This window comes from Aquila chrysaetos, chromosome 4 (assembly GCF_900496995.4).
Source record: "Aquila chrysaetos chrysaetos chromosome 4, bAquChr1.4, whole genome shotgun sequence".
Taxonomy (NCBI): domain Eukaryota; kingdom Metazoa; phylum Chordata; class Aves; order Accipitriformes; family Accipitridae; genus Aquila; species Aquila chrysaetos.
Window position 1 is genome coordinate 16,134,050 of NC_044007.1, and position 72,089 is coordinate 16,206,138.

Below are 72,089 nucleotides of genomic sequence, written 5' to 3' on the forward strand. Positions count from 1 at the left end.
GTGAGAAAAGGTGTCCTGGGTTCGGCTGAGACAGAGTTAACTTTCACAAGAGGCTGGGAGGGGGCACAGCAAGGACAGCTGACCCAAACTAGCCAAGGGGATATTTGATGCCACATGACCTCATGCTTGGTATATAAGTGGGAGAGCTGGCCAGGGGGAGGAGGGATCACGGCTCAGGAATGGGCTCAGCATTGGGTTCCGGGTGGTGAGAAATTGCACTGTGCATCACTCGCTTTATAAATTCTTTTATTGGTATTATTGTTATTATTACTTTTCCTCTCCTTGTGTTGTCCTATTAAACTATTCTTACCTCAACCCATGAGTTTTTACCTTTTTCTTCTGATTCTCCTTCTCATCCCACTGGGCAGGGAGGGGAGTGAGCAAGCGGCAGCGTAGTGTTTAGTTGCCAGCTGGGCTTAAACCACGACAGAAGGTTATTCTCTGAATGATGGTGGAATCAAACACATTTGCCGGGGCCGCAGAAAGAGAGCTCATGAGAGGGGGAAACAGAGACATGGGCCTGGATGCTCATGTCAATTATTGAGAGCTTGGCACTTAGCTCCAAGGGGTGCTGTGTGAAAAGGTTCCCTTGTAAACAGTCCTGGGACCTTGTGCTGTAACATATGGGGAGTTTGCATGTAACATGCAGGGAAGAGGCTGAAGGCAGGTGAGACACTATCCAGTGAAATGGGCAGTGCTGGACCTGGCAGTTGTTCCACCCTTGCTGAGGACTCACCGGCAGATGCAAATCAGTGGGACACAGGTTTCTGTTGCTGCAGGGTCCCTCATTGAAAGGCCTCTTGTGCTGGTTTTGCCTGGAATAGAGTTAATTTTCTTCGTAGTAGCTGGTATGGGGCCATGTTTGGGGTTTGGGCTGGAAACAGTGTTGATAATGCAGAGATGTTTTGGTTATTGTTGAGCAGTGCTTACACAGCTTCAAGGCCTTTTCTGCTTCTTGCAGCACCCCACCAGCAAGTAGGCTGGGGGTGCACAAGAAGCTGGGAGGGGACACAGCTGGGACAGCTGACCCCAACTGACCAAAGGGATATTCCAGACCATAGGATGTCATGCTCAGCATAGAAAGCTGGGGGAAGAAGAAGGAAGGGGGGAATATTCGGAGTGACGGCGTTTGTCTTCCCAAGTAACTGTTAGACATGATGGAACTCTGCTTTCCTGGAGATGGCTGAACACCTGCCTGCCGATGGGAAGTGGTGAATGAATTCCTTGGTTTGCTCTGCTTGTGCACATGGCTTTTGCTTTGCCTATTAAACTGTCTTTATCTCAGCCCATGAGTTTTCTCACTTTTACTCTTCTGATTCTCTCCCTTATCCCACCCCGGGGAAGTGAGTGAGCAGCTGTGTGGTGCTTAGTTGCTGGCTGGGGTTCAACCACAACACCTCCAAAGAGGAACCTGCTGGTGCCATCTGTATAAAGAAAATAGGAAACAAGCTCCTTTGCATATGCAGAGGGAAATGAAACAGTTGTGTGCATCACAGCTATTCCTTACTAAACTGTTTGTAAACAAGTTGTTTGTTTAATCTGTCCTGGAGTATGTGTTACAGGATAAAATGTTGCTGGTGAACTAGATGCCACAATTAAAAAGGGCCATGAGATGATGCTTTCCAGCATAGAGCTGATCATGGGCAATTTACCACAAGGTGAAATAATTATATTTATTTCTTGCCTAAGTCATCAGGAGGATCTGTTTCAGGGAACTGGAGCATTTTCAGTGGAGAGCTTGACCAGTCAGAGTAATTGAAAGTAGTTCAAAGATATCTTAAAAGAGCAAAACCAGTCTTGGGAAATAATAATGTGGGGTGTTTCTGAGTTTTTTGGGCAAACTAGCCAAGGAAAATTAATGGGTAATTTAGCTAGATAGCTTCTCAAAGTGACTCAGAGCCTAGTGAGAAATCTTTATTTGAAAAAAGTACAGGGGTCTTCTGTTAGCCTTATAGTGACTGGAAGAACTCGCTCTGAGGGATTTTGTGAACTCTGGAATGTTATACTTTAGGAACTTCTTTCCTGTCTTGGGTAAACTGATTTCAAAGTGATCAGGAATGTCAAGAACTTTCAATAATATTAGAAGGGGCCCTAAGATGGCTGTGAACCCCAAAAGTGAGTGCCATGGGTGCTCCAAATGCACATGGGCATCTCATTTCATACTGGATTCACCCAAGAATGAACATAAAAGCAATAAGATAAAAAGGACCTTTAATCTCAGCAAAGGATAAAAGGAATGAGTTAGTGAGAATGTCAGGTAGATTAATTAAAGGAGTCACAGTGAACAATATTAGGCAGTAAATAACATTAGGGCATAACATAATTACCATTTCTAAGAGTTATTTATCACCAAGTAACCCTTTTTGGTCTAGACCAGTCTTAATCCCCCTGGGCTTATGTACTTTTCTGGAGCAGCCACACCTTTAATTATGTAAAACCTTAGCTTTCTTAATTTTTAGGGCTGATCTCTGCTTGGACAAGTTATTGTTCCACTTTGGTTGGATCCTTCCAGCCCTCTGGCCTCAGTCCCTCATTTCTTTGCTGGATTTTTTGAACTGGAGTCTGGGGCAGTGCTCACACTGAAGCATCTTACCTTTGTAACTCACTGAGCCTTCCAGGGCGCTCGGATGCCACCAACTGTGCATTTCTCAGGGACTTCCTTGTGGCACTCATTTCGGGTTTGATTTGAAAACTTTTTTCCTCCTGCTTTCCTACACTCCTTCCTCTCAAAGTGGCAGCACATAAGAGTCTCCTGTAAGGACAGGGATGAGTTCCTCTTAATACCTGCTCTTTGTAAGAAGTAGGGCATCTTTTGATTCTGATGTAATATTGTTCTCTGCATTATTTTGTAGAACCAGCCAAGCAAGTGCCACAGGCTAACCTGCACTTTTCCCTCTACTCTCAGTGCCCAATTGACTTGTATGTCTTTCAAGTTAGAAAGAAAACCATTCCCCAGTGGAAGATGAATATTTGGTTCAAGGCAAAATGTTTAAAAATGTGTATTCTTTACAACATTTTGTGTCAAAAAAAGATAAAAAGGGAAAAAGCATTGTGAGGTGGTCAGGAATGACCAGGTATGTTTCAGTTTTGCATTTCAAAAGATCTTTTTTGTAACAGAATTCATCGTCTTTAAATATAAATAAAAGCTTAGTAAAACATTTTAAAGGTCAAAATCAGACAAGAATGATCTGATATTACTGAGGCAATACTCTTGGATTAAACCCAAAATAAGTCTTTTAAAACTACTTTAAAAAAATTAATTCCTCAACATATGTCAAAAACATTATATTTTTTTTCCACTTTCAATGGTTGGAAAGAAGCAGCTATATCTCCTCTTACTGGAAAAGCCACTTTGCTCTTCCCAGAGAACATCTCTACAAGCTATTATGTCAGTGGACCTTCTTCACCTCTGCTCCTCAGATTCTGGGGCTGCAATTCATCTGACTTTGATCTTTTAAAGGTTTAGTCAAAATTTGTTGCTCAGTCTTCCTCTGCAGACACGAAAGAAAACTGAGGAACCCTAGAGCCCATACAGCTAGGAAGTAATTACTTTATGGAGAAAGTATCTCCCTTGTTTTAGGAGGAGCCTAGACAGCCAGATGAAGTCAATGGTTAAAGGAAGCTAGGAGATGAACTTTAATAGAAAACTGCTTTGTTGTAATGTTAGCTGTAAGTACAAAAGAATTAATACCAGACTTGCCTTTCCCCTCTCTGAAAAAAGAGGAGAGCATAGAAGAGCCCGTGGAACTCAGAGATTTCTGTGGTGCTTGCCTTGTAACAGAAAATTCCTGAACTGAAGAAGATGACTTTCTCCTCTCTTCACCTTTTCCTTACAGGCACCTAAGGCCGTATAGGTATATATTGGTATACATATATTCCATCTTCACATCATTAATGACGCAACCTTTCTTTAGTGAAATTGAGTAATTTGCTAAAACTGAAAGATTTGTATTAATTAGTCCATTAATACAGGTGTCTAATTTATTAAGAATTTCTTGGACACCTGAATGAGAAGTGAAAGTTGGTTTAGAATGCTAAGCTGACAATACATCTGAAAATTTTAGTCTTATGTATACAATGATACAACTGTGTTACTTAAGCAACCTTGTTAGAGTGTTCTGAGTCCTGGTCTCCACTAGGCGTAAAAGCTACATTTCTATCTTACGTTAGTGAAGATTATAGTCATTAACATATAGTGAAGATTGAAGGTATAATTTAACTAAATTCTGGTAAATCAAGGTAATCCATAAACTCCTACCAATGTTCTTCTCAGTTTGTTTAAACATGTGAAAACTGTATCTTCACTAGAATTCTGTATTTCTTTTTACCTGGCATGGAGTCAGAACACACTTTTTTTTCCCTAGCTTGGGCATACTATTGTATGTGGTAAGTCTAAATACATAGTGGACTTTGCCTTTCATACTAGTTAAGCTAATGAGTAAACTCTGAGAGGAGCTCATGTTGGTAAGGTTAAGACACGTTAGGAATATTCTGCTCTACCTACACTGTGCTTTTCACGTGCCTTAATTGAAGCCTACTAGCAATATATTTAGAACATATTTAAATATTCAACTCCATGCAAGGGCTCCCAGTGCTTAAACATTATGGCTGGAATACTTAGTAATACTGTATAGCCTCTTTTCCCTACAAAATAGCCTTGAAATGGTTTTAAATGACCGAACAATGTGAAGAAGCTTTCTTCTTCACAAACGAGAGTCAGCCCCTGTGGTTGCAAAACCATACGGAAACGTGGTTCATAGGAATAAAGGTCTGAGTGACCTGGAAAAATTTACTTCCTGTATCAAACTAGCAGTGGAAATACTTCTTTAAAGATGGAGCAATTGAAATGAATACTGTAAAAGCACTCATTAATATACTGTTGTATTTATAATAATACTCCTCATTTTTATTACAACACAGAACTGCTGTTACATCAGCTGTGCTAGTTTCAACTCTTTTGCAAAATGACCAAGCCTTTGTATTAATTAGGTAAGAAAATACATAATGCCTAGTCAATAATTCTGTTTACTTTTGACAAAAACTGTGGAGAAAGCCTGTGCTGAGCATCAGGCAAGATGACAAGTACCTTCAGCTTCCAGTGTGAATCAGGGGCACTGAGTCTCTGGCAGGATTTACCCCAACATAGAAAGGCAGCATTCAAGGTCAGCCTGTGGGGCTGTGTCACACTTCCTTTGATATTCTGAGTCCATAAATGTAGGAGGGGACATGTTGCTTTCTTCAGGGAGGGTTTTTTCCATCTATGAAAGAGGTGGTAACATGTCTAATATTCTGCAAATATATATTTAACTATGGGCTTAATTCAACAAGAAATCCAAATATCTCTAAAGACAAGTTGCTTACAAGTTAAAAATACTCACCTTTCTGTCTTAACTGTTTCAGAGCCCCCTGTGCAAGTCTTGGAATTTGGAGTATCAGATATCTCCTCCCATCTCTCCCCGTCACGAATCCTCATCACGCCATGGCAGGGAGAGGCACATATTCTGACTGACTTCAATGGAAAGACTTACTTCCCGTATCAAGTTAACAGTAAAACATTCCTGGAGCAAGTGAATTTGAGGACAAAATTTTGGCCCATAGGCCAAGGTCCTCAAGACAGAAACATTGGAGGAAAGGCAAAATGTCACTCACATTTGGAGTGTGGTATAAATAAACAATATTGGCGGAAAGTGAAACTGCACTGAAAGTCATCCTTGCTTTTAGTACAAACAAGGAGCTCCCTGTGCAGCGAGTGGAACAAATGAAGCTTGGTTTCCTACGGATTTGTGCCTCACGGTTGGATTCTCTGGTGTCTAGTAAAGTATAAGCCCCATTTAAAAGTTTTCTTGCTTTTCAGGCATTTAGGCCATCTCTCCCTCATGGTGTGAGCTCATCTGAAGTAATGGAGCATGTTAAGGAGTGCTTTTTCTTCTGGACAGCAATGCCTTTTTACTAAACTTGTAGAATTTTATCTCTGACACCCTTTTCTCACTGACTGAGGTTGGCCAACAGGTTCAAAAGTTATGGATACAGTCAGATAAACAGAAAGTCTGACAAGCGTAGGCACAAACAAATACCCGTATATATGTAGATAATGTAATGTTATCAGAGATCTGCCAGATTAATCTGGGCTACCTGCTAGTTCAATGCCAGCCCATAACTGGCCTATGTGCATGAAGTTCCCAGAAGACTAGGTGGGCTCTGATGACCTCCCACAACATGTGTCTGTCTTGTGGCTGAATTCTCCACTTCTGGCACAAACTGCCCTCAGGAAACACCTCAAAATACAGGTGGGCCTGTCAATGCTGCCTGTTGCACACCCTTTCAATGGTGTCCCCCTTCTGTGACGTCTCCCTGTAGAGGGGGTCTCTGAATATCTACTCTCTACTGTGCAAAGACTCTCATGGAAAGCCTGAAATATGTTAATGCCCACTAAAATCACAGAAGATGAGCTTTATAAGGAGTTATTTAACCCTCCTATGATTAAGACCATTTTTTTCTGAGTCATTACTACCCAGGATTTTGTTTTGTGACATTTATTGCCACATTTTTCACTCCTAAAAATGCAGCCTTGCTTATGGTTTCTAATGACCTATTCCTAGCCTCCTTCAGATTGCAGGGAAGAAATGGAGTTCATGTGTAAAAGGAAGGTTTTTGCCTACCAGAGATGGGGGCCCTGGTCTGAAAATTCTTGGAGGCTGTGGAGGCCTGTGCCACATTCTGCCAGTAAGATTATGCTGTGTAAGTGGATTGTGACCCAAAAAAATGACTCAGTTGTGTAAGAAAAATGGATGTTGCCAGTTTACAAGCACTTTAAAAACAAAGCATCATCTGGTCACTGCCAGTTATTGGGCAATTTAACACAACATCAAAAGAATCAAGGCAGTTACCTGATTTCTTCCATATCTGCTGAGTTAATCCAATATCATTTCTGGCCAGTCTTAAAACAGAATGAGAATAAATATTGCAGGAATAAATTAAAAGAGATCAGTAAGAAAGGATGTTAAATGCTCCTCATTAATCTGCCAGGGAAGCAAGATTAAAATAATTACAGTTTAAAATTTTACACAGGTTTCATTAAACTCCAACCAGACTTTTCAATAAAGGATTACTGCTCAATGGCAATTGTTAGAGATGCCATCTAAGAGGGCGGATGTATTATCTGTATTTTATAGTCATGTAAAAATGTAATAACTTTTGGTCACAATTAACTAATATAGTTTTGAGCTGGAATATTGATTGGAAATCACACATAGCAGCCCTAGGTGATTAAGAGGAGATGTTGGCTTCTTCTAATGGTGCCTAGACATGAATGCTCCAGGTACTTAGTTATCAGCCACCCCGCTGACTTTTGCCTAGGAAGGAGAGCAGGCTTTGCAGGCTGCTTTCCTCTTCTGCCCAGGTTGACAGAGAGAGAAATGGAGTATTAACTACATGCACGCTCAATACATGTGTACTGATGTGGAGGAAGAGGAAATTGTGTGGTTCAAGATCTGACTGCCTTTCTTCCAGAATCAGTAGGGGTGGAAGAGGACAGACAACTTTCTGTTCATGACTGGTGTTTACAGGTGGCACAGTTAGCGGTGTGTGCCTAGTGCATTGAGCATGCTACATTATTCATCTACTTAGTCCTTTTCTGATGAGCAAAGGAAGAGGAAGCCTGAAATGAAAATTTCATTTCTCTGAGAATGAAGCATCACAGATTTGAGATTGGCATTTGCAGTCCTTGCATACTGTGTGCGCTCTTACTTGGATGACATGTAGCTCATGATAGGTAAAAGTTGTTTCTAGATCTAGAAGAGTACCCCAAGTGCTGGGAAAAAAGGAAATGTACTGTTCTTCCAGATCCACCATGCAAAGCCTTTCTTTGTCATTGACTGTAAGGATTCTGGTTAGTTTTAGGTTTTTGTATGCATTCAAGTTTAGGAAAATTCTAGCAAAGAAACAGAAAGGGAAAGCACATTTGAAGAGAAGAGACAATGACATTTCTATTCCTGTGAAAATTCTCAGAAATGTAACCTGTTTAAAGTTTCAGAGATAGGAGAAAGCAAAGCTGCAAGTCTTTATTCTCTTTGTGAGTTGACATGAAGTTAGGATAAGAATTTGGACATAAAACAATTTTTTGCATCTATATTCAATGGTCAACCATGGTTTTCCCTCAGGCAGAAGAAAATGAATCATATTGGCAACATTAACAAATATTTTCTTAAATCTCTTTACTATTGTTTATGTCATTTGTTTTTCATTTGAGTTTCCTCTTGCCGTGCTTTATTCATGTTGACATCGTTCTTCTAGTGAAATATCTCCTTCCTATAAAATTTGGCATTTAGAAGTTATTTGAAATGCAGAGTTCCTGAAAACAAGAATTAAAATCTTTTAGAAGATTGAAACTAATAATTACAGTATTAAAATAAATAAAGAGGTTCGGCCATAAATTAATCAAGTTTTACCATAATATTGTTTTAATTTAAAACCAATAATTCTTACAAAGACAGAACTTGCTGCCCTGCTCACAAAGTAGATGAAACGATACATACACACTTGTTGGCATACTGTCATCCTTTTTTATTATATCCTGTTGGAGATTCTCTTGTGTCTTTCTCCATTTTCATGATGATCTTTTATTTCTGTATTGCTGCATTTCATTGTTACAATAAAATATAATTAAAAGATTAAGGAGAACAAAAATAAGAGTTAGAAAATCCATGTTAAATGAGCAGACTTATTCTTACTGCTAGTAAGAATATTTTCTTTTCCTCCTAGCTGTCTGAACCAGCTTTTTTCCAAGGAGCAGACAAAATTTTGAAGTGTAGTCCTTTAACTCTTAAAAAAAGACAAAAATTGTCTTTCATATCTGTATTTACTTTTTTCTTTGTTGTTGAGCACAAAATCAAATTTCATAAAATAGTAAGAAAACACATTTTTTCTCATTTGCTCAAACTTAAATGAAGTAATATAATTTTTGTGTCTTATTTTAAAAGTACATGAAAAATAGATATATAGATATAATCTTTGCTGAAATTGTTTAATAAGTAAGTATTCTATAATTTATTTTTTAACTGCTTGCAGGACTGCAGACCTGACATTGAAGAACAACTGAACTTGGTATGCTTTGGATTGCTGGTAAATACCTGCCATGCTATAGAATCCTGCTAAAATTATTGCTGTGTATTTAAAGTCACAATAGAGAATTTATTTTTTTGTTTAAAAGAAAATAAAAATGTAAAAGTGAGAGCTGGCTTTTGAAGAATAATTCCAAAAGGCAGTACAAGATGAGACCTTTTTATACTTATGTTTAAGTTTAGTCACAGTAGCAAAATGCTGTATAGCAGTCACTTAATAAGGGTTTCTTTTTGTAAGTGTAGAAAGTAAAATATTTGACAACATGGAGTAATGAGGTGGTAAAGGGAAGATCCTCTTCTTTCACGGAGGCTGTTTAGGCACGATTTGGCCTCCTGTGGTATGCTGAAATCGAGTGCAGGTTCTATCCCTTCTAAGACCACACAGCTGAACTTAATTTTACCCTATTGGAAAGACCAGGATCTTCAGTTAGCATCTACCACATCCTGGCCCCTTAAACTGTGTGTTATATGGTAGCACCTCCCACAGTAAAAGTTCTAATACTCTCACAGAACCTCAAGCTAATTGTTATTGCATGACAAACATATGGAACCACAATTCATATTTACTAGTATTAGCTGATTGCACTGAATATATATAATCTTGTTTTCACCACTTGATTTTGTTCTTTAGTGGAACTTTCCCTGAAACAAACACTCTTTAAAACTTATTTTAGGGGTACTGTAACTTATACTAAAGTGTGCTTTCAAAACCATATTTTTGAAAAATAAAATCCCTGTCAAAGTATCATGCATTGGAAGTAGGGATGGTACAGCAATAAAATAAATTCATAAAGTTCTGAATTTCTTCCACAGAAACTTTTCTTTTCTTGGAAGGTGCCTATATTCATAGCATTAAAGACCTAACATAGCTGGCTTGTCTGTGCTGCTTTCCTCACACCTACAAGCTGAACTGTTCATACAATCAGTCCCAAATGCATGTTACTCATTGTGAGTCAGACCAGTTTCAAAGTTTAAATAGGAGATCTTTGCTAGCTTAATTCATTTAGATGGAAATAGGTGAGGAAAAACTCACCCCAAGAGCTGAGTAGGCAGATTTTAGTGAGGTGGTTGCTGCCGCTAGGATGATGCCAAGCGGGATGGAGTAGGTTGGAAGGTGAGGCTGAGGCCAGTGCAAGAGGATCAGCAGCCAAACCCGTAGCTTCACTGTTTATTCTGTGCCCTGGGACTTAATCTTGTGTGTCAGCAAGGATCAGACAACATTCTTCTGGGACCAGAACTATTTCTGGGTGTTTGAGGTAAAGAATGAAGTTGAAGAGTTCCTAATTTGGTGGTTCCAATGTGGGATAGAAGCACAAAGTCAAACAGTAGCGTGGGTCATTCCCCACCAGTAGGAAGACATCAAGTTTAGGATTCGAATCCTAAATGATAGAATTATCATTGATTAGGCTTATTGATAACTCTTGCTATACCCTTGGAGTCTGGGAATGTTCAGGCTTGGAGTCTGGATTTGTGGACATCTTTGATTTGATTCACACTTGCTACTTGTGTACTTGTTGCCAACATTGTTTAGATAATGCAGCACATCTGACAGGCTCTGTAGGAAAAGCATGTCAAACAATGATGCTCTTTGTTGTGGCCTGGCTGGAATGTTAAACCAGGCTTTAAACTATAGCGGAGTCAAGAAAAGATTAAAACATTTTTTAACAAAGGCTTCAAATGCAGAAATTAAGCAACTTAGTCCTTCCACATCACAACCCTTGGATCACAGCCAGGGTAACATTTACAGTGTATTGAAGGGGCTCATTCATCCTGCAGATAAAGAGATTTTTTGTTTCATTTTGTTTTTAAAAAGGGAACATATTTTCAGCACAAAATCTTGATCTGCCCAAGTGTGCCAGGATAACACTACATGTTAATTCTTAAAATTATTTTATTGCTCATGGGAATATATCAAGAAAGATATTGCACTCTTTCTATTACATGCTTTTGCTCTGTATCATTAGATTTCTACATCTGAAGACGGGTGACATCACTGATTGCTTTGACATCCATAACTCAGACCAATGACCAATGAACATCAGACAATATTTTGCATTGGTGTTTCAGGTAAAATGCTTTTTTTAAGACATCTGATACTAATTTAAAATCTTCAAACTAGATCCCACAGAGACATACAAGCATTTCTGGGAAGAAAACAAAAAAAACCCCAAAAACAAAACACCCCCCACCCCCCCCCAAACCGAACCAAAGTGTACAGGACTTGTTTTTAGAAGATTCTTTTAAAAACGATTCAAGAAAAAAGCATCTTTCATGTAAGACTTCAGTGGTTACTGCACTCAGGAAGTGTGAATACTTGGATCACTTCTCTCCACAGTGAAGGAGGTTTCAAACCTCTGCTTTCTGCTTCTGAGGAGACTGTCTTAAGCATCAAACAATAAGCTCATTGGTGAAGGGATCTTCATTCTGCTGAAGGTGATTCCTTACACCAAGAGAAGAGTGAGCAAGATAGCACATAACTATCCTAGCAGAAGTGAGACCTGGGGAAGAATGAGGCTTGGTGAGGATTTTTCCATAGTAAACACAAATTAAACTGTGAATCTGGGATGGATTTATACCTCAGTCTTGACTTAGATGCTCTCTTGACTTAGATTCTTTTCTCTATAAAGAGAAAAAAAAACATATTCTCTTTCTCAAATTATGCAAGAACAGCTAAAAAGGACACCAGTTACATGATCATGAACATGTGTGTAGTTGTATGAGTGAAAGTGTCTTCTCCATTACAGGTTGCAGTAATATCAAAAGGATTCCTGAACACTAACTCATTTTAAGGTTGAATGAACAGATAAAAATGCATCACTGCTTTCCAGCTATATGCACATGTCAATAGTTGATTCAACTAGCAGGCAAAATTCCCGGGTACAAGGTATACACATACTGCCACTTGGCAGATTACAAGTATGCCTCTGGCTTTTCAGATTATCATGGTTTAACCCCAGCCAGCAACTAAGCACCACGCAGTCACTCACTCACTTCCCCCACAGTGGGATGGAGAGGAGAAGCGGAACAAGAAGTAAAACTTGTGGGTTGAGATAAGAACAGTTTAATAGGACAGAAAGGAAGAAAATAATAATGATAACAATAATAAAATTACAATTACTACAACAACAACAACAACAACAACAACAACAACAACAACAACAACAACAACAATAATAATAATAATAATAAAAGGATTGGAATATACAAAACAAGTGATGCACAATGCAATTAGTCACCACTCGCTGACCGATGTCCAGTTAGTTCTCGAGCAGAGATTTCCCCAGGCCCCCACTCCCCCAGGTTTATATACTGGGAGTGACATTGCATGGTATGGAATATTCCTTTGGCCAATTTGGGTCAGCTACCCTGGCTGTGTCCCCTCCCAACTTCTTGTGCCCCTCCAGCCTTGTTGGCTGGGCATGAGAAGCTGAAAAATCCTTGACTTAGTATAAACGCTACTTAGCAACAACTGAAAACATCAGTTTTCAGTTTTCAGTGTGTTATCAACATTCTTCTCATACTGAATCCAAAACATAACACTATACCAGCTACTAGAAAGAAAATTGACTTTATCCCATCTGAAGCCAGGACACAGATGCATCCCTCTAACACAAAGCAGACCAGACCAGCAATCCCTCCACCCTGTACTGCAGCTGCTTTCATTCTGCTCCAGTAATCACCTAACTGCTCCATCTTCCACTTATATTCAATGCTGATATAGGGCACTTTTTCCATTTCAAATGTGGGCCACAAAGACTTTTACATGACTCTCTCATTTTTTGTCTTCTACAGACCACTGTTAGGATTAAGCACTCTGAACTATATTCATAAACAAATAAATCTCACAGGCCCCAAACTTGTCTTTAATCATTTATGGCTATGCAGTTGGACATTTCTGTCCACAGCTGAGTCTTTATATTAAACAATAGACTTATTTTGGGTGATAAAGCTGTGTGGAGAGGCCTCTGACGTAGTAGTGATATAATATCTGCAACTATATTCAGAGGTCTGCTCTTTTTGCAGCGTCTTCCTTCATATTTTTTCATATTTTAGATTAATAAGATGTTTTTACAAAGGATTTGAACTTGCATTAAGCTCAATAGCAAATGTCTTAGTTTACCATTTGATTACTATTGTTTAGTACAGTTTATCCCAGATATTTGAGTGTCTAATAAAGGTTATTAGGAGAGGAAATTGTTTCCATAGAGAATAATAGCAATTCCTGTTTGATAATATCACCTGTAATTGGAATGAACAAAGTGATTAAGAATATATAAATGACATTTGACAGTTCTGGTGTTTCAAAGTGCTTTATGAATATAGGTGAGCAAATAATGGCATGTTTCAGTCTGGTGGCTTGCATACCTGCCAAAATATAAGGGAAGAAAATCACTTATGATGAAAGTAGTTCTTTTGGGGGACAGAAGAGAAACTACTCCTTCCCTATTAGGATTTTATGAATTCAAAACTTGTTTTTTCAGCCCATCATTTTTGGTTTGTTCCATATTTCAAGATTATTTAAATCCTGTATTTTTCCTTCTTTCATTTAAATTTTTGTTGTTCTCTTTAATTAAAAAAGTTGCCTGACACAAAAGCCCAGAAGTTTTACTTGAAAATGTCAAAGAAAAGTTCTTGGCATTTCAAAATATTCCCAGGTGTATATTTTTTTTTGTTTCAGTCAACTTTTTCACATAGTTTTGGTTTCCAAAGATTTTTTTTAGCAAATTTGTTATTCCTTAAAAATTTTTCCCTGCCTCATTTACAAACATAAGCATACCCGGGTAACATCCTTTGAGGTAGCAGTGTCATTGGCCTACTACAGCAAAACAAGATGCCAAATTATTTCTGCTGAAGGAAGGGAGAAAAGAGTTTCATCCATTGAAATAACTCAAGTCAACAAGCTCAGCTTCCCACCAAAGGCAATAGCCATGCTGCATACTTCAAGCTCTTACTTGTCTACAAGCTTCTTGCTCTGAGGTTTGGTGTTCCCAGCAGTATACCGGTAGGTCTTGTCCCATGACAACATAACACAGCTCCCTTCCAGCCTCCATACGTGAACTTCCCTCCCATCTAAGCAGGACAGGGAGGATGGTACATACTCAAATCTTATCATGGTATGAGGTTGGACAGCAGCCAGGCTCAGGATCTGAAATCATTTGCAGGTTAAATATCAGGGACATATAGTTATGTCTGCCCATCTGACATAAGCTTTTCCAACACCTTGCTTCAACCCCTCCTCTGGCTCTTCACCTGGAGGAAGGGGTGGCTGGATGGGGTCAGGCATCAGGGATCACAGCTTTTACAAGCCATCTGTTTCACATATCTTCTCTTCACATAGACCTGTTATTGTTATGGGAGGAGAAAGGAAGGTAGAAATACATCTTTGCCCAGACAGGAGAGTGGATTATGTATAAGATATGTATGCCTAGGGTGGAGGAATTTACTCCACCTGTGTACATACCAGCATGAGCTGTGTGCACATATACATCTTGGGTGGGGATGACAGTCTTGTCTTTACCTCCTCTTGGATAAACAGAGCACACTGTTCTTGAAGTCAAAGGTAGAGCAAGGAGATGAAAACAAATAGGTTTCAAGTAGGGAGCTCAATTCTGCTAGTAAATGCAGGTTTCTGCAGTGACAACTGCCTGGTGTTATGTCATGGTCTACTGAGGTATTGTTCCAAAGGTAAGAAGCAGAAAAGAAGTATCTGTCCATGCAAATGGATATAAAATGCATGGATCAAACTAATGAACAGAAAAAAAAAAATGCTTCCTATGAAAAATAAGCTGACTCAAGCACTGTTTGACACAGTCAATGACAGGTAGGAACAGTAGTCTACTTTTATTAGTATTTGGCCTGACCTACCTGGCTTTAGAAAAGGACCTCAATTATTTTCTTTAATTGAATGAGCTAGACTTATCAATTAGTTTATGCACATGAGATATTCCTGTAAATGATTAAACAATGTGAATGATTAGAAATTTGTTAGCAATATCAATCCAATTTTTTTACCAGCTTTCAAATAAGTCAGCTTTCAGCTACAGTGCAGGAAATCCATGCAGACTTTGTGACATTTAGCAAATATTCTAAATCTGTCTCCTGCAAACACAAGTACATAATTTACAAGGAAGCATGCTTTGGGATTAAACAGAACGCAAAACTTAAGCCATGTGCTGCCTCAGGACCATCTCAAACACTTAATCACCTCTTTGCAATAAACAGCTGCCAATATGCTAAAGTAGGCTTTGTGTTTATGATGTATTTGCCTGACATCCTGTCAGGTAAATCACTGGTTTTAACTTGGACATCCTCTGTGCTTCTTCCCAGGGGTTTCATGGCTCCAGGGATTGCTGTTGCATATGGAGTCTTTCACCTGTAAGGTCTTTGGTCTGTATCCACAATAAGCAGAAAAGTGCAAAATCTTCCATATCTCTTTTTATGTTCCCAGTGCATACATTGTTAAGAGAAGACAGAAGGAGCTATCTGCAGTTTGAAACAAAATGTTTAATTACTCTGCAATCCTGCATGCCATTTTGGGCCTTAGTTGTTTAGCTGAAGCTCACACAGGCAATGAAACCCATCAACACTGGCACTAATTGGAACTCCTGTGAACAGTTTCAGCATTTGTCTTTCTACCTGCCACTTCAAAGTGGAGTGTTTTTCTGCCAAAAAGATACCTCCTCCCAAGTGACGATGGTGCAGAACATTAGCACACCATGGAGAAACTCCTGTTGACTCCATCATATATGGACTGAATTTGGGTTCCAACACTGTCCATCTGGATCACCTGAAAAACAATTCCTGTAAATCCTGCATGTTTTCTGTTACTAAAGAAGACCACCTTTGTGTGTAAAACTGCTTCTTACGTGAAAGCTTCTGCGCTGTTTTATTAAAAAACAGAAATAGGAGGACATACCACCTTAAAATTTGTAGGGTTATGACAGAGGCTTTTAAGTGCTCTGAATAAACCAAAAACCATAATAGGACTTTTGCTGACAAGCAAGCAAGGAAAAGTTTAGATGAGATGAATTAGTTTTCTCTCTCTTTGAGTTTAACAGGTGCACCAGTGGAACTAAAAGGACCAAACAGGTTGAATACCTTTAAAATATTTCTTTACTTTCCATAATCATCATAGAATCATAGAATGGTTTGGGTTGGAAGGAACCTTAAAGATCATCTAGTTCCAACCCCCCCTGCCATGGGCAGGGACACCTTCCGCTAGACCAGGTTGCTCAAAGCCCCATCCAACCTGGCCTTGAACACTGCCAGGGAGGGGGCATCCACAGCCTCTCTGGGCAGCCTGTTCCAGTGCCTCACCACCCTCACAGTGAAGAACTACTTCCTTACATCTAATCTCAATCTACCCTTTTTCAGTTTAAAGCCATTATCCCTGGTCCTATCCCTACCTGCCCTTGTAAAAAGTCCCTCTCCAGCTTTCTTGTAGGCCCCCTTTAGGTACTGGAAGGCTGCTAGAAGGTCTCCCCGGAGCCTTCTCTTCTCCAGGCTGAACAACCCCAGCTCTCTCAGCCTGTCTTCATAGGAGAGGTGCTCCAGGCCTCTGATCATCCTCATGGTCCTCCTCTGGACTTGCTCCAACAGGTTGATGTCCTCCTTATTTTGGGGGCCCCAGAGCTGGAGGCAGTACTGCAGGTGGGGTCCACGACAGATTCCAGGGGCAGAATCACCTCCCTCGGCCTGCTGGCCACACTTCTTTTGATGCAGCCCAGGATATGGTTGGCTTTCTGGGCTGCAAGAGCACCTTGCCGGGTCATGTTGAGCTTCTTGTCAACCAACACCCCCAAGTCCTTCTCCTCAGGGCTGCTCTCAATCCCATCTGGGGGGACAAACAATCATTGATGCTGGTGCATGTCACAAGGTGATGTGACAGAAAGAGTGGACAATTTAATAGAAAATTATAGTAACAATGAGTAATGTAAACAATTGGATCGATTTCTATTGAGATATCAGTAAAATAACATACATGATATCATACAGACCTGGCTTCTTCCTACAGATTTTTCTAGTTGTAGAGTTTAGCAGACATTTATGTTTTTGCTTTATAATTCCTGATATGGACTTAAAAATGCAGTATTGTGCTAAACTCTACAGTATTGCTTCCATGACAAGAGGTGATTAGATACTACCTCTGCTGAACATCTTCCTCTAATAGGTGGTTTGGTCCTTTCTCTGCTAGCACTCAGGCATTATCATTCCTTCCATGAGCTCTGAGTCAGGGTCTTTGCTTAATAGGGAAGATTTAGTAGTCCTTCTGCAGTCATTGCTCTTTCTAAACCTCTACCTTGATTAAGAACTGAAAAATTTTCTAGGTAGGAAATGATTGATGCTGTCAAAACACTTGCTTTTCAGAGATGTTGCAAAGTATTTGACTGTAATGGTGGACAGGGATGCTCAGACCCCACCAAAAAGCTACGCAAATAGTTAACGATGGATACCAGCAGAAGCAACAGAGCTTTCCTACTGATATGAAATGGTGTGCTTTAAAAAAAAAAACCAACCCTACTTGAATAGCTAAGTATCAAGAAATAAAAATAACACTGTAGACAGCATTTGTCTACAGGGGCTTCAAAGCACTTGTTGACTCAGATTGGCCTGTAAGAAATTACCACTTCACTTACAATGGAGCATGCTATGGGATTAAAAAGGACACAATACCTAAACCATGCTCTGCCTCAGAAATATCTCAGCCACTTAATCACCCTTTTGTAATAAGTGGCTGCCTATATCCTAAAGGAGGCTTTGCTCTTTATGATAAAAGAGTCAAGCACACTGTCAGTAACTACAGCACTAGAGCAGAACTTGTTTTTCTGTAAATATTTAATTTCTCATTTTCAGAAAGCTAATCTCTGTAAGCTTTTCCATAGCTGACTGGGGAAAAAAAAGTTCCCTGTTACTAATAGTGTATATAGTACGTTATAATACACTATTCCTGGGGACACAGGCATCTGAAGCACTTGTTTAAATATATAGTTGGCTCTATGTGGCAGGGGTCCCAGCTGGCCTCATCTGAATAATCTTCATCTGTTTCACTGAACTAAGACCTCCAAACTAAGAGCATAGCTAAAGTTATAAAAACCTAGGCTATCACCCATACAGAGACAATGCCTTCAGATTTTGTTCATATAAACCTCTCTCACATTTCTAACGATATCTTATCAGCACCTTGCAGAACTGAGTGCCTATTTTCCGTACAATTGTTTCAAAGAGAAAAAAGCTGTCTGAACGCACTGAAATGCAAAGTGCATCTGTAGTGGCAACTGTACACTTTGGTTCTTTTCTATGGATTTACCTTTGGTTCTGGTGTACAGGATTAACTTGCATACTAGCAAGTGTTGGAAAGGCTCTGATGACTCAGACAGGGAAAGGATAGGCAACATTCTTGTTTTCCTTTTAATTCCTGTAAAGAAGAAACTAATCTTTCCTGGGTTTAATGGACAAGCTCTTTGTATGTGTGACAATAGGTTTCCCTTTCAAGAAAGCTTGCCTCGGTGAACTAGATGCTTCCCTGAGCAATAACAGAGGCACTCACACAGTCCCACTGACTGTTAGTAGAAGGGGCATCTGGGAGTGGAAATGGGGAGAGATGGAGACTGCGGCACTACAGAGAGTAGTGAAATGCCTGATTCTTGCCACTACAAGATAAGCTAGGAATATGATTTGAGGTAAATAAATATTCAGATGGTCCTTAGTGAATTTGTATTTCAACCTATCTGTTGGACTGGGTGGCCGCGTTAAAAATAGATACAAGTTTTGTTGTCTAAGCATTATTCCTTTACAAAATGCATGTTGCAACACAAGCACATACACAGATGCTGGCCTTGCTGCAGAATCCTCATATGCTTTTATTCAGCCTGGGCCTGATCCTAGGAACCAAGTCATCATGAAACTCCCTTTAAGTTCAGTGGAAACTGAGGGCCTGCAATTATTTTAAATATTGTGCTTTATTGTAACGTGGTTTGTTGGTTTGGGGTTTTTTTTAGCCTTTCATTTTCAAGTCATCTTTGAAGCCTTGGTGCTGCTATGGCTTTAGCTTTAAGGAATGGTTGTGCTCCATTTTAACCTTTCACATTTTATTAACAAAATCAAAACCAGGACAATTAGATACCTCCTGATTTTCATTTGTTTTAATATTAAGGGAATGTTTGAAATGGCACAAGTCTTGGGGAAAGTACTTCAAGCCGTGACTGCAGCAGCACTGGAGTTCTGGTCACAGACATCAAAGATAACTTGAAAAGAAGAAAAAAAAAAAATTGAAGCCGATAATTCTTTACATTTGGGGATACTTTTGAATAATTTTGTTACACACATATATATATATATATAAAAGACTAAGAAAAGGGCATTAACTACTGTTGAAAACCAAAATATTTTAAAGTTACAACTAAGCTAAGACATTTTCCTGTTTTATCTTCTTTGAGGAAGATATGAGAAATAAAATTTTCCTGCAACAGTAGAAGGTTGAGTAAGCAGGTGTTCAGGAAAATACCTGCTGGAGAATCTCTGCCACTGGCTTCCTGTATGACCATTAGAAAATTACTTAGTACTTTGTTCTTGTTCTTAAACTCAGATTTTTCCACCTCAAATGTCTGTGCACTAACTATTATAGGTTGGTTAGTAAGGTTGGTTTTCCTACTTGTATTTAAGATAGATCTGAATATTTCATGTCTTAAATGCTTAAACCAGAATGTTTACTGTTTGTTACCCTAATGGTGGCACATTAAAGTAAAATATGACAATATATCTCTATCATACCCAAAAACTCTCTTTTGTTCATATTCTTTCCCCTTATGTTAGACCTGAATAACAGAGCCCCATATAAATTCAAAAAACCAGTAAGAGATATATTATATTATTGTCAATTTTCTCTTCGCTCCTTTTGCTTGCTGTGCCTCTCCTCAACTTAATTTGCAAACTCCTTGGGACTGAGATCATGGCTGAAATTTTGACCCTGTTGGGTTAAGGGAATTTTGCATTTGTGCTCCATACCCTTTATGGTAAGGCTTAAAGAATACTAAGGAAAATTCCCTTTTTCAGTGTTCCCTGACAGTGGTGGGCTTTCGAAGGAGGAAGTTTTGAGGAGTTTGCAGGCATGAAAAATGAAAACATTATACATTGATAACTAAAAATAGCATTTGCCTCAAAAGGTGTTAGGCTTGTACTCAAACCAACCTGTGCAGAATGCAAACATATGAGCTATTAGCAACTAACAGGATGTTGAAGAACGTGAAAAATAAGCAAGTAGACTGGTCAAACACTAATAGAGGTAGTCAGCAAGTATCAAACATTCAGTTATTTTATTAACATGCCTCTTTCAAAGATTAAAAACAATAATTTAGAACTTTGAGAAGTTATTTTCATTATTATTCTTGCACTTACTTATGTAAACACTTTCAGATTAGCAACAATGTCTCCTGTGGTATTACATTGCCAAGAAAAGAAAAGTATTTAAAATAAAGCATACTAATATATTACTTTTTCTACTTTGAGGGAATTTAATGTAATTTGAAGAGTATCTGAATTGAATTCCTATGCTTATGAAAAACTTCAGTTACCTCCCAGTAAGTCATAAAAAAGTATGATTTAAATATTTGAACAGTCTCACCCTCTGTTTCTTTTTGGGTCATGTTGAAGGAGCAATCCTCAAAGGTGTCCATGGCCTATCAGAGACTTCACCTGAGCTTTACATTTTAAATGGAGGCTTCAAAAGACCACTGAATACCAATGTGTTTAATAGCTGTGTTTTGCTGATTTTCATTTAAATCAGAATAATCTTAGTCTTTGGGGCATGTTGTACTACTGATATCTCATTATAAATTCCACTCTCAACTATCAATAGTGAGATGGATTGTAGTCATCAAATGCAAGGTTCACCAGCACAGGCAAGGACACACACATCACAGAAACATCGATAATGGGCCTCTGGTCCTGAGCACTGAGCTGCTATTTTTTCAAAGCTCTCTATAACAACTTCAAAATCTCTCTGCCCACCATTTAATACCTATAAAATCAGGATTGTTTCTCTCTGTAGATGTCATTTTACATCTACCTACATTGGATTTCATCTGCCATTTAATCATTTAATCGCCCACTCATTCTTTGTAGCCAATCCTCATCTTTATTCCCCCAAATAATTAAGGTGTTTATTTAGGAAATTCTCATGGGAGCCTAGGTTCAATCCCTCCCTCTGCCTGAGTACAGTCTGTAGAAAAGCATAGGTGATTCTGTCCCAGAAATAAAACAATTCAAAAGAAATAAATGTGAAAGAAAGCCCATCATCTTTCTCACAGAGGCTTCACCTTCCCACAGCTTTCTGCTCCCATGGATGACCATTATCAAACAGTTCCTTCTCCCCCCTCACCTGTTCCACTCAAGTTCGTGATTCATCCTGAAGTGGCTTCCCACTAAGCTTGTTTCCTCTTGTGCTCCTGCACTAAATGCCTGTCTGCATACCTCAGTCTCATGGATGTCAGGCTCCATTGGGCTTGGAGGAGGCCTGTGTGCTGAGGGGGGCTGTCTGGCCCCAAGAAGGAAAGACAGTAGAGCAATGAAGAGTTCACACCCTACAAGTTTGTAACCACAGGTCTGGTGACCCTTGTGTCACCAGCAGTCCCTGGCATCTCCACTCTCCTATCAAAGACATCAGAGGTTCCAGGCAGGTAGGTCCAGTCATTCATTCTTTCTCCAGGAGATGACCTATTGAAGTTGTGCTCTTCAGCAACCAGGATGATGCTGGGTGCTTCAGAGGCAGTGTTTTTTTGCTGGCTGCTGCTTGGCTGGTGGAGCAGAGGGAGATGATGTGGACGTCCTGGATGCCAGCTTTCCCTTTGTGTATGTTCTGCAAAGAAACCAAGGAGAAGCTGTCCCACTCTAAGCTTGTATCTGGGGCTATGGCATCCAAACCTCTCATGTCTGCAAAGGGTGAAGGTGCCAGGGTACAGCTTCAAGATGAGCTTGATCCCAGAAAGGGATTCTGTTTCTGTTTTAGGGATTCTATTGCTGTTTTCCCTTTTGCAGCCAGTATCGACATCCTGCACAGAACCTGTACTCCATCTACTCAGATGAAGTGGTTAAGAAATAAACTCACCAGCACTTTCATCCTGTTCCCTGAGCTCTCTTGCAAGAGCTCCCACAGAAAGATCCTGGACTAGTTCAGGAAGCAATTTCCAGGGAAGGCATGTTGACTAACAACATGAGATGATAGGATCTGACTAGGAACTTGCAGTCCATCACAGTTGCCAAGCTTGGCAGCTGGAATAGGCCAAAGGCTAGAGGTGTTTACTCACAAGGAGGAAACTTATTGCTACCTGGTCATGACCCAATTCAGGTTTAGGGTAGATTTTAGGGCAGCTAAGGTCATTCTTAAGCTGCTCTACTGCTAATGGTAGAAGCTGGTACTTAATGTGACCATGACAAATGTTTCTTCATTGTCTTCTCCAGGTGTTCTCAAGGGTGAGTTCTCTGCCACCCCTTCCCTGTCAGATGATGGGTCCTTCTGCCATGGCAATAGTTTTACTGATAGCAACAAGCTGCTTTTGGATATTTTTACTTTGGATGGAATTGCCATTTTGGCAACTCCCTCATCGCCCTCTGCCCCTGGTTTCCCATCTTTGTAGCCCTTACAATGGTCAGGAAAGTGGTCCAAGTGCTAAGCAGGTTGGATGATAAGGGAACTTAGCTTCAGGTATTAAAAATGAAATCCTTAGTGGCTTTAGGTACATCTGAAAAGGAGGTTTGATGACTTATATTTTGTACTCACTCAGCAGACCACGATGATTTTAGATGCCTGGTGTGTTCTCTAAATGACAGAACTTTCTCAGCAGAAACCCTGGCATTGACACAACTCTAGAAAGAAAAGAGTTTTCAGGCTTTGGCACTCCTAGATGTCATATAGGTTTCTTAGAAAGAGTCCTGTCAGCCAGATTTTTAACTCTGCTAGGCCTGTCTGCTGGCAGAGGTGCAGGTATAACCATAGTGGAAGAAACTCATTAGTGTAGGAAAGACACCCATCTTTCTGCAATTCTAACTCCTTTTCCAACCTGTGCCTCACTTCTTTACTTCTGTCATGAATATAATAGTGCTGTAATACTGCCTGTGTTGAGAATAACATCTGGTAATGATAGGCATTTCTGTGATACAGTGGTAGGGAACATATGGTTCCATATAGATAGACAGACATGCAACTGCTCTGCAGAAACAAGGACGTTTGACATACGTGTCAAATAAGAAAGAATACATACCTAAAAGACAGACATTTCTGTTTCAGCTGCCTTTAATGGAAGATCATCTTAGAGGAGGATTTCTTAACCATGAGAAGTTCATTTGCTTATCAGACACAGTCTAGTATCTGTGAAGTTATGTGTAACTGGTTCATCCATCCACAGCTGCATGTGAAATTATTTGCTGATTTTTCCACATTTTTCTGTTTGTTCAACAAACACACAGGTGGGGTGACTTTTGCATAGCAGTTCAGTACTGGCCTTTACAACTACATGTCATCCTTCTATAATGCATTTTTCTGTCTTCTGCTCACATCAGGAATAAAGATAATTTTCTCTTTTCTTTGTTGGCAGTAACGTATGATGTATGCGATACTTCAAAAAATGTGTCTGAAAAAAAATAATTCTGCAACACTCGCTAGTGAGAGACATTTTGCAGTGATGATAGTAACAACTGAGATACATGATGTAAGATCTGTGAGTATTCACTTCCCCATATTCTGCAGATCCTCCTAATTTACCACCAGCTCCTCTTTGCTCATAAACATCTTTGGAAATTGGATATTGTATCAGCCTATCAGTATTCATCTCTCTTTGAACAAGTAGCAAGTACTTGAATCCCGCTTATTCTGCAGTATAGTAAGTTTTGAAAAGTAATTAGAAGCTATTTTTTTATAGGTAAGTAGGATTTTGAAAAAGCTTGTCAATATTTGTAGGTCTTGGTGTGATGCTTGATATTCTCTGGCAAAATACTAACTGTGGTTGATTTCTTATCTTTCATGATTGCAGTGGGTCTGGTTGGGATGGAGTTAACTTTCTTCATAGCAGCCTGTATGGTGCTGTGTTTTAGATTTTTGACCAAAGCGGTGTTGATAACGCACAAATGTTTTAGCTACTGCTGAACAGCACTTGCACAGAGTCAAAGGTTTTCACCAGCCAGTAGACTGGGGATGGGCAAGAGATTGGGAGGGGACACAGCCACAACAGCTGATCCGAATTGACCAAAGAGATATTCCACATCATATAACATCATTTTCATCAATAAAACCAGGAGTTTTTTCAAGATAGCTGTTGCTCAGAGACTGGCTGGGCATTGGTCTGCTGGTGGGAGATGGTGTGATTGCCTTTGCATCACTTGATTTTTTTCTTTTTTCTTCACTTCTTAAACTGTCTTTATCTCAACATGCAAGTTTGTCTCACTTTTGCACTTATGATTCTCTCCCCCATCCTGCTTGGGGGAGCAAGCCATTGGCTGGGGGCTTAGCTGCTTGGGGCTTGACTGGGGTAAGCCCACCACAATGATCCAAAATAAACGTTAAAAATTTTCAGTATCACAGCTCCTGCATTTCAGCTGTGATGTGAATAATATTGTTATATTCCCAAACAATACAAAAATGTACCTGTTTGACTTACCAAAGTCTCTGGTGTAATGCTTCCCGTCTCTCTGGCCTGTAGGTCTTTATTCTTTCTCATGGCAGGTGAGCCACATCAGACAAATGCATGGAGCTCCCTGCCACAGTGACCTTCTTTTTGATATTGTCATCCAGATCTGTTGGAATGTTGGTGGTGTTGTTTTGCAGAGGGGTTTCAATGTGATTCCTCTCTCTCCTCCTGCTGGAGGAGTACTTATCAATTACCATATCACATAGATAGTCACTTAAAGAGGAAAATGGCACAGAAAAAAACCTGTCCTATCCCTCTGTTCTTTCACTGTGTCCATTTGGGGACTTTTGTCCACAGGACCAACACTGCATTGCCAGTGAAAGGAGTTTGTGCACCTGAAATTCTGTGTGGAGAAGGAACTGAGCAGCCACAAAAGATAGCAAAAAGAGGAGTAAATGGCATCAATTATTACAGTCCTAAATAATTAATTCCATTCTATGCAGAACACACGGAAACCAGTGATCAAGTCTGTGTGGACACAATAATTACTATAGATAACTTCTATAGAGTAAATAAAATTTCTTTCTTGAACATAAATAAATATGAAACACCATGCATTTTACTTCACACAGTGAAGAAAAACAGTCAGTTAGATTAGTTTATTAACTGAATGTATTTCTATGGCATTTCTTCTGCAAGAAGTTACAGTAGATGTTCCAGTGATCTCTTCCAGTCCTAATCTCCAGCAGTACAGTTTTATGCAAGCCCTATTATTTGTATCCATGCCCAAGACAATTTTTCTTTTTTACATTTTTTACTCTCCTTTTAACCAGAATCCTGCTCTTGCTGATTGGTGAGGAATCATTTGGCTTTCTCAAGTAGTTTCTCCCAAAGGACTCCATCCCTTCCACCAATGGTTCTTTGTTCTACCTCCTGAATGACAGAGGCTGCATGTGGATTAAAAGAACTAATATATCAAATTATGTGGTGGGGAAAGGGATATTCTGGCTTAAAACTGAATTTCGTCTCCCTTGCTTTGGTCTGTGTTCCACCTCCAACCATAACTCAATGCCTCTCCTCTGCAGCACACAGGGTGTTCCAGACGGTAACGGGGTAATGAGATACACACAGGCCCTGCAGTTCTCAAAATGCAACTCTAGGAAGCAAAATGGTCCCACTGCTCTAATGAAGGTAGGGCACGAGGCCAATCTGGTAGAGAATTCATTTTGTTTTCCAAATTATGCCTGGCCATTAGAACTTTTGAAAATATCAGAAAGTGGACTGGAATCTCCAAAAAGATTTATTGTTTTACTAAAACTTCAAATGGAGCCAATAATCTATTGGCACTTAAAAAAGAAACAACAATCAGGAAAACACTGAATCCACTAGCCATATAGTTTTCTACTGAGGTGTGAATGAATGAGTATGACAGGGTCTCTTGGACTTTCTAGCTGAAAAGTAGGCTGCTTTCTGTTTAATTCCCAAGTCATGTATATGTGCTTAGACAAAGATGGTTGGTGCATCACCGACCAGATCTGCCAACATACTTTAGCCCTGACCTGTAAAGTCATATATAATATATTATATTTATTTAGTCGCTTGGTTTGGTCTCCTCTGAATTATAAAACTGTGTCTTGGGCAAAACGGTGTTAGATTGTGCTGTGAATTTAGTCTATAAATTCACACCAATATTTGTTTTTATCAGTATTAGATCAGTCCTGGCAGTTCTCCTTATAAATGTAATCCCTGTGGCAGAGTAACTATGTTATTTCCACTGAAAATAACTCAGAAAATTTTCAGTAAGAGATGAGCCTGAATCAAAATGTAGGTTCCAATCAGTTCTGTGCACCTTCTTGCCCTATAGTAACTGAAAAAGAATGTTTTCTTTGTTTTAGTTTAACAGTCAAATTTAAAGTGACCTACAAAAGAGATAAATGGTTTCTGCAGAGTTCCTTTTGTGGTTTGTTTAAGAAGATGTAAAAGTTATTTCTTTTAGAGTACTTTTAGCTGGTTTTGTGCAGTCTATTTTTTCTAATACTTTATGGATAAGTGAAAGCAGTATGCCATGCAGTGAATGTAATTATATGCAAGGAAAATGTATATATTTAATTGTGGCTTAAATAACAGGCTTTTCCATTTGTTACACATAGAAAGAAAAGATGACTTTGGGAAGGACTTAACATTCTGTTTTTTCAATTAAAATCAGAAGTAGTCTACAATTACACCTTAGATCCCTAACAGGTCTTCTAGAAAATGATCAAAATGCAAACAAACAAAGCCTTAGAGCTCTGAATGTTCATATTTTCATTGTGTAAGGAGGCTTTTGAATTAAGTTAAAAAACTTAGAAATGTTTCTGACAATCTGGAAGAGTAGGGTTTCCCAGGTCCAAGCAGTGGGTTCAGGACTAGCCCTTAGGATTTGTGTAGCGACCAGCTGATTAGTTGTGCAGGTTAGGAATGGGAAATGTTGATCCCTCAGTACCAAGAGCCCAGCGAAGCCATGTTCAATAAGTCTTACAGATCTAAGGATGTCACTACAGGCATTTAGAAGTGCTGACTGGGCAAGTTTTCATCACTGTTTAAGGATCTCAAGGGTTTAAGTTGCATTTCTTTAGCAATCTGAGGCTACTCCTTTTCTTGTACTGCATCATCTTCTTTTTTTCAGAAGAGAACCTGCACCATCTGCTTGGCCACAGAGCTCACATGTCTTCCAAATGCTGTAGGTTTCGCTCCCCACTCAGTTTTCCAACAGAATAATCTCATATTTTCATTTAGTTTTTTCTTGTTGGCAGCAGGAGGCTCTGAGGTGTATAGCAAATTGCTTATGCAGCCTACTGACCTTCTTCCACTGTGCCATGGGATGGCTTCAATGGCACAGTCCTCATTCTTCTGTTACTGGCAGTTGCTTACACATTCCCTGTGGTCATAGCTGTGAGTAGGAGAGCAGGCCTTCTAGATGTGAACGTGGTATGTGCATAGTTGCATTACAACCCAAGATTCTCTTGAGAATTTAATTTTAAGCCTAGATTAGCCAAGACATATACAGTGAAAATTAAAATCCAAGCTGATACTCTTGTCATAAATTAGAGTAGGAAGATTATATGTATAGAAGATTTTAAGTGTATATATTTCTCTTCTTACCAGAATGTAGATGCCAAAATGTAATCCAAGATTTTCACCACTAATTGAGTTTCTGTTCTTTGTCTGTTGAGGTCAGAATTGTAAAATGTCTTAAAGATGCTGTCTGGAGTTTGGGGTTTTGCTTTCTCAGAGGAGAGAATAGTTCGTTTTATAAAAATCTGTTAATTAGAAATCAGATCTTATCAGGATGAATCCTGTGACTTCCAGAAAGACTATTTTAGCAATGGAAAAGGAGTTAAGATTCAGATTTCTTTTCTCATATAACAGATATGTCTTTGGTTTTGTCTGATACTGAAAAGAAAAGATGAGTATGGCTGAGTACGTTGTTATAACTGATTTGCACAAAATCTCAGCAACATTCAACAGGTAGATGATGTATAGCACTCAGGTGGAGCTCACAAGGCTTGGCTTCCTTCACACCTTCCTGAAGACTGCTGGTAAACTGTTTTATTATTCTTTTGCCTGAGCTTTCCTGCTTGTAAAATAAAATTTGTTATATTCCATTCCTTACTAAACTGATTTGATATCTACCAGTCAAAAAAGAGTGTATTACCAAGCAAAGATGGAGAACATTCATTTTTCAAGGCATTGTTTGGCATTTGTTTTGATATTAGTCTAGCTCTATAAATCATGCATGAAAAAAAAAATTAAGCCAAACATTTAGAATTTCTTTTTTCAGAACCCTGTCTTATCCCCAGTAAGAATGCCATTAATTAAGTGACTGGTAAGAGCCTGAAATTTATCCTGGTATGCTACTTTTTATGAATATAACAAAAATATGCGCAATGAAATATATATGCAGAGCCGCCCATAATTTTATACTCTTTAGAGTAAATAACAGTATTTATTACCTGTTTTGAATAATTAAATTATTATCATTATTTCCATAGCAGAGAAAATGTGGAAGAATCATTTTACAGAGCCTGCTCTAGATTGGCTAGTGTTCAAATGAAGGCAATTTTCCTGTCTGTGGATGTTTCTGACACTAGAACTAAGTGTTTGTTGCTTTTCTCTAAGAAATGAGATATCAGGGGTCCATTTTGATTACAACATATAGTGGAAAGACATTTTACTGGTAAATGTGGGTACTTGGAGAAAAATCTCATAAAAGAGATTGCTCTCTTTGTATTCAAGCAATAAAGAAGAGAGTTTCTTTTCGCCTGTAGTGTAAGCTGCCCATCCATTTTTTTCTCTGAGCTTGGCAAAAGCAGGTTCATTTATCACTTTGACTCTTTTGGCTTTGGAGTCAGCAAAGTAGAGTTTGAACACCTCTTACATCTTTTTCCCCTTCTTATTTTTGAAAGACAGCCACAAGAGCTATGCTGAGCACAAATAGAGGCAGACTTTCTCCTGAAGAGCTTTACAGGTAAACACTTGAAAGACTAGACGTTCTAGGAAATCCAGATGTTTGGAAAGACTTGAATGAAGAAAGGGTGATGATGTCTTGGCTGAAGCTAAACATGAGTGTCTTTACCAAAATACACTACTAAATTTAGACTGGGTGGCTCAACATATTTCCCTTTGTTACTCAGAGATTTCTCACTATTATGTTTTAGGGACTCATTTGGCTCATAAAAGGGGCCACATGAACAGCTCTGGAGATGAACAACTCTGCTTATTCACCGAATGAGCTTCGAAGAACTGAAATACCAGTGTTTCTTACCTATAACTAGGGATGGAACACTTCCTGTAGTGTGAGAATAAAGTCTGTGTCCATTCGGTTTTTAATCTCTTCTTAAACACAGTCAAGTTAGTGACAATTCTGTTGAGAATCTCTTTCGGTTAGTCTACAACGAAGTCATCTTTGGACAATCTTATTACATATAGTGGTTGTGTGTAGCTACTGCAGTCAGAGAAACTCCTATATTCACATATCTATCAGACTGCACCATGGTTTGGTTGTTCTGAAAATGAAACAGCACTTGGTTCTTACTTTTTTCCTGTCAAAATTCCCATTACTGGTCAGGAGCATAGTAACAATGCCAGGGTTTGGGCACTGCTCTGGGTTCAATCTGACCTCATGTGTTGATGCAAATCTTCTGAAGTTCATTTATAATACTGCTGCATTTGTGCCATGTTATGGAGGTGTTGGGAGTCCAATTCACCTCTTCCTCCCTGTAATTTTATATTGGTGCAATCTCAGTGTAACTCTGTGACTTCAGCATAGACAATTTTGAGGATGTGGTCTGGGAAGTCAGGTGTCCCCCTGTCGTGGGGGGAATTTAAATAATGAGAGAGAGGTTCGGATCGCTTAAAGGATCACCTCCAATTGTGTTAGCAATAGAAAAGTTATTTAATAGAAATTTGTATAACAGTGCGACTTCACGGAATTCATTGGCAAGGTCCACTCTATTACTTAGTACATGGATAAAATACACACAGGAAAATTAAATCAGAATCAAATTAAACTTATGTATATAGAGACCGAAAACATAATTGGAAAAAGAAAATGTGGGAAAGGGTAAAGGAGACCCTCCCATTGAGTCACGAGGTTCAGAGAAGACCCCCCCTTGCTTTCTAAACTCTTGTCAGAGTCTAGGTACAGCTGGATTGTCTCCTAGTCCCAGACTTGGGCAATGGTTTCTATCTAAAGGGATTATGAGTATAATAGCAGCCTAAAATCCATTCATGGTTGAATAAAAATCATGACAGTAATTTAATTATGAATTTGAAAGTATTAACTTACTTAAAATATAATACACTTGCTACTACTTACTTAATAACTTATAATATACTTGCTATAACTTACTTGCTATAGATTATTCAGGTTAGTACACATGCATTCATAAAGACACTAAAGAGAGAAAAAAAGGTATACATGTTAAAAATTTTCCTCGAGGTCAGTGAAAATGTTCACTTCGAATGCTTCAGCTTCTTTCTTAACGGGCAAAGGGTCAAGCCTCAAGGAACAGAGAGAATCAGCCCAGGTCGTGTCGGCTTTTGGCGACAGACCTCCAATTTTCACAAACAGTAAAGTCTGCGAGCTCTGAGAGGCGTCCCACTCAGAGGGAGGTGCTGGTCACAGCCCCCTGCGGTCCAGGAGAGCTCAAAGGGCCTCACTCAGTATCGCTGTTTCTAGGTTCAGGAGATGATTAACTTTTGTCATCAACAAATTTCTAGAATCCCAGCTGCGCTGGAAAATTCCGAGGCTGTTTGAGAAAAACTCAAAACATAGATACGGGATGCTCCAAGACTGTCAGGGGAGGACTGTGATGTCTCAAGGTTGTTATGAGAAAGAACTGGCTGCAGGTTGTTATGAGAACTGGCTATCTCTGCTCCCGTCCCCCGCCTCCGCCGGGCAGCAGGAGTCCTTGGGACGCACAGCGTATCTCCCTGTCTCAGCTCCGTAAGAGTTCCTGGCACAGTCAAGGGTCGCTTAACTGCCCGACTTATGCTGAGGCCTAGCGAGCCTTCCCGAGTTCGTAAATCAGCCTGGGGAGGGGGAAGAAATGCACCACCACACCCCCTGAAATGTATATACTTGGGAGCTATACAAGCACAGTTTGAGAAGAATATACTCTACAATTGCACTACAGCAAATGTGATAAAAAAGAAATACACCCTTCTGACTTTTTGAAGTATCTCTGCATTAATATCAGTGTAAGTAAGTGAGAATAAAGTTTGGATCCTTGATTGTTTTAAATTTATTTTTATTCCATAAATTGTTTTAAATCAATTAACACAGATTTAGAGAAGTACCTTTTAATGATGAAAAATCTGCCCGAGCCAAAAAATCAACTAATCGTTTGTAACTTCTAAAACACTTTTTAGAGTTGTGTTACGGAGTGAAAAACCCTTACATACGGAGGTCTCAGAAGAGCTGCCATTCATTAATGTTTTAAACAGATGCTTCACTGAGCAACATATTTAATTAAATCCACAACTGTTGTGCTTAAACAAGACAGATTTTTACTAGAGCAAGCATAAAGTTGAATTCACAGCAACAATTAACCAGACTTGTTTGTACAGTGTGTTTTATCAAACAGGTAGAGTGGCTTTTCAAAGACATTAATTTAAGTGTTGATCATCATTAAAAGCCCCAAAACAAAGCTCAAGTTCATAGTGTGCTTGCAGCCACTGCATAAAAAATGTAGGTGGCTATTCTTTCTACAAGGTCTAATGCTATTTCCATGGGACTTAATCGGAGCAAAACTGAGCTTTTGTAGGTGTTGGTAACATATGTATATGTGTATATAAATGTATATTAAAATATATTTATATATGTATATATAATTTTTGTATATATATATAAATAATTATTTGTAAAGATCATGAACAAGTGTATGGCACAATTGCTTACATTAAAACAAGCAAGTAGGAACCACTTTCTCTTGGTTTCAATATACAACCCTTAGGAATGCTAAAAGGATCATTAACTAACACAAGACCCAAAGCCACAAGCCCTAATTACACCAAATATCATACAGGTATAGCCAGGACTAAAGTACACAATGACACCTTCACTTCCCTCAGCTCTTTGCCACAGGAACCGCATCATGTTCAGAGAAATTACTCCAGATTAACAGAGGAATTGCACTGGTGGTGTATCTGGGCTAGTCTACTGACCTCAGTGGAGTTCCTCTAGTATGAATAGTAGCCGAATAATGTTAGGAACTCTGTGTGGAAAGAGTCCTTTGAGAATATCATGTAAGACTGCACACTGTCTTATATTCCTATGTCTTCAAAAGAGTGCCTTGGAAGAAGCTATCTTCTTTCTTCTCAAAAAACACAAGGTCATTAACTTGTTCTATAATGATGGAAATTCTGTCTGAGTGGAGACTGTGCAAATTCAGGGAGAAGGCTGTGCTTCATCTGCTGTAGTGTTGTGATGTGCAGCACTCTACAAACCACATGAACCATAGAGGCATATCAGGATTTCCTTACTGCAAGAAAGGTGAGAAACAGTTGCAGCCATTATTCTTCCATGCACTCATCGTTCCTTAGTGTTTATGCATTTGTGGTGTAAAACACACTGCAATGACTACTTGTGTTTTTGAGGAAAACTTAATGTTAATTTCTGTCAACATTTCTGTCTAGTCTTAAGGGTACTAAATAAAGACTCTGGAGATTCTGTCCCTGCTCTGCCACAGACTCCTTGGGTCAGCAGAGGGACAAATGTCTTAAGCCGTCTTGACTTTCCCAGTGCCTTCTAACTCATCTTTACCTCTGCATAATTTGGTCTGTACATGTTTGGTGAAAGAATTTTTTGTGTGCTATGCAAACAAGACTTCATTTTTGTTGCGACAGCTAAGTAGCATTGTAATGCAAATTATAACATTACCATTCTGTTTCATTAAGAGTACCATGTGCACTATTTAATTTATTCAATACTCAGCGACCAGCTAAAGCAACATTTTTTCCTACCATGGTAGAAATAAATGATGATATACTACTTTATTTCTGATAAAAGAGATTTGTGTCAAAGCACTTGTTGCTACACAGCTTGATAATGCTGCACATCATAAAACAGAAAATCTTATGGTTAAGTTACATATTTATTTTTTTAAGCACCAAAGAAAACCAGCTTTTCTCCATTCCAGGGCAATAGCCTATCAGATTATGCCAAAAAATAATTGCATTGTCTGGTAAAATGACTGAGTCGTTGCCCATGACAAAAATCTTTGTTCTTTTGGGAACTTGTGGAGAAATTTTGCCCTAGGTGAAATTCTCGGGTTTGCTTAATCATTTGTTGTTGTTGATATTATCTGTTTCTATAAGAAAAATTCAGAATGAGAATGGTAGTAGTTTCACAGTTTCCACAGCTCAATAAGTGTCTGAAACATGGAATATTTTGATAGCTTGTGTTCCGAGCAATAAATAAACTAAGATTTATCATTTGGCATTTTCTCAAACTGTTTACAAAGGTCTAGAGAAAGATAAGGATGTTATTTTGCAGTTTTGACAGCTTTCCTTTTGTTTGTTAGGCTAAAATTATGAAATAGCATGTATTCCAAAGGAAAGTTAACATGAGCTACCTTTGAACATGCGGAAACAGGGGATCCAGCTCTCCTTTTGTCTTTCTCTCCACCATTTGCTTTCTCTGTGAAATAACATTAGAGTTAAAAAGAAGAATAATGAAAGGTGTGAGGACTGCCAAGAGAGTTGCCATGGTTTTAAAAGCAGTTGTAGCCAACGAAGCCAGAAAAAACTCAACACAGGAGCAACATTAAGAAGTCTAAGGAATGGTCAATAACATTATATGGGATATATGTCAGTATTCTGACCCACTGAAAAATACAGTCCCCTGTCCTGGGCTCCTTCAGGTTTGATGGCAGAAATCCCATTCACTTCAATAACACAGGACTGGAACTTCTATTTGGAACAAGATTATCATAATTATTTTAGTTGGCTGAAGTTCTTGTTTTCATATTTCCCATAACTTGGATGTAAAATGACTTTTCAACAATAGATACAGTATACTATAGCACCAGTATTCTTGTTAATAGCAGGAGGTGTCAAAGAACTCAGAGTCTACAGATAATTACTCTTTTCTACCTGCAATTATTACATTTAATTTTGTGAAGCAACACCGTGTTTTCAAGCTATGCTGTGTTTCACAGTACCATACTGGATGCCTGTGCATATAACTGAAAGTTCATAGGTATTTAAGTGCAGTCTCTATGTTATTTGTAAATTCAAGATACACATTACTCCTGTGTTAAAGATACTCCAAATATTATCCAGTAAATTGTATTTCACTGAGCTAGCTTAGAGGCCAGAGCACAGTACAGCAAGAAAAACAAAAAGTGTATTAAAGAGGAGCTCAGGAAGAGAAAGTTGTCACAGATAATAGAAAAGGTTAACATTGCAACCTGGCTTGTGATCAGGATTTACTAAAATTGCATGAATAATTGATAATATAAAATATTAAAATTCTCCTTGACACTGGAAATATTATTCATAATAAAGTAATGAATGGACTGAAGCACCTAAAGAAGCAGTTGCTTTTTTGAACCTGTTGCCTTTAGAACTAGTTGCCATAGAGGTTATTATTATTGTTATTACTATTAAAGTTATTGTCAATGCTACTTATTATTTATATTGCTCTTCTACAGTGTCTGTAAAGAAAATTTACATTTCCAACTTTTTTTCAGCTTATCATGCTGTGTACGTCTGCAAATCAGTTGCTTTGTTTTAAAGAAATTAACATTTCACAAAGCAATAGCAATAATGCCTGTAAGTATGGTCAGTCACACACTGTTTCCTACATTAAATCCAAATCGGAAGCTTTGACAGACATAGCTATTTGGAGCAAAACTTCATTCAAATGCCAAGTATTTGCTGACCTGGCAATTAAAGGGTCAATTGAATTTATTGGATTTAATTTTTTACTAGGAAAGCAATTTTGATAATTTTTAGTTTTAGTAAAAAAAAATTGTGAATAACTGCTCCGGTTATACATATTGAAGGATCATATTTTTAGAAATACAGAGATAATTCAAAGCATATGGGGTCTGAAGAGTGCCTTTGTACACAACCTTTTCAAAACAGGTTCCATCATTTCCATGGTATTTATGCTGCACTTTCCTGTAAACCACAACAGGCTGAGGAGAGTAATCGCGGTAACTGACGTGACAGGGTTGCTGCAGGCAATTGCGTCCCTTGGATGACTGAGGGGAGCAGGGATCCTCAAAGAGAGAAAGGACTCCGGCTAACTCGAGCAAACCAGGCAGTTCAAGTGCCTGCAACACCTGTGGGACCTGGACGCCTTGAGTCACTGGGGTGACTGCAACAACCCAGACACCCGACCTACTTCGGGCACTCCACGCTCTTCTGGCTCTTATGGCAGAAATAGCTGAACACAGAAACTCCTGTTTTCCATCCCTGGACATCAGCTGCAGCACAGAGGTTACTAAAAAAGTCCGATACTTGTTAAACTTACTTTGGAGGTCTAGAAATCCTATTCTGGAGCTGCCTAAGGCCGTTTGGTGTGGTCTCCCAGCAAAAATCTCCCTAAAGATAATTGAAATAGTTAGTGAGAGATAGACTTTGCTAATTGATCGCCAAAGGGCCACTGCTTTGACTCCCACGGTAGGGTGATACCACCACGGACACAGAGACCTTCTGCAGGAGAAAGGCGGGAGGTAACCCAGGGACAGCAAATGCTGCTGACAGTAGGCACAGTCCAAATGAGACCTTAGAGACAGCATAAATCCAAACTGCTGACGGGGCTAGTGCAGAAGCATTTTTGGTGGTAATAGCGGAGAAAGAGAAAGATGTGATGAGTGGACACAACTAAAAATCCAATGTACTGTTTTACTGTTGATTTCTAGTTATTTTAATTCTGGCTCTTCTGTGACCAAAATGTAACAGGGCCTAGGAAAGAGGTCCAAATAGTGTTCTGAATGAAATAAAATCATTTTTATTTCCTCAAGCCAAAAGTATATTTAGCCTTGGTACAATAAATTTGTCATTGTACTGATGGGAGCAGTGAATAGATATTGTAATCAAAACGCATATTTATGAAGTGATAAAGTAACTATCTCCAGAGGCTTGTGCCTCCAGCTCAGTACAATCCTTTTTTGAAGCTAGAATGGCTCTGGAGACTGGACAGCTCCTGGGTTTGTTTCTCTTTTTTTCCAGCCAGTGCAACAGAATGGGCTGTGGGCATGAAAAGTAGTGTAGTGGTGAAAAACCAGAACAGTTCGAGTAAAGTCTGCCCTCTAGTTTACCCTTTTATATTGCACCAAGCACTGTACCACATGCCCAGTGCTCTGGGAACTTAGCATTCCCTGGAAATATATCGTATTACTATTTGTTCCATCGCTTCCTCTTATCTTTGTTCACGTTGCATTAAGATGATAAAAATAGTAATGTGCTGTATATTTAGCCATCTACTTAATATAAAAAATAGCAGTTGTCCGTTAAAGTATCTAATTAAATATTTAAATATTTTTTTTTCAGTATGAAGCAGACATTTTAGACTAAGCTCATTGAGTCTTACAAGTATTAAATCATTTAGGGTAAGTTTCCTCTATTACACTATGGGATGTGTAGTAACATAACAGACAGTCTTAAGTGGTGCTGATTATCTCTAGGGAGATGTTAAACAGCCTCCACTCTCACTGAAACCATTGATTTGTTTTGGATTGGTTTGGATTTTTTTACATCTGTTCAGGTTGCACATTGTAGTTAAAGGAAGTGAGAATAATATCAGTGCAGCACACAAAGATTAGTTTTCCACCTGGCACTGTCAAGAATGGATGGTTTTGTTCATGTGTGCAAATGCTTTCAAATTATAAATCATTCCTTTATCTTATTATCCAGTCACAATGGAGACCTGGTTTGCTCTTCTCCACCTTTGAGTTTGATAACAGTGTCCCATATGAAAATTAAACAAATGTTCTCTCAGAATGGTCTGATGATATAATTGTAAGATGAATTTTTAGTGTCTCAACTCCTGGAACCATGAATATACTGAAATTTTTATTAAATATCTTATTTCACAGCTCGGATGATCTCTGTACTGAAAACTGTAATGAAATTCAAGATGTGCATGCAGGGCTGAACAGCCTGGAGTGAATTTGGTTGTGCAAGAAACGTTTATGATGAGGGAGGATGAGAATGAATTAGCACTGAAATTGTATTATATCATTCTCAGTAGGAGGAGTATACTTTAATTGACCTGTATATGAAAAACAAAGAAATGTTAATAGCCTTATTTACTGAAAGATATAAGCCGTATAATATCTTTGTCTGCCTCTAACATGGACAGATACATTATATTCAAACACTTATGGTTACAGTCGTCTTTATTCCTTCCCTCTTAACATAATAGAATCAACCATGTCTTAAACCACACTGGGTGATACTGTGATAAGCATCAGGGTGTACCCACACACTTCAGCAAACATTAAAGGGGTTGAAGGCAGCAGTCTGGGATGACTTTTACACTCGGTGCAATCTACCAATTCCTCCAGGGTGTGAGGGTGTCAGGAATATGGGAACTGGGAACCAAGTCTTTTAAAAAGCAAATGCAGAAGGAGGTATATATATACATGTCTGAGTGCTATGATGACGACTGCTCTTTCAGCAATTCAGAGTCAAGGAAAGATACTGATGATATGCAACATTTTACTTATGTATTTGTCAATGTATTCCATTCCATTTCAGATTTATTTGCAACACTGGCATCATCCAGTTCAGAGTAACTTTTCCAGACATTTGTATATGAATAATGACATGTCCAGCTATTTGAACACTAACCTTTTTCACTTTTCCATTTCCTACTCACGCAGCCTTGTCACTTTGCTGGGATGTCCCCTCCCTCTGCTGTTTCACCTGTGACTCTGAGCTCATCATGCTGTTCTCCTTGCTCTGCCTCTCCTTGTGCCACCCTGGTCACTGCAGATGTTCATGTTCAGTGGCTCCAGGAAGGCTCTAGTTCCCCCATCATGATGCTTATAGTCATGTTGCTCCACAGGGAGACACTGGAGACAGTTTTTACCATGGATTTACCCCAGATGACAAAGAAATGTTGTGACCATAGCCTACAAAGACTTCAATGATTGCAGGAGCTTCTGTAGACCAGACAAAGCCATAATGAAGTACAGTGGCTGCAAGCTGAAGGCAGATAAATGAAAAAAAAAAATAGAACTCCTTTACTTTATTTCTTAATGGTGTGGGTAATTAAGCATGGAAAGAACTTGCCTGAAGTTGTGGTAGATTTTTTTGTCACATCAGATCTTTCAATGAAAAATCAACACAGTTCAAAAAGATACTGTAGCTCTAAGAAATTAATTTCCTGCAGCAGTTTCTTAGAGCAAGGGCTTGTGCTATTGACAAGACAGCCTGGATTTTCACAACGGTCCTTCTAGCTTCAGCTATCAATTCATCATCAGGAAGTACCTAGTCACTATTTAACAACTCCCCATTTTTGTTGTAGCCCATTCTCTTGTCCTACATTTATCTGCAGGCCATGATGAGTGTTACTAGAAACAAAAGTCATGTGTAAGAAATACTTTTCAGCAGACATAGCTATTCCAAACAATACAGCATGAGCAGAAAAAGCAAAGCTATTAATATTATCATTTGTGCTGATTTTTCATAACCTTGTCTGTACTGTCACAATCATGAAATTACAGATAACCAAGGATAGCTTATCTACGCTTCAGGTTATGAGATTTCATGACCTGCATCTATGCACCAAAGAAAAAAAACCCCAATCACCCCAAAACACCCTCCCCAATAGTTTTTCACAAGGGTGAAACATCTTCCTTAAAAAACAAAACAAACCAAAACCAAAACCAAACCTCAAAATCTTTGGACTAGCTAATCAATTAAAAGCTTATAACACCTCTCAAAATGTTAGATTTCCACCCTGTGACACCTGCATATAGCCAGTATCTTCTGTTTAATTAAAGTATATGTTCCAGAAAGGCATCAACTGGAAGACACGAACATGGATCAAAGGCACTAACTGTAAGAATTCAGACATGCAGATATCTTCCCTCATTAACTTGTTTCAGTCACTAACCAATTAAAAGTATGTGTTTCGCTTGTACTATGAGTCTCTTCTAGGCATAGTTTTATAGTCCAGCCATTGTTTCTTATTAGTTTTTTTCCTCTTCTAATATCTACAAACATACTGATCTCCAATCTAATATCTTTGCTATATCATGACAGTATAAACCATGTTGTGGTTTATGGGCAGGCTCAGAAAGCATCTGAAATCTGCATTTTGCTTTTGAATCTTGTGATAGCTGACTACAGAAAATCTTAATTCTCCTATCACCCCCCCAAAATGATAGGATTTGGGATCCAGTTACACTAGTAACTTCTGGGATCAGAACTTTATGCAGAGACTGCATTTAATTCCCCTGAAGATAGATTTGGGCACTAAGAGATATAAATCTTTTCAAGAATGTAAACATTTGATGTTTTCCTTTCCTTGTTCCACCTGCACCAAGTAGAGATGTAATGACAGTCCTTCCTCTTAGGTAAGTGCAAGATTGAGTGGGACTCACATTCCTAATGATCCCAGAGAAGAAAGGAAGAAAATTCAACATGGTTGCTCACAGCTTTGCAGCAGCTGAGGGAGCAGTGACCCCAGGAAGGGATTTGCAGTGTCACATTTCTCATCTGTGATTGCCACTGCAATACTACTGTACACTGGACTGATAGGGTGTTGGTGATATGATACAGCTTTTAATCTCTTATCAGGAATAAATAGCTATCTAATGCTTTTTTTTTTTTTTTGCAATCATTTGCCATAAAACAGATTGCTCCACTTAAGAGGAAAATGGTGTCGTGTTCATGATAGTCTCTAGCATATTGTGGGTTTAATCAATCTTTCTTTACTCAGAATACCAGGAGATATGTAGAAGTGTTTTCTGATCTATTGTGATCATTTGTACAACTGTTTGTTATAGAGTTTATTAATGTTCTTATATATTTCCTGATATTTTCCTCTCCCCCATCCCATGCTTTACTTCTGCTTTAATATTTTCATGAATAAATTCCATGATGGAGTAATTCACTGAACACACAAGAAAAACATTAGTAATGGAAAGCAAAAGCATGAATATTGCATAAATTCCATATATTTGCTTCACGCCCTGAGGGCACCTTTATTTGTACTAGATAGTGTCTCATGAACAGTTCTAGTTCCTGAAGTATGTTTGTTGTTTGGTTGAGCAGCTGTATCCCAGGATAGTCACAGATGAAACCAAGCAAAATGCATAAAAACAACTCCTCAGGGCACCATAAACTTTTAAGGCCCAAATCCTGGTGTCAGCTACTCATGTACAACTCCCAATGATGTCAATGGAAGTTTCATGAACATATCTGAAAACAGATGATGTCCTTTATCATAGCAAGGGAAAACATGAACCAGCAAAGTTTTGATGAAACCAGAAACTGGAGCTCATAAGAGGAGCAACCTGAGGACCGTTAGTCCCACATCAGGCACAACTAAGTTGCCAGCATTATTCTGTTGCTTAGCAATCAGAACAGCTTTCTACAAAAATCTCTGCTTTTTTATAGTTTCAGTGTATAGCTTGGAGGGGATAAGAATGACGGCTGAAGTAGTCTGGTTACCCTGGCTTCCAGCTGGGCCAGCTTCACTCATTGGCATTAATACGGATGCAGAGTGAAGTCCGGAGGGTTTGCAGACATGGGCTCTTGTCAGCACATATTTCATAAACTGATGCCCACCCAACTCTACCTGGAGATTCATGAGCCATATCTCTGTTTTCCTCCTCATGTTTCAATGAGCTACCTGTGGGCGCAGACAGCATCAGCTGCGCAAGCAGGTTGTCTGGATTCACCCTACAAGCTTTTGGCATCCAGCTGGGACTTGGTGGTCAGTGTTCACAGGCAGTTGCTTCTGGAGGCAATTCATCTTATACCTGAGCTGAATCCTTCTCTAGAGGCACCTCGTACTATTCATCTGCTCTAGAGAGAGACAAGGGAACTAAATTCCTAACAACGGAAGCACCACAGTTTGGACCCTAAAATTTGGCAGAGTGAATCTAAAACTGAATGTTTACCACACTGTAGTTTTCTACCCCCAGTATCAGCTACAAAGTGGTGATATTATGCAGAGGTACTGCAGTGTATGGATGTCTGAGTTGAAAATAAATTAACTATACATTAAATGCTGAAAACAGTTGTAAAGCTTATTTGAGCACCAGAAAGAGTGACAGTCTTTCTGTTAGTCTGGGCTTGAACTCTTCTTGATGACTCGACTAGTCCTTCTGAACTCCCCATTTGGTTCCCTCTTTGACAGAAGGGAAACTCTAGTCCTACATGTTAATAGAGCAATTGGAGAAATTACACTAGGATCTGTGGGTGAGGAAACTGCTTTAGCGCTGGCAACAATTGCTTACTCAGCAGCGCATGCAGTCAATGCATTTTACTAATTGACTATTTATTTCTACACTTTTTGGCTGTTGAGACTTTGTCATGAGACAGGCCAGATGGCAGAGACATCGACACCTGTAATTAAGAGAGAAATAAATGCTGCAGCATCACAGCTTACACCCACCCCTGGCTTTTTTTTTACATCCTATTGGCTGTGCTTATGGGCTCTGCAGTTAGTGACACCAAGCTGTATTTTGAATGCTGAATTTCTTAAAAGAACCCATAACTTTTGTAACATGGCTCCTAGGAATCAATTTTCATTTCCTAATTTAGCTGATGACAGACTTGGGAAGGCCTCTTCTGAGATTCCCTTCTTATTGCACATAAAGAAGAGAATGTATTTAATGTAACCAGCCATACAGCAAGGTTTAAACAGCAGAGTTTAAAGGCAGTCAGTGATGAAATTCTGTGGATACAGCCCCAGCTGATGTGTAACACCAAAGAATCAATTACTAGATTCAATTTTGTACTGAATTTCTTCTTTTTTTAGGTAAATTGCAAATATCTCAAGAGGCATTTTTCTTTATTTTGTTTAGTGTTCCTAGAAAGCAGGGAATGGCATTGCCTCTGTCATAAACCTTAAGTATTCATGTTTTGATTCATTATGTGGAGAAAAAAACCACACTACCACTATTTCCAGTCACCTCCTGATGAAAAAAATAAAGGCCCAATCAAGTATAACTTTGTGAAACTGACTGATAGGACTGAGAAAATATGCAAGATCAAGAGAGAAAATATTCACAGTCCCTGAGTATACATATTCCCTTTTGAGTTCTGAAGTCTGTAACTAAGAACCTGCTATAGCACCAGCACATTAAAACACCTAAGCAGTTTACATTAGTATGCAAACTGTTTATTCAACTGAACTTACTACATATAGGATGTTTATATACCTTGCTCTGTTTATATAGGCTATTATTTGGTTTAAACAGAGAAGAACCAGTTAAAACTTACATGAGACAGTGTGTTGACAGTCCGGGTTTTCTTTTCCCTTTAAATCGTCCTTAAATAGGTGTTCCTCTAGGCTCTATAAATGACTTATAGCAGCAAATGCACAAAAGAAATATTTTTTTTTTCCTGTCAACCCATGCCTACAGGACCTATATTTCCTATAGGTAGGATTTTACTTTCCCCAAGTGTCTCTGGCTTAGTTTGATAACGCTGTGTCAGTCCAACATATGCCTTTGGTGGCTGACAAATTTTCATCTCTCTATCACTTAGGCTGCTCATCCATGACATGAAAACTCCCATCATACTGAACTCCATTATCCAAATGAGATGGGGCAGGGAGAGAAACCTTAGTTTCTCCTTTTGTGTGTGCAGCTTGTAGGCAGTAATGCGGACACAATGAACTTATTGGAGTTGGGAGCAATGGTGTGAGATTGCTCACACCATTACTTTAGATGGAAATTGAGTCTGCTGTCTGCACTGAAGTCTTCTTGAGGCTCTCTTTTCTGCTTCATTTTAATGCTCTTTGCCTCAAGGATAATGAATATGAAACTTTGCAAAGACCTTTCCAGCCAGCAGTCATTCCTAAGCATCAGTTATGTAACGCTGGGATTTTTTGCCTTTGAGAAAGTTGTTTATTTATTTGCATTATTTTTCTAGTATACTAATTATGAGCTACCCTGTCTACCCTAACCCTCTGGAGCAATCATTTTAAAGCTGAAACCTAGTAGCAGGAGCTTTCATTTAATCAAATTTTCATTGTTCATGCATTACAAATTAAGAGCTTGATTCTCTCTTATTCACTTATTATACATTGTAACTCCAGGCTTTTCTTTGTCAGTGAGCTTTGGAGATAATTTCAGCTCTCATCACTGGCAGTTGGAACTTTTCAGTGGTACCATTTTACTATCATCACTTGTTCATTTGTCTTATGATACCACCTGGCAATGCCAGACCCCATTACACTAGGCGCTGCATTAACACAGACCACTGAGGTGGTCCCAGCCCCATCACCTTGGAATGGTGTAGCATGTTTCTTTAAAAGCCAGTGATAAAATAATGTACCTACCAGATAATGATATTTCATTAATTAGTTTTACTGTCTGTGAGAGCACAGTCATAGAAGAGGATCCCATTGCTGGAAGAAAGAGGTCAAGCACACTATGGAACAACAATTAAAGTATAGTAAACCTAAGGTTGTTATCAGGTTGTGGCTTAGATTCAGAAAATATGCACAGATACAAGATGTAAGTATCTGATGAGGGAGAGAGAAATATGTGTAAAAATAATTAATTATCTAATACCCACAAATAGGTATTGTCTTTGGTGCAAAATGCAGATGACCAACCTGCTTAGGAAAACAGGTCTCTCTCCTTGACAAACTTATTACCCAGTTCAGCTTCCTGATACTCACAGCGTTGTGTGTCCCAAACCAGGAAATGAATTGCATCAGGAGACAAAAATGACCACAACCCCATCACTTTCAAAATCAGATCTGTGATTCACCTTGACTTAGCATTGGTTGAGCACCTCCTTTGTAAGACACAACACACCCGCTTATGAATAAAGCAGTCCAATAAGCAACCTATAAATTATACAGTTTATCTCTGCTACAAGGAAAGTATGAGTTGTTATTCCTACTCATATATTCTTGAATCATATCCAGGGCAGGAAACAGGTGTGTGTTTGTGTGTGTGGTGGGGGAGATGGCAAAGGTGAGAAGGCACATTACCATGTAAGGTTCACTTTAGATCCTAGAAAGAAAGGTACCTCTGACAATTTGCATTTTGCCTTGGATGATATTTGAATGTTTTTTAAGAAATGGAATTTGTTATACATGATGGTGAGCTGTACATTCAGATGCCCATTGTGAAGCTGTATAGAGTTGTATTAAATATGTTGCAAATCTTGATGCATGAAAGTGAAATCTTGAACTGTTAACACATTTTGTCCTTGCATCATCTCCTTGAAATCCATTTCGAAGATGTATATGGTTTAACAGATTGGAAATTCAGTTCAATTGAAGGAGAGGTTATGTAAAACCAATCTTGATCTTACTTTGTGGAAGATACATAAGTTTAGATATGCTGCACAGCCAATGGTTTTGTATCAAGATGGCTAAGCCTCAAATTTCTTTGCTGTTTTGCCTGAATTTGACATGATTCATGAATGTAGAGTTTTATTCAGATGGGTGGACACCTTCCCACAATTAGGATTAAGGGTCCCTGGCTGCAGAAGAGTAAGACTGGAGCTGAGCAGATACTACCTAAAGTGTGAAATCCATAACTTTCCTCAAGAGCTCAATGGCTTAAATACCCCAGGCCTTGAAACACTGAATTTCTCTTCTGCTGATTGCAGACAGTAGGCCTTTTGGACTTGTGTCATCTGCTGATCTGGACTACTTGTCTGGCCTTCAGGGCACTGATAGCAGAAGAGGGAGACAAAAGCACATAGAACACATAACACAAAGTAAGCAAAAAAGAGAAGAAAAGCTGGGTACACACCAGCGGACATGGCATCGTGGAAAGAAGCGTTCTGCTCTCGTCAGTGTCTAGGTTTTCGAGATTTGAGATAGAAGAGCGTAATGGATTCAGTGTAGGATTGTAAGTTCAGGGCTATGTCCTCATGAGAGTGGAAGCAAGCAGTCACAGAGGCACAGACAAATGGCATAGCAGAGCAGTAACATAAGTGCTGCAGTGTTTAATTCCCAAAGAAAGTGATCTAGAAGAGAATTCATCTTGGCTGTGGTCCTCATTACAGGCAGACCGAAAGCAAAGGAGTACGGCACCTCGACAACTCAAATCCCTTCATTGTCAACAGATGTGAGCACAGCTGCTCACACAACACCGGTGTTGAAATGAGCACTCAAGCATGGGCTGACATGTGTTTAGGGCAGAACAGGGCATAGCGAGTGTAGAAATCAAACTGGGGGTTGGGAGAACAACACTTTCTGTTCGCAGAAGGACCAATCATATGTTTAACAGGTTCAATCTGTTCTCATCCTGATATAGTAGCATAACCACATGGCTTTGTTATCCTGGTGCAGCCTAGTCGAATGAAAGGGATTTTTCAAATTAGAACCATATTCCAACAGTTGCCTGCAATCCATAACTCTATGTTCCTCTGTACTGCGATGCTTCAGGGCTGTATCCTCTCCATGACTCACAGCGTAGCTTGGGTTAGAGGCAGGGGAACACCAGGCTGACCTGTCTGTCAGGGAACTCTTCCTCAGACTCCCTTTTCCTTTCTCATGAGGGATTTTTCAGTTTAGTCCAGAAATTGTTACCTTGCAAGGTCTGGCTAATAAAGTGGTTGTGCCCGTTACTTGGCTGTAACAGAAAAGGGAAAAAAAGAAGTGGGGGGTGGGGGGTAGGGGGGGTTGTTCACCTAGGGGTTAAATATTTTTAGGGATTAAATATATATATATCTTTTTCTGAGTCTTCTTTCTGTCCTGATCCTACTCCTGACATTTGCTTTTCTCCAGCCCCTACCCACAACTGCTCAACTTCCCTGTCCTCCTTCCATATGCTCTCTCTTATTTCCAAGCCATTTTCTAAAGCAAAGTTTCATGCAGGATCTTCTTTTCTCAAAACTTCCCAGTTTCTAGTTTACTGGGAACTGCTTCATCCTCCTATGGATAGAAATGCTTCACTAAGAGAGCACCATCACAATGCTCATATGTAGTAATAACAACAGTGAATTTTTCCTAAATGTCACACGTATTCTCTGAAGATTTTAAAACATATCACGAACATCCTTCATGAAAAGATGTCCCTTGTTTTACAGTGACCCCTTTCCACTAGATAAGAACTTATGTTATTCCTTTTGCAGATGGCATAAAAAAGTTCAGGACAAGTTTTTGAGATCTGAAAGCCTATCATTGTGTACCAAAATCCATATTAATATCTCAAAATAAATAGCCTGACTCTGCATAGTTTAACTCCCTCATTCATAAATATCTGCATATTTAGGTGCTTGAATATGAAGCTGGCCGTATAACTTGAAGCACTTAAATTTGACTTTGTTAAAGGGACTTTGTTCAAGGTGATATAACGATTAAGTGGCAGAATTGGAAACAGACCCAGGTCTTCTAGTTCCCACAACACAGAAAAATCACTGGCTCATGTTATTTCCTCCCATGGTCAATCTATATTTAATGTGAGCATTGTATCATTCAAAGAAAAAATAAATGGTTCCAAAACTTAACATGCATAATTTAGTTTACGCAAAATTGACACTTTTCCTCAACAGAATATAAAATCTTGTCTGCACAAGTATTCAGCAGTGCCATAAATGTTGTAAAAATTAAAAGCTAAAATGTGCTTGAATTTCAGACAAAAACAATTTTGGGGCGTATTTCATGCTCAGTTATATTAGTGCAAAATTTAGAGCTGATTTTTCAACTGGGTTAATTACAAGGACAACTTGATCTGATATAATTTTGGCACAATTTTCTCCCTACTTTTTTCTATCCAAGCAATTCTTCTGAAGAAATCAAATTAATGATCAAAGTAAAAAAAAATTATAGTTTTAAAATAAAGTAGTAGTCCCTCTTATTTTGGATAAGAAAGTATTTTTGTATTTTTTCTAATAGAATTTTTATTCTAATAGAAATTCTAATAGAAATTCTAATAGAAATTACATAAAACTACCTGATATTATTATCAAATATTTAATTCAGCCTGTTGAAATTTATTCTACTATTCAAAATTATAGCAAAGTATTCATAAGATGGTAGTGAAGGAATGGCTTAACCCATGCTAAAGACAGTGTTAAATTTTTCACATGGAAGGGTTCTCTTCTGAATCTGATTTTTTTTTTTTTACCAAAACAGGTCTTTTTGTGAATCCCTAATACGAATGTTAAATAGAAAGTGACTTCTGCTTATTCTGAGATGCATTGGGTATTTCCTTCTAGCTCTTGAAAAGTGATATTACTACCATACTGCTACAACACACCTTGTGATTGCTTAGTTTAATATATCTATTTCAGAAGTTCTTTGAATTTTCTAGCTTTGGCATGTTTATTTAAAAAAAAAAGATGGAAAAATTAAAAACCAGTATTCATATCTGCATGAAAATCACTTTCAACTTCTTGAAATATCTGCTGAACTTTTCCCCATTTTCAGTCATTCTACTAAGACTCAATGTTATCACACCAGCTGAGCTTGAGAGAACAAAACAGGCTAATAACAAAATGATGCCCAAACATTTACACTTCAAAGGAGCTTTGCAAAGAGCAAACTTCTCATACTTAATGCCACTGATTTATTACTCCTTAAGAAGTCATCTTATGCCCCAATCCTTATTATTCACGGACTTGTGAGGAAACCCAGTATATTCAAAGTGGCTCAAAGTACATGAAGTAAATTGTAGCATCAAAGCTCTGAACTCAATGAAATTGCTCTATGCACAAAGTCATTATCATGTGTTTGCAGGGCAGTGATCTTTATGAGCATGTAGGACACTGTGATCTTGCCTTTGATTTCTCCAAAGGCCTTGCTAATTTCTACCAATATGCCATAGGATTAAGAGGATCAATTGCTCATGTTAAGAGTTTGCAGGATCTACAACAAAATGTGCCACTGAAGAAAAGTAGGAGATTAAAGGAATCATATAGTAGCAAATTCAAGAATCAATCAAGGAATTTAAAAATATTATGGGAGTAGTATTTTATCCATTCAGAAAAGTGTGAGAGAAGACCAAATAATGGAATACGAAATAATGTCTTTAGGTTTCGGTCTGCCCAGAGTGCTACCAATGGGGAATTTTGCTCTTGATTTTAATGGGAGCAGGAGCAAGTTCTTTTAACTTTGGAAATTATCTGATCTAAATTGTGTTTGACAGTAGAATAAAGATCTTGAAGATATCTGACCCAATTATTTAATGCCTGTGGTGTTCCATTTACATGTCAAAGCACCTGGGATACCACAATTGAGTGCTCTGTGGGGAGGATCTTTCCACTCTGAGGATAAACTCATGCTTTGCTCAGACTACCTTTCCCAGAAAGTGATATGCAAGATTCAGTTTAATATGACCTTTGTTTTTAAATCGGAAAATAAGGGAAGATCTGTAGGAACTCAACACTGAGTTTAGTAAAAAGAGTATATCTATGGGAAGCCGATGCCAAACTGGCAAGACGATAAAATAGAAAAGAAGAACGTCCAAGAAGAACATCCATATAATTCATGTATTTAGTGTGCAACGGAATGAAAGGTTTTGATATTAAAAGAAAAGACAATTACTATTTAAACATGTGAGAAAAAGAAGTTTGGGAGTTTCCATATGCCTTTCCAGTAGACACCTCTGAAAAGTTAACTGCTTTTCAAGTACGTCATTGAAACCATACTTAAGAAACGATGAGACAAAATTATTTAAAATAGAAAGAGAGGTTTCCATTTTAATAATTGTGTCTCATTATTTCCTGACTATGGATTCAGTGATGCCTTCAAGAACGTATTTAACTTTAAACACAACATTTAAGCACATGCTAAGTAAAAACCCTTTGACTTTCGAAAGGGTCTTCATGTAGTTTCTGTTGCTGAGTTATGAAGTTGGTTTTTGTCTGCCTGGCTGTATGAAAGATTTCAAAACTCAGTGTTACAGTCATGCTGGAGAAAGCTGACTATCAGAAGTAGGAGTTTGATTCTTTGTTGCTTCACATCTTCTTCACATCCATTCATTAGCATTTGTAAGAGTCAAATACATGAAGATGTAAAATACAGTCCTCTGTTTACACTAGCATGAGTAACTTGTACACCATTTTTGCATACATTTAGCTAAAATTTAACATATAATTCAAAATGCAAGGTGCTGGAGAATCAGGATTTGGAACTGTAAAATTTACTGGGACAAAGAGCTTTGGATGCAAATTAGTAAGATTCTTTCATAAAAAATTCTCCTATAAGGTACATCATGGGTTTCTAGCAAGTCCTCAACTCCTTAACACACTGGCTAGATGGGCAAAACACACTTCTGATGGCCTCCACAGAGCAGCAAAACTGTTAATGAGCTAGTTCTAAATTCCCCCCCACCCCCCAAATCAAAAGACAAGAAATTCAGAAAAACGTATCTTTCAAACTCTTTCTGAACCTGAAAAATGTTCCAGGCAGTTCTGATCCAAGCTGTTAAACAAACGTTCCTGCAGTAAAGTAATAGCAGAAAAATTCTTCAGTAATCAGAAAAAAATCTTTAGTAATTCTTCAGGTTTTTCTTTAAGATTTATATTTAACTTCAGTTGAATTTTTACCTTACAGAGAATTACTTCTGACAATTACTAGTTATCTTTTGGAAGTCAAAGATACATATTTATTTCAGTGCATTTGGCCTTTATGCAGGTACAGTGAGCTATAAAGATACTGAGAGATTGAGCTATAAAGATATAGAGGGATAGATTCCCAGCTGATTTCCGTGCAACTACATTGATTTACATCTGCTGAGGATTTTTTCCCCCACTGGTTTTAGATCTGAGTGCTTTGTAAAACCCTGCATATCGTAAAACACTTGCAACACACTGTACATGAAAACATAATCTTTCTTATCAGAGGCAATAAAGATATCCATAGAATATAATTGTTCTGCTTAAGATAAAGAAAAGATCCACTTGCAATTGTACGATTAGCAGGAGGCCATGTCTTTGCTGCTCTTGCATACCAGGTCAAATTGTCTAGGGATGAGGCAGAATCCGACCGCAGTTTTTGCAGCCCCTTCAAAGAAGGCTGAGCGTGAGAAAGTGAAAACAACTCCTTTCCTGCAGACCAAGCAATGATCCCAGCGTTTGTAACCCTCACTTCAAGCGCGGATCTGCTGAGCTCTCAGGAAATCCCAACTGAGCCTTCTACAAAACACCTGCTCGTCGCTGGGGGAATTAACCTTACAGCATGTAACGCTAACGTGGGGAGATGTTGTGCCTGCCAGCTGGCAGCCCTGCGCGGCAGTGGACTTGTCCAATTAGCGGTGTCCACCCGCTTGCTGTGTGCTGGAGACACCACGCTCGCACAGCTGAGATTCAAGCCCGGGTCTCTGCTGTCTGTAGCCAACAGCTAGTACAAGGTGTGTGGAAAGGGAGCTTCGCCCGTGGCCCAGCCAGCTGAAGTGGAGCTACGCGTGGCTCGGTGGGAAGCTGGGATCGCTGCCCTGAACGTGCCAAGCACCTCCTGGAGTGGCCAAGCGCCAGATCAAAACGCTGCTCTCAACAAGCAGCGCGTCTGTCTGCCTTAGTGACAACAGCTATCCAGAAAAATAACAATTCCACCTGAAGATGTCCCTTGCAAATGTTTAAGCACTGACTTCGGGGTGAAAACCATGTATTTAAAAAAAAAAAAGCTGGAGTTGTGCTCTGTTTTGTTGTGAAGGAGCACACGTTTCCCACCGTTTTCCCGAAAATGGAAAGGTAAATGTACACAATAATTCCTGGCTGTTAAGAAAATGACAGATTTGTAGGTAATATAACAGTCTGTTTTAGCAATGCCTTTCACAGTTACGGCATGATTAGAGCAAGAGACGGCAGGCCTGCCCTTACCACAAAGATGGCTATATCGTGGATTGTTACAAATAGCTAAGTGCCTTCTGATGTCTTATTAATATGCTAGCGCAAGAAGAAAACAGAGAATAGACAAAAGAGCTGAGTCTGTTCCCTTTCATGAGAAACATGGGAAACCACCAGGCAGAAAACAAAGGACACCTCGAGCTCCCTCCCTTTAAAATATTTCCCAATTAAAATGTTAAGCAAATACCATTGGGCTCAGACTGTTTACACAAGGCTGGTCTTGTCAAAGAATAAATGCTGGCAGGGCAGGCAAGAAAATGCCAAACTCTCTCATCTTCTGTATACCTGTAAAAAACTGCATAATTAATAGAACAGCAACTTTAGACAGGCCCCAAGGGCTAGAACCACAGAATCATTTCGACCCCTCGCTGCCGTGCCTACCTCCAAAAGGCAGAACCTCCAATTTCCTTGCCAGTCGCTCCTTAATCCTGCAGTGCCTAAATAGCCTAATTGCCACATTTTCATCAGTTATGCTCCCCTAGTGCTTCACTGAAGGCTGCTGTGCTATGCTCAGAAGCCCCCAGCTGCCCACAGCCCAAGCAGCGGGGTCACCTCCCCGTGTCTGGCACTGGAGGGTCCATGCTACGGCACTTCTGAGTCAACCCTCAGATGAAACGTAAGCAGCCACCACAGCGGTGGTTCGGTGCTCTTCTTTCCCCAGCCACATGCGTGGTCGCACGACTGCGGTGGATGCTGCAGACACATTTTTCCCATCCTTGTGGAAGGGCAATAGGTTTTGCCCAATGGCAACTTGACTGCTCTCAGGAGCCCAGCCCAAACCCTGGCTGGGCTTGCTTTCTCTAGACACGCTGGGCCTCCTGGACATCATTGGGAAATGAACTGCAGCCTCCAGTCTCACGGTCAAAAAATAAATTTTAGGGATATAGACAAAAGAGAGGCTTAAAGGGACCACCATGTCGAGGCAGAAGCGAGCTCCAGCAGGAACTCAGGAGAATGGCACAACTGCGTGTGTTTGTCCTTGAGGGAACCACACACTGTAACAGGTGGGCTGGCTTCCTACAGTCCTGCTGCTGCCACCCCCGTGCATATTACAGCCTGCTCTCCACATTTCAGGCAAAACCGGTGCATTTCAAAGGATTTTTGTGCTGGATGGACATTAATCACTAATAAACGTATCAATCAGTGTATAAATCTCTATATAAGTGAATTCTGTGTGCAGATAGCCATCCACCAATACCTGATTGTTCAAAAAATGTCATTATAAACTAATAACAGTTGGTGGGATTTCTTTAGATTTAGTGTTGTGCTCTACCAACTCGGTGAATCAGAAATGCTGACAAACCTTAAAACTCTGGGTCTTGTGAGCAGTTACAAAAGATAATCAGAATTTAAACACCTTGGCTTCTGAATATTCATACAGCACAGTAAATATTATACATTTATTAAAAATCTATTGCCATCCTTCCCCAAGGCAGAGGACATACAATGCCTGGCTGGTTTAATCAGCTTCCCTACAAATAAATGGCTTCTTAAAAATGCAGAGTCAGTATCTCCTCTCAAGACATCACTGGGCGAGCTGACCTCTTTAAGCACGCTGTTTATTATAGTAAGTCTGTACTGGCCCAATAGCCTAACACTCTCCTTAGCCAATTAAACTGTGTGTATAATAGGTTTCCCTTGAAGGCTCTGTGAAAGGCTGAGAATTCTAAGTGGAGATTTTAACAGAGCCTTTTAGCTGTATTCTGTGTCTCATTCCTGAATCCAATTTTTTTTTCCCAAGATGTGTTCCCATGTCTCTCTCACTGTCTCAGGTACAAAAAGAATCTAATGACTTGGTAATATGCTAGTCTCAGCTGTTAAGCTAATTTCATTAATGCTAACATTGAGAGATATTTGCTGTTGAAATATTTAAGGGAAAACTCCAGGTGTTATGGGATGTTTTACCAAATTTGGCATGCTTGCATCAAAAAAACCCATTGCAGTTTTCCTCAAATGTCTAATTTCTGTGTTTCTTCTCAGCAATAAAACAAAAGTAATTGCCTGAAAGTATCACTGTAAAATATATTTTAAAAGCTAAACAAACCCAAGAACTGGGTATTTTCTTTTAGTACCATGCTTTACTTCAGTATAAAAGTGGGATATTTACATCAACAGAGCACTAGCTTGTAACCACAGGGTTAGATTTTCATATTCAATGGCCTCAATGTCTGACAACTTACATTTTTTAAGAAACTTTAATTTTGATTCTCTGGGTATGGTTAACATGAATTCACTGAGATATTTTAGTGGTACATGCTGTTAATAATAGCAACTTATTTTAAAACACCTGTCTGCAACTCTAAAGGGCAACTGGTAGCCTACAAGTTTTAGTGTTCATCAGCAATGAAGATACTACTTCTTAAGAGACATTACTAATTTCAGAAGATGAGTTCTTTTCTTAGCCAATGGGATTACCATTCTTAGCAATCCCCAAGGTATTTTGATGGTCCAGTTCTTAATGTGACTCTGTAATTCTCCTTATTAATTTGTTCTTGCTTAATTTTATTTTACACCATTACCTTTATATCCACTTGTCTTAAACATGTCTTCTTTAGAGAATTACATTGGAATCTATGCTACTTAAATAACTTGGTTTCCTTAGAAATAATATCTACTAGATATTAAATCTGACAACAAATATTTATTTGGGTTTTCTTTCAGATTTGTCCTGGCTTGTCAGAAAGCATCCCAGAATGAGTCAGAGGGAAGATCAGGGTAATTTAAAGTAATTTTCTTTTATTATGTCTGGTTCTTTTATGGGAAATCCTTTCTTTGGTGGGATCTGCAGCAGAGCCTTGCTATTCTGATTAAAACATTAGCTTAGACTGGTCAGTTCAGACCTCACTCCAAGAACTGAGATTAATCCTTTTTGCTTTATGCTTTTCAGTGAAAATAATAAAGTTACTTACTGAATTTTTTGACTGACTATGTAGAAAAAAGCTTAATGCAAAAGAAACATCTTAAATGAGTGCATAATTACTTTTAGTGATATCAGAGTATTGCTAATGTTTATATTTTTCTTCCTCCTATATTTAACTTCTATTTAAATTTTTTCCTTTTTTCTTTTTCTTTTTCTTTTTCTTTTTCTTTTTCTTTTTTCTTTTCTTTTTTCTTTTCTTTCCTTTTTCTTTTTCTTTCCTTTTCTTTCCTTTCCTTTGCTTTTCTTTTATTTAAGAAAGGCTCAGTCATAAGATTGTTGTTCTGACAATTTTTATAGTGATGACTACAATGATACAAGCTATTTCTCTGTTTTTCCAAAGATGCAGTTATTTTTTCCATGACATCTTTTTTAGAAGAGCTGCTTAAGAAGCTCATCAAGAAAGGCTGCTTTACAAGTAATGTATAAAACTAGCTAAAATTCTTATTGTATCCATTTACAACAGCAAAGAAGGAAAAAGGAAACAGAACTATATACCTTTTTATAAAAAAAGTTGTGGAACAAATGTAAGCACAAGCTAAAAATAGGTGCCATTTATCATATCTATTATTTTTCTGTAACTAAAATTTGAAATACATTTTATTTGGAAAAAAAGAACACCTTTATAAAAGATTTTACTCAAACCACAACCATCGGCTGACGTATCCTACATACATTTATCTTTCAACAATTTGCAAAAATACTGGCACAGTATGTGCAAAAATTTTTTCACAGTTTTGAATATAAAGGTAGCATATATGCTTGAATTAGCACTTAAATTACATCTTCTGTTTCAAACAACACACTGTGAGCACTAAAATGTACAACATTCAGAAAACAGAAATACAACACAATTCCCAATATGAATAGACTGCTATACAATTTGATAAGAATTAGAACAAATACTGCCTAAACTTGTAAGCACTGACTTCCATAGAGCCTGGATTTTACCTATAGCTTTTAGTAAAATATTTTTTTCAGAGCTTTAAAGAATAATGTTATAGAATGTACTTAAAAATTCTACAAAGAACAACTATTAATTTTTTGCAGTCTTCCTCATATGGATATCCCAGCTATTTGGCTGTACACACAACATGTCAAAATTGGGATATTTGAAATGTACCATTTGCCCTTCTATCCCCAGGAGCCTTTGGAGTCTACCACATTACCATGTTTATTTTCTGTTGGTTTTTTTTATTTTATTATTATTTTATTTTTTGTTAGTGTAAGAGGCTCCTAAATCTCCCTGAAGCCTCTTTTCTTTTAAAAACTTTTTGTTGAATTGATTTCTTATTTACTTTTTGATTTTTTTTTCATCTCCTTTTTGCAGATGGCTTATATTTTCACATAGTGTTATAAAGGACTCAGGGGGTTGCATCTTACTCATTTGTTTTGTCCTCTAACAGCATGTGGCTTTCAAAACCTATGTAAAAAGGACACACTTGACCTACTTAATACATCTGAATAGGCAGATGATTATAAACATAACTATTTCCCATCACTTCATGTTTTTCTTTTTAATTTGCATTTGTTAATTTAAAAAAACATATTTTCCAAAACATGAGGACATTGAAGGGCAGGGTTTTGATTTATGTACTGATTTTGCTGTCAGCATCATTGACAAGGAATTATTGTTAGATTTAAAATTATCAGTTTACATAAAATATCTGCATACAATGCACTATTACTGTTGTTTACCCTGTACCAATCTAAAAGCATCCTGGGAAAATCAATGATTCATATTTGCACTGAAGATGTTACAGTCTGTACACAGGACTTGAATACCTAATATGGCTGCACTATAAGATAGGAAAGAGGTAGAATGGGTCAGAGATTCATGCTGCACATAATCATGTGGTCACTGTTTTATATTCCCTAGTGACATAAGACTTACTCTTTTTTAATTGTGCAAATATTACTGTTTCTATGTGATTATGTAGAAATTGGAATTCCGGAGCAATTTGAACAAGAAAAATGGAGAAGGCTGACAAAGTTATGTTGTGAGAGCTCTTTCAGCCTAGGTGTTGAGTGGAAGATATGATGGAAGCAGTTGTGAGAAGAGAAGGGGATTTGGAGATAAAAGCTGGAACCATCAGCAGAGCAGGGAGGCTTGTAATGAGTAAGTGTGAAAAGGAATTAGTTCAGAGCATAAGCAGAGACTCTGTGGTTATAACCTTAAAAACAATCACAATTAAAAATGAACATGAGATGAAACTAATAAGAGATTGAGTTAAGTGACTCAGAGACTATAAAAAGGGAGATGACATAGTCAGAGGACCAGGTAGGAAAGATCATCTTGATGACAACAGTCTGCACTAATTGAAGAGACAGAAGTTAATATTTTAAAAAATTGTTTAGGTCTGTCACAATGAGACTATTTGTTCAGTTTAATTATAAGGTTCCTTACAGAAGGAAGATCATCCTACAAACAACCTGTAAGACAACATAATACTTTTGTTATCTTCCCTGCTATGTTTTTAGATCCATAAAATATAATGTTTCAGAAAAACTCAATACAGGGGAAGTATGGGACTGAAAGTTGATATTGGCAATTTCTAACAAATTATGCAATATAGCAAAGTTCTTATAATATAATTATGAGCTTCTTTTTTTAAAATTTTTTATCATTTCAATCCAATCTGATATTTTCTGTTTCCTAGAATATCGAGTTGTTCTAGTCCTCAAAGACTTTTACACAACGCTGTTAAAAACAAATTGGGGTAAGTATTTCTTGTCTCTATCTGTAAAAACCAAGCAATGGAATTAACATCAGTGAAACACACATTCCCAAGGACTAATTGTCCAAGTTCAAAATACCCTCCCTACTTCCTGGAAACTACAGAATATTACATTCCCTCAATGGACACATCTCCTGCAGTGGCAGTCTCCACCCCGAGACGGTCTCTCCACCTCAGCCTCCTCTCCCACCCTTAGAGAGATTCTCAAGCTCCTTCTCTGACAGCCCCCACCCCAGGTTTGGACTTTTGTCTTCCTCCTACTCCTGAGCCCTTGATGTTCTTGCCAAGTCTGCAGCTCAGCCTAAGCCAGCAGGCTGGTTGGCACCTGCTGGGCCACTCTGTCTGCTTCTTTGCCTTTCAGTCATGGCTGTGTCCAGATTCTCCCTGACCACAAAGATTTGATTCCAATTCCAGGCTTTAATCTTGTCCTGAAGTAGTAGGAACCCCATTCTTTTTGGCTGGATAAGTCACTTCTCTTTTCTGCCTGGACCCAAATTATCTTTGCCATCACTAAAATGGTTACCAATTCCCACGGTATTAGTGATGGGTGAAGTGAAGTCATCACTATCATATCCTCATGAAAGGCAGGTTGTAAACCAATACAGAATAATAACACTGGGTACAATGTGTAGTTTACACTTATTGGAACCACTGTTTGCCTTTTGTATTTTTAGCTTACGGGTAAAACCACACCCTGTCCTCCCTCCCCCGCCCCTTGATGGGCAAACCCAACAGAAACTCTGCAAGTTGAAACTCATGGAGCTTCCTAGCCCTTCCATAATTATTTTTATCCCCACTGTAAAGGATGATTCAGCCGTCAGTTCTCTGAAGAGAGACAGAGATAAAGAGAAAGAGAAGAGTACACTAAACTGTTGTTGAAAATAATCCTTTCCACGTGAAGTAGGAGTGGGTATTAGAGGACAGGTGACCAGTGGAAGAGGGATGCTACGTGGAAAGCACCGAGGGAACTACAACACTCCATTATCTGTGGCATAGCAGAGATCAACAGTGTCATGTAACCACTTAACCAATGCTAGGAGGAGGATGCACATGAGGAAGATAAAAGAAATCAGTGCTGTCTCCCGTTGAGATATCTGTGGCAGAAAAGAAATGCAAAAGACAAAGCAAATGAAAAGTTTGACAAGGAATAAAGAAAAACAGAGTTAGAGAAGATTTTGGTTTTGGTATAAAGAAAAACCAGAACAATATGGGGTCTAGAGCATGAACTTCAGATACTGTACTCTTAAAATGCCTAATCTCCCTGAGAGGGATAGTCAAAAGTACCTAAGAAGCATTAGTCCTACTGACAATTGTGTGGGCGTTTCCACATTGGAAATGTAATACTGAGACTGAAAGGGAAACGTGGTGGAACTTTAATTATTTTATAAGGTTTGAAACCCACTGCAACATTCCCACACTGCTCTCCAGTCCTGCAAGCTCAGCCAGTGCTGCTCATATTCCAGAGGATGCATGACACAGTGGAGTGTCAAACTGCTGCCTCACGTGGACCCCCCAGTCTTAATAACAGTTCCATACAGCCAACAAATTTCTATTTTGCACAAAAGAGGGAAGAGGTACATCTACTTATTCTAATTTCTTTTTTTTTTTCTTGATCAAGACAATCCCCAATGGCAAAGTTTTCATTGATCCAGGAACTAAGTGCAATGGACAGTGTACACAAAAATGAGGAGTTCAGGAGAAAACAGCAGAGACTTTAAAAAAAAAAAAAAAAAAAAAAGCTGGTTTGGTAAATTTGGAGATGTCTATAAAAAGTTAATGTCTTGATGTTGTGGTTTAACCCCAGCCAGCAACTAAGCACCACGCAGCCACTCACTCACTCCCCCCGACCCGGGATGGGGGAGAAAATTGGGAAAAGTAAAACTCGTGGGTTGAGATAAGAACAGTTTAATAGAACAGAAAAGAAGAAACTAATAATGATAATGATAACACTAATAAAATGACAACAGTAATAATAAAAGGATTGGAATGTACAGATGATGCTCAGTGCAATTGCTCACCACCTGCCGATCGACACCCAGTTAGTCACTGAGCGGAGATTCCCCCCGCCCCCACTCCCCCCAGTTCCTATACTAGATGTGACATCACATGGTATGGAATACCCCGTTGGCCAGTTTGGGTCAGCTGCCCTGGCTGTGTCCTGTGCCAACTTCTTGTGCCCCTCCAGCTTTCTCGCTGGCTGGGCTTGAGAAGCTGAAAAATCCTTGACTTTAGACTAAATATTACTTAACAGCAACTGGAAACATCAGTGTGTTATCAACATTCTTCTCATACTGAACTCAAAACATAGCACTGTACCAGCTACTAGGAAGACAATTAACTCTATCCCAGCTGAAACCAGGACACTTGATCAGCTCATTAAAATTTATACAGTTTTCATATGTGGTGTTAAAAGTCAAGGGTGGCCTTCATGGAAATAGCTTCTAACTTTGGGGTCTAATACAATTTGTCCTAGAAGGAGGGACAGTTTTTGTGTAAATCTTCATTTGGATTATTTCTTGTTGTTCTTTTAATCTTGCAATGTGGCAGGCAGTGCCTTGAGTGCTATTAGATGTGGAGTGGCTTTTTAGCTTTACTTGTGCCAACTGGCCCTCTCCTTTGAGGACAATAAATTTTATTTCTAGTGTATATCTCAATAATGATTTATTTTGCCTAAGAGCAAATTAATTTTTGGTTTCACAATGAGGATTTGGTCTCCTGACTCAGTATTCTTTGAAAAAAGCCATACTAAGTCCTCAAGAGGTTGCAAGCGTCCCCTTCTGTGTTCTGCCCCTGGGGCAGGAAATAATCTTCTGAACTTGGGACATGCCTCTCTTTAAAAGACAGGTCATTCCCAGATGACACATTTGTGAGATACTGTAGAGATCTGGACCAAAATGTCACTGAATTAAAATGTGTGTTTCACTAGTGGCCTTGGCCGCTGGGTCAACCATTGCTTCTGAATGGTGTCAGCATGTCTGAGACATCACCAGTAGCAAACACATTGGATAGACCAGTCAGCAGATGGCCTTGCTTGAGCTCTGTGACAGTAGTGGCCTCAGCTGACCTATTAGCTCTACATTACCAGTGTAATTATCAGAATAACAATGATAACTAGCATGGAGCTCCGCACCAAAATGTGAGTATGACCATGCATGTCTCCATGCTGGTAGCAACAGGACTTGGCAACACTGAACCTCTGTACCATAAATCTGGAATAACCATTTCCTGTGAGATGTTGACCATTGTCTCAAGTGTGGGGCAGAGAGTAGGGTGGGGAAATATGCAAACAAGAGTGCTCCTTTTTTAAGCCAGCACCAGCTTGTCACACAGAAGGTGAAGGCGGTTATGCATATCCTGAAACTCGTAGGCCAGTGTTGGTCATCCCTTATCTGGAGGAAAAGGAGTTTTGTGATTGCATGAGAGGGGTGGAAAACTAGTGATGGAAAGAGGAAAAAATGGACCAGGGGTTGACAGTGGCAGACACTAGCAGGTTGGCCATGTTCCCGGTATGTGGGAGAATGTCTGAGACATACCAGTTGTTGATAAGCAGCATGGGATCCTGAGTGTTTGTGTGATATAGAAAAGAGGTGAAATTGAATCTATTGAGGTGCAGCCTGACATGGCTGTAGGCCATGGCTGTCACCTCCTGCTTGTCACTCCCTTGGTATGGCCTCTGCTGAGCTTCCTGAGCCTCTCTTACCTGGTTTCATGAGTACAAGCTCGTCTAATTAAGCTGATGCAGCAGGACCAATGTGGATGCTGAAGGGCAGTGAAAGGTAGGTCACCAAGGTGGAGTCATTAGATGATTACAGTGCACAGAGGTCAGGCTTTAAATGCCAACTGACAGGGAGTGGTCAGGGGGACCTCAGGTGCTCTTTGGAGAGGTGGCAGAGCTGCATCAGTGACGTAGCAGTGGGGACCACTTAGGGCACCCCAGTGAGGACAGCGATGGGGACCTGCAGTGAGGTTGCCCTCACTGTGGGAACTTGCAGACATAGCCTTGCTGGGCAGAGTTGGAGCACAGCCTTCCCCAGCCCCAGAGCCATATCGAAGAGCAGAAGACTCTGATGATGCAAGGCTTAAGACCTGCTTTCACAAGAGATGCTGAAATCACACACAGTTTTCGCTTAGTATCTGTAGTGGTAACATTGGTTAGCGTGACCCCAGATGGCTCCCGTGTTCTGGGTCTCTTAGCCATTCCTTTTCTTGTGCTACTTACTACATTTAGCAATAAACTGTATTTTAACAAATTCTGAGTGACCACAGCAATCTTCTTTTATATTTTCTCCATGTGTGTGCATATTCTGGGGAAACTAGCTCTGACAGAGAGAAATGATTTAGGTAAAAAAATTGCAGAAATATCTCATTTATTCTCCAGTTACCCTATTTTATTCATCAAAAATATCCCTCTGTTCCAATATACTTTAATTTTATATGCACTATTTGTTTCATCAGCAAATTAGCATATTATTGTTTCTCTTTTATAGTTGTAACTAATAAGAGAGATGAACTAGTGAAAAGACTGAAGCTAAAACCAAACCCAAACTAAAATGAGCACCAGGTTAATGATGTGCCTATTGGTTGGCTAAGGCAGAATACAGCAGACAAATGACGACATCAACAAAATCAAGCTGTTTCTTCATTTATATTTTTAATTGTTGTTAATACTTTTAGTGTTCCTACAATTGACTGTGTCTAGAGGCTAGAAACGTAAGACTTGATGGTTACAATGCTCAGATTCACGTTTAAGTGCTCAGCCACCCATGGATATACTCAGCTCTTAGCAAGGTGCAGAAGTTCCCTCTGGGCTGTTTAAATGGACTTAAAACTGAAATCAATAGGCAATCCACAAAATCGAGCAGAGAGGGTGCTGCCTTAGATAGTTTCCCTCCACAGCCGAGGAATACTGAAGACTATCTTGTAATCTATGTTGCGACCATTGCTATTCTACTATTGATTTTTTTTTGCTGTTTCCAGGAGTCTCCTTTTTTGGTTGCTTTCCATTCTCCACGTTCCTTTCTCCTACTTTTTCTTTTTCCTACTACAGTATTGTATTTTGGTTTAAGCAGTATGTCAAAAATTTGCTAATAAGTAACACTGATACCATGAAATTAAAATGTCAGCAAATTACTTAATTACTATTATCAATTTTATGACAGTTTCAGGATTCTAGGTGAAAGTGGACAACCACATCTTAGTACTAGTTTCAGATTCAGAGTTTTTCTTATCTCAATTTCAAAATATAACTTTAAGAAGTGAAAATAAATAGAAGAAAATATTCACCACAGCTCTAGAGAACATTTGATAGTTCATAATCCTAAAGATTTACCACTGTCTCCTTTCCACATACACACACGTATGTCTTCTTAAAGCTATAACCTTTCCAAACTTGCTGTCTACGCTGAATGAAATTGTGGTCTATTGCCTTTGGCTGATGCAAGGAAACATTTTTACCTTTCTGGATGGAGCTAGAGCAAAAATAGTGTATAGTAGCAACCAGATACTGGAAGAGATCCAAATGATAGCAGCTCATTGGCCTGGAAAACAAAATTAAGGAACATATATTTGAAGACTGCATACTGGACCATTCCATTAAATATACCCTTATGTTTCATTGTGTCCAGGTACATTTGAATAGAGTGAATTATCCGTGCATATCAATAAAGGCTATCTCTTTACAAAGTGGAAGTTGAACTGTAATAAAGAAAGCAGAGCTTTCAAAATGTATCATCTCAGAACCCCTATTTTCACGCTTTCCTTTTTTTTAATTGCTTTTGTTTTGTTTTAGGGAAGGCCCTCCTAAATTTCAAGCTGAGTGAAGCACAATCTACTACATTGCACATAAGTCGTAATTTCAATTTTTTTTCCTCATTAAAGGTAAATCTTGCAGTTGGCATCATTAAGCTATTGACATTCTGCTCCAGTGTAATTACCTTTATGACTCTGCTCGTAGTGCTCCTTTTACTTAGAATGGGAAATACCTCAAATAGCCTGGTAAATTTTACTACTGCAGGTGGGGAATGTCCAGTTTAATGGCCCCACTGTATTACTCTTTGTTATTCATGTGCGCCAAAAAATACACAGGATATAGATGGAGCTGAGTTAAGATTGCTGGAATTTCCTGACTTTTTTAATACTTGATCTTGCATCCTTAATATTGTCAGTGAACTGGCAGAGGTGGGAGGACTGGGACGGCTTACTTCCATTTTGGCACTGAACAGGAGGTGGCTAAATAGTTGAAGAACTAAAAGTAATTTAATCTGACAGGTAATGGGACAGACATCCATAATACAGTCACACATAGACATATCCATGTATACACATACTCTGCCTCATTTGTTTCATAGTCAACAAAATGTGATCAGAAATGTGTTGTAAATGGCAAAAAATGGCATTTGGGAATCTGATGGAGGTCTGTTTTTGTCAATAATTCATGTTTCATGCAAAGAGGAATCAATAAAGCACATTTTATGAGGCTAGTATATAGGCTGTAACTGTTCAGCAGACAAGGTAGAGGTTTGAATTGGTTCCCACATAAAAGAATAATCCTCCAAATGAACAACTGATACCTGAGCTTTATCTAATGAGATGGATATTAGTGGGGCTTTGACTGGTTCGAAAGGCTAAAGAAGGCTCTGAGATGTAATTAGGAGGCATTAGTTACATTGGTTTCCTTTTTAATAGGGCACAGCTTTTCATGCAGATGTTAAAAAAACCTCACCCTGATATGTTTTTTGACTCCGAGTGCCCAGAGGTGCATGGCCAGCCAGGGGAGGCATGCCAGGGCAAGCTCACTGACTCAAAGGAGAGGACTTGCAAAACATCCTGGGAACACAAGAAGGGAAAATATCTGGGCAGGAAGCTATAGTAGTAGTTTGGTCAGAAAGAGAGCTGTTTTCAAGAGCTGTTCATGTAAACCATTCCCTCTTTTTTCTTTTCTTTTTTTTATTTTAACACATTCTCTGATGTTTGAAAAGCATAAGCCGTTTCTTTGGCACTGTGTTATTTTCCTCCATGTTTCAATAAGTCTTGGGTTTGAGGAGGTTACTGGTATATTGGTAATTTGTCAACAATATCCCCAAAGGATTTGTGAATGTCACAGAGAAGTGCTGAGGGTTAACAGTTTCCTTAACCTCCATGTCTCAGTTATTCCTTATTCACTGGTGCACACACAGGAGGCATATTATATCTGGCTAGCTATATCCTGATGGGAGATGCACATAGACGCAGGGTTTTCTCTTGGTTTCCCAAGCCAGCTGACTGAGGTCATATCTGTGGTCCTGTGCTGGAGCTAATGAGGCCCAGAGACAGCACCAATGGCACCGCTGCTGCGATGTCCTATCTCTACATATTTGTCAAGAGTTCAATATAGAGAAAGATTTAAATGTATTTTTGTGGCAATGCAAAACTGTATTTTGCTACAGCATGTAAGATGCTCATTTAAACAGTAACTCCAACAAACGTGCCAGGATCAGTGCCTTTTGTTATTATTTGTGGGTGAGCAGTGGTGATAACCATTGAACCCGCATGTGTGCCGGTTGGCTTTTCTCACCATTGCCTCACTGGCAGTGCAATGAATCAGCACTTTTGCTCATGAATGTACTATTCTCCAAGTTGGATTTTCAGCTCCCTCTCTGTACATCTGTCAACTGGATACAAGTATATGTTCTAGTGCCCTTTCATATGTTCTTGGCACAGATGCATTTCATTGGCATGAGCATTAGGCTGAGTTTGTTGGCATTTTAGGAAGCGAATCTGATTTAAAATGCAAACAGAAGAACAAATAAAATAAAACAAACAAACAAACAAACACACCAGGAGAGTGTTCCCGCAGTGGAAGCTGTGCATGGCTCACAGTTTACACATACAGGCTTAGCCTTCCTGCCCTCTGTCTCCCAGGTTTACTCATCCCGTCGGGGAGCGAATATGGAGTTTCAAGTGAGAAACATTTCACTGCTTAGATGACAGATGCTTTCTGTCTAGAGGAATTCTGGCTGATGAGGAGCTGGAGGATGTCTCTTCTGCACTTCCCCCAGCATGCCCACGGACTTAAACAGCCCAGAGAAAGCCAGTAGTCAAAAAGAGCTTTCCAAAGTCCAAGGCAAATGTATTTTCTCTAGGCGATCCACTGAAATGGTTTTCTGAAGCACTTTTTTTTTTTTTAAATGAATCATTGAATATATAGAAGTGCAAAATTATGGATGTGCTTAAAAGCAAACAACTGCCCACCTCAAAAGCTTTCAGAATAAGTAAGTTCCTTACCTACTACTGAAATTTATTTTCCTACGTGGGAAAACTTTGACATACTGTTTGAGATGTTTGCCTTGATGATGTGGGTTTAGCAGGATCACCTGAGTCCCATACTTTACCATCAGAATGATAGCATGCCGAAATGACTAATACAGCTAGCACAGGATTTCATGAAAATACATGTCAGACAGGTACTATTAAACATATGGGAGATGCTCTAGGGTACTGTTGTATTGCAACCCAGTAATGACAGTAGCTCAAGTACAACTGTAGATGGGATCTTGAGTAAGAGCACCTTGAGGAGAACAAGTTTTCTTATGTTAAAAAAACCCCAACAAACAAGTTCTGCTACACAAAAGGACAACAGGTCATGTTCAAATCTGAGAATATGTATTAGGTGAAAGAAAAACCCACAGTATGTAGGCCATGATATTCCGAAATATCAGTCTTTTCTGAAATTACTAAGTCCATTGGTCACCTTAACGGAAGTCAGACAGTCAAACTTGAAACACTTACTTATATTCACACACTTACTGTTTATTTGCAATCTTGATGCTCAACTTGTCGTACAAGGATGGGTTTTACAGGAAAGAGGTTTTGTGACAACATTTTGATATAGAAAAGAGTAGTAAATGCCCAAAGAACTTGTAATTAAAAGTTTTATCACTTCTCATCATTCTTGCCCTTAAAAGGTTTCTTTTTTAAGTCTTGATTATGGTAAAGAAAGTATAGTAACACTATTCATGGCAGAGTAGAGAAAAAATGCCTGTGAGAAAAGTTAAAAACCCCAAAATACAATATTTGGAACTTGATTGGGGCCTCTGATTTTTTCCTATTGACTTCAATTAATTTTAATTTTAAGTTCTTTTTATTACGTTATTAAAATCAGAACACACATAGAATAAAGTTTGCTGTCTGCTCTACTTCAGAAAAAATGAAAGCACAGCCTGTACTGAATGATAGAGTTGTGCTTTAATGTCCAGCCATGTGGTTTCTCCATGGAAAACTAATGAGTTAAAGATGAAATTCCTCTTCTAGTTTGCATATATCTTCTTGCAAGGATTCTGCTAAGCAGAAGTATAATTGGAGACTCTATACAATTGAGTCTTGTACTTTTTAATCCTAACATTATAAGTTATGAGACATCTTTCTTCCCACAAAAACGCGATGTTTTCGGTCCTAGACATGCTCAGTTATGGACGTTTTTGAAATAAAGTAAACATTCTCAAAAATACCAGGACCATTCCCCCAAATTTTATTTAATACCATATGGAACTAGAGCGGGGTGAAAACAAGAGAAACAAAAAGATGTAAAATTAATGTCTCAAAGCTCAAAGAGTTGTCCCGAGTTTCTGTACTAGGGGCTTATTCGGCTCTTATTGAATCAAAAGAAAAATAGAAGCAGAAAGCAGAGAGGACATTTCCATTCATGCTTCTCATGCTGTTTTCACTTATTAAACTTCGTTCTGAGTTCACAGGAATGGGTTCACAACAGTCTTCCACATAAACTGTATCTGAAATTGTGTAAACGGTATTCAGAGTTATACTGAAGGTGGACAGAGACATTTCACTTGTATTCAAGAATATGAATGTGGTTTTAAATCCATTATATAATACAGTGGCTTTATTATACCTGTAATGATTAAAAAAGTGTTGAAAACTTTGAAACTATGACCCTCTGTTGCCCTATTTTGTTGCAGTTTAACTAAGGGGTCAGGGAAAATTCCCATTCTCAAAATATTTCTACACAAAAAGTGTAGAAATGTGTATCTGGAGCTTTTGAACCAAATTTAGTATCAGTATAATTTTTTTTGCTGTTATTATTTGTATGTATGAGGTAAAGCCAGAATCTTTGGGCTTAGGTCAGAAATCTTCAGGGAAGGGACGTTTTGACTGCAGTTCAACAGTACATTACACTAAGACTCTTGGTTTCTGACATGAACACCAGAGTGCTCCTGCAATACAAATAATAAAGATGGTTTCCCACTGAGGCTGGGACCCTTGGTCACATATAGATGCCATGGAAGAGGTAGTTCTTGCTAAAAGCTTGGCACTTGCACAATCAGAATAAACCAAGTCTGGAAAAAGGAAAGAATGTTGCAATTATCAAACTGTCTGAAGTGAAGAATAAAAAAATTAAGCTGGTATTTTTTCCCTTCCCTTTTGACTGAGCAAAGGCAGCCAGTGTTGTTCTCCTTCTGCAGAAAAGCGATCAGCAATACACAACCAGTTACTTCTGTTTCCGTAAGTAGCAGTCTATAGTAGCTTACGTTTCAACAGCTGGTTTTACAAGGTTGTAAAGAAAAGGATGCCACCTTGGTAACCTGTGACACACAGCTAGCCTCCATTAGGCTGATCCCTTCAGCTCTTGAAGACAGGTAGAGTTCACAAGTTATTCTTCCACCCCTATAACTCATGTAAATCCAAAATCTGCCCCAAAGGTTAGGAAGGCTTGTTTGCTTTGAATCTTTAAATTAATTTAAACACTGTTGTCATATCGTATAACTCCCAGTGAAGACATTCTTTTTCCAGAATGAGAATGCTTTTTCTTCCTTGTATATCTTTTTTGAAATGCAGATTTCACCCCCAGGAATGGTAATATAGTTACCCCCATCTAATCATATCTGTCAAATAATCTGATATAGACAATATATGTTTAGAGAACATTTTTTGACATCAGTTGAATTATATCAAGGATTCTCAAGATGCCAACAGCAGTAGTGCAATCTAAGAAACTACTGGAATAGGGAACAACATATAAATACACATTTTGTGTTTAAAATGGGGAGAATCAGAGAGTGTACAGTAGAGAGACTTTAGCTGGGGGGAGCCGTGTTGTAGGGCAAAGGGAATGTAACTGAGAAGCAGGGCTATTCAGGGTTAAGATGCTTACCTGGAACATGAAAAACTGGGTTATTGATGTGTCATAACATTCCTGTGTGACCTTAGCAATCCACAGGCCCAGTTTTGTAAAGAATGTGAGGCAGATAACTCCTAATTTTCATATATAATTAGTTATAAAACTAATATAGTGTGTGGCTACTGCTATATGCTTAATTATCTTCATTCATGACTGCTTTTCAAGTATGAGTTTCAAGTGTTAGCATTAAATAGACCTTAATTTTAAGTCCCAATCCTGCAAATATTTATTAGTGCTTGCTGTCATGAGTAAGTCATTGCCTAGAAGAAAACATTAGCTTCAGTGGAATTACTCATGGTATTGAGTGCTATCATAGAAGGAAATGTTTTCAGAGTTTTTATTTTAGTTACATACATATATAGGTCATTATACATGTATTTTTATGTATATACACACACATATACATATTTTCACAAGATGAATTTATAACAACATTTTTTCTTTATATATTCCTTACTGCCTTTTAATAAGTTTGCTTTTTTTTTCTACTAATGCATCATCTTAATTCTCACTTTCTTTAAGGTGCACCTAGCAAAAGAAAATGCTGTGTGATCTCTTATCATAAGTTTGAGATGATGAAGAACTGTATGTCGCTCAAGTCTAATGTTTTTGGGACAAGCTGAGTATGAGTACAGCAGTTCATTGTTTTTCTCTCTCTCTCTCTTTTTTTTTTTTTTTAAAGTCTGCATTTTTAAATTCAGCAATGCCATTTTCCAAAGCTGAAATGCAACCCGGAGGCCAGTTCAGACACGGTGTGATGCAGGCCAGTTGAATTGGCTGGTGGTTCTACTGTGGATGAGTTAAAGAAGGAATCACCCGAAGCAATGGTAGCTCTCAGAAGGGGGCCTGCCCTTCAACAGTTTAAAGCCTTTGAAGAGAGATTTCCTTTGAGCAATGTGAAGTCTTTGTGGTGATGGGAAACATACATTTATAATTACAGAAGAACACAGTGTACAGTAGGAATAGTATAAAAGCATGCGATTTACAGTGTCTAAGGAGAAGCTTTGATGTAGAGGGCCCCACTGACCTAGTTTGCTGCTGAAAGCCCTAGAAACATAAGGCTGACTGACTACAGTTATAGGGATGCAGGCTGTGAACAACATCCTCCTGCCACCGCACTGCCACCCCACACTAAATGCATATTTTGTTGCAATACTGACTGTACGGAAATACTATTTGAATACAAACTAACTGTGCTTAAAAACATTAATAAAGTTTGCTGTGCTTCTCTAGGGAAAATGTGCTAAAAAAGAACCATTGTGAATCAGCATGCAGGCTGGGGAAAACATTTATCTGGGAAGATTATTTATGGAAAAAAATGTTGAAAACTTCATGCCAGCACAGCCACCCTTTGGGGGGCGGGGGGCAGAAGAAAAAGAAGATGCTTATCTCTGTTAACAAGGGACAGAATGTGAAACCCAAGAAGTGATACTGATTCAAAATGGTTATGAAATCAGGGTCCATAAGAAAGACTGTGTTTGATAGCAGCCAACACGCCATAGGATAAGTGTACCATTACCTCTGGGGTATGCACCGCTGTGAACAAATCTGATATAAGATCCAAGACTAGATACTCCCCTCCACAGGAAGACTAGGAATGGTGAAAGAAAATTGAAGGAAACACAGGCTGCCATGATCCCAAGCATCCCTAAACCAGCCACATGAAGAGGGCACTACCAGCGCTTCAGCAGCCTCCACCAAGTGTCCACCAAGAGAAGAGTTGCAATTCATGGCTCACCTGACACAGGTGGCAAAAAAGCTGGGAAATCACAGACTGAGAGAATGAGAAGAGTTTCCTGGTAGTCCCTGTAGTACTTTATAAGTGAAAAATAAAGTATTCTTTATCCCATGGGTTCAGGCTCAGATTTTTAGTGAATCCACCTCAGACTTGGGTGCCAGTAGATTTGGATGGATACGTTCAGACCATTTCATGATTACTCTTCTTGAGCTTCAGAACTGAATTTGGATGCTGAGTTGAGCTGAGGTGGGTATCTGGGGGTTTGGTTAGTGACCACATCTAAATAATATTATGCTGAGGTAGCACTGTCTGCCTTATAATCACTTTGCCTGTGGGAGAGGGCCAATCTGAGGGAGGTCACTGAAATTAAAATGGAAAACTTAATTACATAAAAATAATATGGGTGTGTTGGGTTGGGACAAGGATGATGTAGGAAAAGAAAAATATAAAAGTTCAGCAAGAGCTATTTATACATCTTACCTAGTGGGAGTAATAGACAACAAAGGATAAATCAGTGACTATTAAGCAATGATTGTGCCAGGACAGATACAAACTTTTTAAAGTTCAGCTGAGACCTAGTAAACATAAAGTACTCAGTGAGGGCTGGGAGAGATCCTGGGGATCTTGCTGTCTGTAATTCAGTTGCTGGCTAAGTCTCCTGTAGTAACCTCCAACTCACCAGTCACTGACCTGATACTAGAGCAGAACAAGCCTTAGGCTTTTCTAGGTTTGCAGACGGCATCCAAACATCACAGTGCCCCAACCACCCTCCGTGGCTTCACTGCAGTACCTTTTGTGCCTACATGTTATGCCTGCTCTGCCACTATAAATAAGTCTTCAGCAATAAAATAAATAGTCAAATCAACTTTCCTAGGATTAGGTAATTTTTGTTTCAAATGTGGCAGTCCCTTACCTTTCGGTTTAACATACTTTAAATTTGGGTCTGATTCAGGGCAAGAAGCTACTCCCCAGATATCATTTCCAACTCATGGCCTTTACCCTGCTGACTTGCCCATGCCCTTTCCAGCTGTTCTTCCAAGACCTGTCCTTGCCTCCATTTACCTTCAACTAAGCCGGAGGAGTCTTCCTATTGTCAACATCACCACTGTCACCATTCCCAGCAAACCTTTGCCATTCATTCCTAGCCAACAGTGAAATTTTAGTGGTTGGTATCTGTCCTGCCTAAGTTAGACAGCATCCTTAACCCTTTCAGTATTAGGAAATGTTACAATCTAAAGGTGTAGAGACTAAAGTAACTTTGGTGAACATAAAAATAGACAAAAACACATTTTCCCATCTGTCTCATTTTCCTCCTTTAGAAGACTGGGCTGAGCAAGATCGGTTTAACTCAGCGTATGTGGAAGGCTAAGCTCTACTTCTGGACCAGTGTATAAGCAAAGAGTGGTATTGGAAGTCATCCATATTAAGTGAAATTTCATGTTATGGTTCTTATTTTTAACCACACAAGACTTTTTCTTTCACAAGCAATTGGCAGAGGTGAAGTTTGCAGTCCTTGTTTGCTTCTGACAGATATTGCCCCTGGATGCTTTAGGTTTCTTACTCCCCTTTTTAAAGTCCTATCCTGGTTAGTATACTAATAAGTACATCTGTATTTCTAGGGAACAGCCACTGTCTCTGTCAGTGGTATTGCACAGGAACAAAATGGTTGTAATTGCAGATAGAGATAAGAGATCCTGTAACTTGACCTCACAAACAGGTCTCTGTGGCTTTATTGCACTTGTGGGCCATAATCAAGGCCAAACTCACCTCTATTCAGATGCAAGTTTGAGACAAGCTTTGCTCATGCCCATGCAACATATAGCCTGTCTGCCTTCATGGCAATATCACATAATTGGTGTCAAACAGAGGAGTTAGCTGGGAGGGCCCTCACGGAAAGACCCAGGTGTTGCGCACTGACTGCACAGGTACAGTCTCGCTGTACATGCAGCATAAAACTACGCATCCCTAGAGGCATGTGCTAACATCTAGGGCCATGGGTCCTGAAATTATGGAGCTGGGTCAGAAATTACACTTGATTTTAGCTTATCTCATGGCCTGAGCAGTATGGGGTGGTATTCTCAGTGAAATGCAAAGGACAAAGCAGAGTATAGACTGAGCAGCTGATCCACAGTCTTTCCCCTTCCCCTGCCATACATGGACCTGTCTTTGGCCACTTACTTGAGATCTAACACATCAGTCTCCAGAAACAAGCATACAACATTAGGATTTGCGTCTGTCTTTGGAGGTTTCTGATTTTAAGCATGCATAATTACTTAATAAGCCTGTTTCTC